The sequence below is a fragment of the Embiotoca jacksoni genome, unplaced genomic scaffold (assembly GCF_022577435.1).
Source record: "Embiotoca jacksoni isolate LCO1_2020_lvr unplaced genomic scaffold, fEmbJac1.0.p SCAF_11, whole genome shotgun sequence".
Lineage (NCBI taxonomy): Eukaryota > Metazoa > Chordata > Actinopteri > Embiotocidae > Embiotoca > Embiotoca jacksoni.
Window position 1 is genome coordinate 19,668,946 of NW_027185241.1, and position 72,089 is coordinate 19,741,034.

Here is a 72,089-nt window from a genome sequence, read left to right on the forward strand (position 1 = left end):
CTCGACCTGACTACTACCTTTGACTACTCTGTGTTATCCCCGACCCTGACTGCTAGGAACCTCGGTGTGACACTCGACAGTCAACTCTCTCTTACCGCCAACATCACTGCAACAACGCGTTCCTGTAGATACATGCTGCACAACATCAGGAGACTACGTCCTCTTCTCACTCAGAAGGCAGTGCAGGTTCTGGTCCAGGCTCTGGTTATCTCACGTCTGGACTACTGTAACTCCCTCCTGGCAGGTCTACCTGTTAGTGCCATCCCACCTCAGCAGCTCATCCAGAATGCCGCAGCATGACTGGTCTTTAACCTCCCGAAATACACTCACACTACTCCGCTCCTTTCACTGGTTACCAGTAGCCGCCTGCATCCATTTCAAAACATTGGTACTTGCGTACCGTGCTGCGAACAGATCAGGTCTAGTCTACATCCAGGACATGGTCAAACCCTACATCCCAGCCCACTCCCTCCGCTCTGCATCTACCAATCAGCTTGTTGCTCCCTCACTGCGAGCTAAACACTCTACAAAATCACGGCTGTTTGCTGTCCTGGCTCCTAAATGGTGGAATGAGCTCCCCAATGACATCAGGACAGCACAAACTCTGTACATCTTCCGCCGCAAACTAAAAACACACCTCTTCCGACTTTACCTTGAACAGTAGAACTTTAGTAGCACTTAAAATGGCACTTACTGATAGCACTTTGTAGTTTGGCTTTCTTGAAGAAATTGTATTTTCTTGATTCCTGTTGTTCTGGGTTTTGTACCCTCATGGTTGAAATGCACTTATTGTAAGTCGCTTTGGATAAAAGCGTCAGCTAAATGAAATGTAATGTAATGTAACTGACTGGACAAGATCTTATCCGGATTTGTACTACAGTCAGGTTAAGGGTGTATTAAACCCGTTTGATGCCTCATGATCAAATACAGTAGTGACAGACAGAATTACTGTGCCTCTTGTGGTTAGACAGAAAAGAGCAAGTCGATCCAGATCAAGGTGTTTTTGGGATAGACAGTTAAGAGTGGCACTTTTATTTGCAAAAATCTTGATGAGCTTCTTAAATACATCCCATTAAAACACCAGCAGAGAGGTGGCCGGCTGCTGGGTGCTCAGTCCATCGTGAAATTTGGAATGAAGAAGATCAGAAGCACACTGCCTTCAATGGAGAAAGAGCAACTGGAAACTCTTATCACCAGGTTGATAGGCCTTGGAGTCATAAACCTTGATGACTGCACCCTTTTAACACCAGTACACTGATGGGACTTTATCATCAATACAGTCCAGGCGGCTGATCAACGCCTTCGGCTCAGGTACGTTATGGGCTTCCGTCACACTCGCACACAAATGCACCTCTCTCTTCTGTTTCTTTTAAGTAAGTACTATTTAACTACTACTAAAAGCTTCTCCAGTTTTGCACATGGAGTATCATTCCTTCAATTTCTGTACAGTTGTGTAAATCCATGTAACCCCAGTGGCACAGTGTGCAAGTCACCTTCTCTGGGCATTCGAAGGTACACAGATCGAATCCCCCCAGGGATGAGTACATTTCATCAACCATGTTGCAATGTATGCATGTTGTAATTTTATGAGCTTTTTGTCAAGAATTGTACATTTTAGACTTTTCTTGGACCCCGGTCATTGCTCCTCAAAGCTATGTTCACAACTAAAAATGTCGAGCCATTTCACATTCCATTTTTGAAATAATTACAATAAATTACCCCTATGGCCGGCAGAGCTGATTTTTTTTCAGAACATCCTCTGCATTGTGACAAAACGTTGGCTCACTGCAACCTATAACTCCACAAATATTCATTCAAATACTTCCAAAATTGATGCAGACATTCTTTGGTTCTAGATATTGCATATTTTCAAAGGGGTCCTGTTTAGTAAAACAATGAGATGGCAGTGATATTCAATTTTGTGCTGGAAAGCACAACATTTTCTATTTCCCCAAACTTGACCCACATTCACTCACCCATTATCTATGGGCAATTTAGAATCAATGGCCTCAGCTCCAGTGAAGGCTCTAACCAAGCACAACCTAACCAATGCGGCTATATTTCTTCTTTTTGCGAATTGCTCCGGGGCAGAGCATTAGCGCCACAAACTCTCTCTGCAGCTCAGTAGATGTGATGTATCTTCCAGCGCGCACAGGATTGTGGGGTGCATACTGCAAAGTACAGCCAGATGCAGTAGGACATCCTGGTAGTTTTGGCATACTGCATTTCACATACTGTGTATTAGGACGTACTAAACTTGTTCTGACATACTAAGTATTATAGTAGCATGGGTGTTGGAATGCACAGACAGTGTATGGAACAAGTTTCAGCTTCTTTGTTTACCATCTGGAGTGAGCCGCACTGTGTTCAGGGTGGCCACCGGTGGCCAAATGTTAAATTGCAGCATCAACGGTGATTAAAAATGTCTCACAACTCATGAACATTTCAACAAGCCCTACAATCCTGTTAGTGGAACTGTAATTCTGTGTGGACCGTTGGGCTTCTTTTACTTGTGACATTTGTACATTGTTTTAACTTTAAGGCTTGTTTCAAACCGTGCAGTTTGAATATCCAGTGACAAATCACTTCCTGCCCTCTGCCATTCTGCATTAGTTCTGCAGAGTTTATCAACATTCCTCTTACACTGGTGCAGTGGTGCACCAAATGTATGTACACTTTAATGATCTCGTTCAGGCAAGTCACCCACCAGGCTTGAATCTAATGCATAGCCTAATCACTCCTCCCCTCTCTCCGTTGCCCCTCTGCCCTTGCCATTTGCCCTTCCACCTCCATTCTCCTCCTATCTCACCCTGTTCTCCGTCATTGCCCTCCTCACATCTCTGTTTACTCCTGTTGTTAGGTCTGTCCCCATGGTGACCAATCGGGGCCCTCACACCACTGCCTGGGCCTGTGAACATATCTGCGGAGAAAGAGTGGAAACGAAGAGGATTAAGAGAAAGAGAGCGAGGAAGCCCGAGAGAGAAAAAGAAAGAAAAACAGATCCAATCCAAAACACTCTCCAGACATGGCAGCGAAAAATACATCTGTCTGGGAAAGCACATCCAGCTCTGCAGCTTTAATTATCTTTAAAGACACACATGGGGGAAGTGAAAGATTCCAAAACGTAGGGGCGAGTAGAGAGAGGCCAGGGAGATTCATACTGCAGATTCCTATGACTTCCTCTCCACAGCAAACAAACAAGTGTAAACAGAGACACACAAAGTCCACAGAAAAGAAGAAAAGATTAACAGAGATGTATGGTGGGAGTGAGCGGGAGTAAGGGGATGCGAAACGGACATTGGCAGAGTTAAAAAAACGAAAAGTAGGGCTCTCATTTCAGGGTTGTCCTCCACCCGTTAAAGATGATAGAGGCATTAAACGAACCTGCTGTGCAGAGCAGCATCTGTTTGCCAGAGAGGCCTCCACCCCAGATCCGACCAACACTGAGATCATTGTTGTTCCACAGCAGTGGGGCTCCGCTGTGGTAGGTCCTCACTAGTGTTTTCCAAAAGTCATTTCTGCTCTGAGATAATACACCACGGAGTATGACGGTAGACGGGAGTAATTGATGTAGGTAATTAAAATGTCCAGTGGTCATAAGACGTCTTATGATGTCCCAGCAAATAGTTCATACTATACAGCAGTATGTCACCAGAGGCCCGTACCACGAAGTGGGATTTACACTGAGCGAAGTAACTTCAGGTTTAACTGGGTTGTCAGGACTACATCTGGTTCACTTACCGGGGATACATCGCCATGGTAACTTGTGCTTGTTATGCTCATGGTAACTTATGCTAATTGTTGAAGAAGCACCGTGATGTGCATAAAGCAGGAGGAAAGCCATAACCTCTATGAGAGGGTACTCCAAATGAAGTCGCTATTTCCTTGTGGATGGACTTGGATAGACCGCGTATCAAATTTTTTGTCAATCTCACCAAATTAACAATGGCAGCCCTAGAAATGTTTGTGAAAGTCTCCGGCAACAAAACAATGAGCTTGGTGAGGTGTCATTTGCGCTTCGAGAGGGGCAGAAGGTCAGTGTCCAAGAAGAAACATTAGGCTGATTTTCTTTGACTTTCACAGGATTGTGCACCGTGAAGGTCAGACTGTCAACACTCAGCTCAACTGTAATGTCTGTGTAATGTGGGAATTGTTCAGTTGTTGGGTTTCTCTGTATACTGTTGTAAAGTTCTGCTGTGAGAACTTTAATGTTAAGTGCCATGAAATAACCTGTGTTGTGATTTGGCTCTATATCAATAAAATTTAATTTAATCAAATTCAATTAGGATAGCAGTATATGTACCTCAGGATTGCACTGTAAGTGCAACACATATTACTTTCCACTCCTGGTTTTGTTAGGATGGATTCATCACTGCACAAAAAATATATGAAAGAAAGGTTGAGACATAAGAATAAATAAAATGGAGAGAAGTGACAAGTGAACAAAAAGAGAGTGCAGAAAAACTATAATCCTTGTCTGGGATTCCCCCTCATCTATCAAATATTTACACGTACTGGCTGAGCATACAAAGGAAGTTATCTGATAATGGTCCAAGTTTGCATTTGGAAAACAAGGCCCGATATGTTATCTTTGACTGACTCATGGTGTTTCAGCTTTACGGTGGGTATCTTTCAGCTTTACGGTGGGTGTCTTTCAGGGACACCAAGACTATACATCGAACCAGTGTTTCATTACATTTTCCCTCTAAGCTTTTTATCTTACAGAACATGTCGAGGAACACAGCAGTTTACGTGTTCACTCCTTCCTTTATTAAAACTACCAAATCTCTGGGTACAGCAGAAAATACATGAATGTGGTTTGAATGGTGAATTTGAATGCTTCCAAACTGCTGATAATGTACAGTAGTGTACAGTCAGAGGAATCTGTCCTGCGAACAAAGCTCTCACTGTGCCAGGGAAATATCTTCTCTATCTGCCCTTCTGTGGTTTGGAAATATTTTAAAGGCCTGTTCAGCCTAAAAGAATGAAGTAATGGGCACATATGCACTGAACATTATATGCGCACACACACACACACACACACACACACACACACACACACACACACACACACACACACACACACACACACACACACACTCAGTCACTTAACTGCACATGGACTTTTCTTCACATAAAATGCTGCTTCTGTTCTGTGCGCACACAGAGTGTCCTGTTCAACAGATCGTTTATTCAGCTTAAATGCCATGGAGCGTGAGCTGTAGGGGTCGCGTGGCTGGAGGGGTCAGGGTGAAAGGTCAGAGGTCAGCAGAGTCAGATGAAGTGTCTGATTGTACAGTGGGACTGCAGTGCTGAGAATTAGCGCAGAGTGAGTGGGCGACGAGGCAGCGGAGAGGCAGAAATGTCAGAGGTCAAATGAGCACCATTAGCCAAGCTTTGTGCTCTCACACTGTTCCCTACACACACTCTCCATGTCTCCTTCCATTTTCTGCTTCTTCTTATCACGCTCACTTTTCTCTCAGAGGATGTGTTGTGGTGCGCTCTAGCGGTGCATCTTTGTATGTGCAATACACAGTTTGCATGAGTTGTAAAAGCAGCAGATTCTATGCCAAATCAACCGTCAACATCCTCTTAGTTGATGCTATCTCCTAGTAGTTTGAACAATCCCTCTTTTATCTACACACTTACAGAGGCTTCCCATATGCAGCTGAATAATTCTGTTGATTTTTTTTAAGTCAGCTACATACACAGAGCTTCACTGTATTCTTGGGCTGGATATTGTCTGATGATGTCAAAAACACACCAACACCACCACCTAAAGGATACTGGATACTACACAAGTCACTGATGACCATTTTTCAGCATCTTGGGCTATTTGACTGTATGTGCTACATCACGATATTATAAATGCCTACAAGGTCATGTGTATTTTTACCATCCTACTTATTTTTCAACACACAGAATTTAGGTGTGATTGGTTCCTCCAAATCTTTAATCTAGAGACTCTGGCAACAAGTAAAAGTATTAACTGAGTGTAACTGAGAGACTCAAAGGGTTAAAGTGCCAAGCCTACTGAAGTTAGACTATTGAAAAGGCCCTGTGAGATGTCTAGACCAAACTGTTTATAAGCCAATAAACACTTTACAACTGCAGATAAAGAATAATATGAGTACACACAGGCAAACTAACTGTTTCTATGTGGGGAAAACTTGAAGTGGTACAAATATAGAGAAAACAAAAGAGTTAATGTGAAATGTTGTTTTTTCAAATTTGTAAGAACTTTCCAAGACATCATTTGAATTTGTTTTAATATCTTGAGGATGAGGCATTTGCTACTTTAATTGAATCCTGTATGCAAACTGATTTAGTTAAATATTATGATATAAAAACTAAAAGAGACTGAAAGACAGATTGTTTACTTCTGTGTGAACAGTGGCAAACTCATGAAACATAGACCTTATTAGGTCACCTAAAACACATCCTGAGGAATTATTTTCATTTTAATTCTCGCTGAATTAATTAACAGCTCACTCTCAGTGGACTTTATTATGTAAATGTGAAAATTGGGAAACAGTTCAAGAATGTCAGTGAGGAGGAAGTAAGATGAACCTCTTTATTAGCACTGTCATGGTACCATAATGCATCAGAGATCACAGAAGCATGTATGATAATTATTATTTACTATGGCAACCTGAGTTAAAAGGTGACTAATTCTTCTGAGAACCCAACTTCACTGAAACTCCCTCTGGTGGGAGTCGAGGAAGGAAAGACAAACAGACGCAATGTTGAACACAAGATGGCGTCCTAAACCTGCTACAAGATCAGAACATTATGAAGACCACATCAATGACGTGAGGTCATTTCTATGTCATGTAGGTTAATGAAATTCTCACTCAGTGGGAGAATGAACCACAATTAATATTATATAATTCTATAATCTGCCAATGGGAAGTATTGATTTATTTAATAAACACCTCCTTCACACTTCCAGTTGTTCACACCTGCAGGCCGCCCAGCGTGCATAACCACAGTTTGAACTGTTGGACTTTGAGCAGCTCAGTTGGGGGCTCAATGTCTTCTTCAATTTCACCGCACTGATAGTAAGAGGGAATTAGATTCATAACGCATGCATTTAAATAAATACCAAAAATGATTTTGCTAAAATATTTGTATGGGGAAGTTCTACTATACTCCTCTATGAAATAAGTAAATTAAATAAGTTATTATACATACAGTATAACGTATACTTTCAGTATGTAGACCAATGAGCCAAAAGCATCCACAGATGGAAGAAATAATGTTAAAACAAAAAGTGCGTGTTAAATTCTGGGGTGTATTAGATGGTTAGTGACCAGCTGATTCTCATGGTCTAAATGTTAGATTTGGGAGAAATGATAGAAATGTAAAGACCTTTGCAAAAGCCCAGTGTTTGTGGCCAGAGAACATGTTGGACCATCTCCAAATTACCAAGGCTAGTGGTGAGTACAGAAATATAAATAAGACAGATGCCGAAAAGTTGATTCATGCCGACTGGACTACTGTAATGCACTTCTTACTGGCCTCCAAAAGAAAACAACAGAGAGACTTCAGCTCATCCAAAACTCTGCAGCTCGAGTGTTAACCAGAACTAAGAGAAGAGAGCACATCAGTCCAGTTCTGGCTGCTCAGCACTGGCTGCCTGTACAACACAGGATTGACTTTAAGCTCCTCCTCCTCACATACAAAGCTCTGAATGGGCTCGGACCGAGTTACATCGCTAACTCTTTGGTTAACTATGATCCTTCAAGAACACTGAGCTCATCTGCTGCTGGTTTATTGGAGGTTCCCAGCAACAGCCGGAAGAAAATTGGGGATTCAGCTTTTGTCAGCGACGCTCCAAAACTGTGGAACAAACTGCATGTAGATATCAGGGAAGCTAGCTCAGTTAATACTTTTAAAAGAAAGCTCTAAACATATCTCTTTACAGTAGCCTTTAACTAGTTACTCTAGAAGTTCTCTTGCACTTGAACTACCGCGCCTTTAAAATGCACATTGCTTACTTTATCTCTATTTGTGTTTAATTTGATGCGTTTTATCTGTTCTCATGCATTTTATCTGTTCTTATGCATTTTATCTGTTCTTATGCGTTTTATCTGTTCTCATGCATTTTATCTGTTCTTATGCATTTTATCTGTTCTTATGCGTTTTATCTGTTCTTATGCATTTTATCTGTTCTTATGCGTTTTATCTGTTCTCATGCATTTTATCTGTTCTTATGCGTTTTATCTGTTCTCATGCATTTTATCTGTTCTTATGCATCTCATTAATTTTCTATATTTTTAAATGTTCCTTTATATGTGTTTTTATGTGAAACACTGCATGTAATTCTCTTGCTATAAAACACTTTGAGCAACATGTCTTGTATGAAAGGTGCTATACAAATAAAGTCTATTATTATTATTATTATTATCATTATTACCCTGCAGGCAGTCGCCAGAGGTGGGACAAACCAAGATCAGGTCACAGTGTTAGTTGCCCAAAACTCATTATGCACAAGGGAAACAAATCACAGAAAATTAAGTGTCTAAATGGCGAAGCTAATGATTGCCCACCATCAGTGGTGCCCACGATGGGCATGTGAGCATCATAACTGGACCCAAAAAGCAATGGAAGAAGGTCGTCTGGTCTGAAGTGATGACACCAGGATGTACCATGGGACACAGACTGATGGAGGGAGAGTGGTGCTTTGGGAAATCTACTACGAAGACACTGGATCGAGGTATATATGTGTACAACAATTTGACATTTGCCACCTACCGAAACATTGCTGCAGGCCAGGTACACCTCTTCATGGCAATGATGATCACCAGTGTGCTCTGCCACACTGCACACATTCTTCATAAAGGGTTTGGGGAACGTGACAAAGAGTTTAAGGTTCTGCGTTTGGCCTTCAAATTGCCCATATGTCAGTTTGAGCTGTCATTTGTGGGATGTTCTGCTGCCAAGGTCCTGGTGCTGGATAACAGTGCACTGCAGAGGTCACGCGAGTCTGCGCCTAAACAGGTCAGAGTTGTTTTGGAAACACTCGAAGACAAAACAGCAGACAGGAGTGGTCATACTTTTTTGGTTGATCAGTATATCATGGGGTGTTCACATCAACAAACATCAGTTATTCAGATCACTCCAAAGCATCTCTAAGACATTTTCCCTGCAAAGTATAATGTTTGTTTTCATAAGGGCAACACCTTAAAATCTGATTGTGGTTTAAGCTATATGCAGTTGGGAAAATATATTTGTTTTACTTTTTGCATTTGATTTCTACTCCCCAAAAATGTTTAAATCTGCTATTTGTCTGTTCATGCTGGGGTTATTTTTGGGGTGGGTTATTCCCTGTGCCAACGTGTACCTTGAGTTTTTTGCCAGCTGGAAGAAACGTTATTATGTGGCGGGGGGAAGAATCTTCTCAAATTTCACTCCAAGCAAACCCCGTTCCTCCTTAAAACAAAGTGGCTTTTACTTTGAAATCCTTTCCCCAGACACTCAGCAGAGCAGCGCGTTCCTCTGTGAAGGGGGGAGGGGGGAAGGGGGGCAGGGCTCGCGACCATAGCTCGCGACAGCCTTGCAGATCAATATTAAGTTTGCAGAGAAGAAAAATCTGTGCATGGTGAATTACCTGTGGCAGTTAACTGACTTTCCGAAGGCAGACAACGGTCTGTAGTTTGCCGTGGAAAGATTTTTTTTTTTTCAAACTGATAAGTTGCTGATTGAGTCGCGCGAGGCGGGTACAACAACTTCAGGACCACCGGCTGTCCGGTGTCCGCGTGAAGATCCAGATACCTGCAGTCGGCTGGATGTTTGGCCGATAAATGACTTCCTTGCCGAGGCTGGAAGGGAATGCTCTCGATCAGGGACGCACACCATGGTAAGACTCTCTTTGTCCTGCTGCAATTTCTCCTTCAGCCGTTCAGTGAGACAAAGTTTGGACCGAGCCAAGTGCTGAGTCGGCAGATCCTGGACCTGCAGAGCTCAGTAATGGCTCAGACGTAAAAGGTTATCAGCTGTTGTCACACACACTAAATGCTCATTCTAGGCTTCATTATGTCAGCGACATTGTTTTCATAGTGGTGTCCATATTTTTCATATTAAGGTGCATCAGAACTTGACCTACTTACAATGGTGGAAAGTTGCTGTACAAATGCTGTACTTTATTAAGCATTTAAATGTGTTGCTGTTTTGTATGTACTTCCATTCCACTATATTTCAGTGAAATATTGTGCTTTCTACTCCACCACATTTATGTCATGATGATTTGACACAATGGATAATATAACAATCTTTTAAAACAGAACATGTTGTTTAGATGAAAACCAGTGGTTTCCAACTTGTTTGACTTCGAACATCTCACATGATGCAGTGTGTAGTCTGGGTCACATTTCAGGTGTCGATGAATTCATAACCACCAAATAGTGATTTATCCTTATAAACTTTTCCCACAATTTCATCTGAAGAATTGTTCAAATGACCCAAAATTTCACCAGAAATCCAAGATTGGAGAAAAAGTCAAAACACTGAAAACAGATCTGTGGATCAGAAATGTTTTTTTTTTTTTCTTCTTTCTTCTCCCAGTAGTCATCTCATAACCTAGTTATTTAAATGGTATCCACAGGCATAAAACTGTATATACAGGATTTTCAACTCCAACAAAGTACACATTTATGCTTTCATATTAATAATCTAATGATGTCATATAACAATATATCAGTCAGAAGGATAATAATATTGATTAAAAAATCAGCAGGCTTCTCTGCTCGGAGACTGTGGGGGCGTGTCACCGCCTGAAGGCGCTGAAACCACGCCCAGTCGCAAGACAGTGCCTCCTCTCCAAGTACGTAAGACCCGGACAATGGACGCTACGTAGAGCAATTTAATAGGACTCGTTCAGCGCTCCGTGTTTGAGCCACCAGAACCAGAATCAAGTTCTGAGCAGGACGACCTGAAAACCAACGTCGTTCTTCTCAGTCTGCAACAGAATGGTAATATTTTTTTCTCTCATTTATTCAAGTTAGCAACAAAAGTACTGACTAGCATTAACTCGCTAAATCAAGTTAGGATATCAATAAACAGACTGTATTTTAACATTATTCCATGTAGTTTTAATCGTCTGCAGTTTGCAGTCATCTTCCACACTTCAATTTATATCATTGTTATCCAACCTTGTTTTATAGATTTTTTAATAAGTGAACCCTGTACCCTCTTTTTACTTCTGTTTTCTATTACCACGTTTAAAGGTGAAAGAACCCGCTATTATAATTATTATTTAAACTACCATCAAATTGAACACGTGCTGTTTCGTTAGTTTCATTCAACTACACCTACCTGCAGTCTTCTGAGTGTTTTATGTGTGAACTGCTGAATTTCTCTTTATATCGTACCAGCTGAGTAACAGAATGCTTTCAACCAACTACACACTAATACTAGTTGTTCATGATAAATATTTGATAAATGAAAAAGCTAACAGTGTCTTTAGTCACACGGTTAATGAAACTGTACATGTACAGGTGGACCGTGGGGAATGCAGGACGACAGCCGCAGAGGAAGAGAATATCTGCTGCAAAGAGATCATTGTTGTATGTAAAAAAAAAAAAAAAAACACAACTATATCTTCCACAATGATTATTTACAACCAGTAGAGTACTAGATCCCTCAAACTGAAACAACTTATTACATAACAGGTTGTGAATAGATGTGCACAGCTTACAGAAGTCCCACGATGCATCACTCTCTATCCAGGACTGGACCCAGTCTGCCACAAAGTTAGCATATTTCCAACGATATAATCCACAAACTTTCAATATGATCGTTATCGCCTTTTACTAACAATAATCCTGTGCATTCTTGTATTACAGCTGTGCTTAGTTGTTGTCAACGTAGCCACCACAGCAAATCTGACAAATAAATAACATATTTAGAATCACCAAAAAGGCTACAGACACTTCACTATTTATAAACACATTGACTGAGTAAATGATTGATATTATTGTAGCAAATGACGTTTTCTCATTGCGATGATATTATTGACAAAGATGCCGGCATGTTTTCTCACTATTTCTGTGTTCGGCTCATTTTTTTTTTTCTCATATTTTTTTTTACAATTCAGCCGTTTTATACCGATCATATCCATATCTGTCATTGATTAGTCAGACTGGCTGTGATGGCTGCGCTGACAACAACTAAGAACAGCTGTAATACATGGGATGCAACGGATTATTGTTAATAAAAGGCAATAACGATGATATTGAGAGTTTATGGATTATATTTTTGACAATATGCTAACTTTGAGGATGCTGTTGACTTTACAGATGGTCAACTGACAGTTGAAGCAGGTGCAGTGCACTTCATGCTGAGAGGAGAAACCCTGTTGTGCTGTGCTGTTTCTCTAAATATAAACTTATCTCGTGCACACAAATAAAAAAATAAAAAATCTGTTTCGTGGTTTAACTCCACAATTTTGTACAACATAGGTTTCAGTCTTTGCACATGCTTTCAGCAACTCATTTCTCACATACTGTATATAATGTCTTTAGAAGCAAATCTCTGAATTTACTTTACACGATGTTTAAGTAGGATTATTTCTGCATTTTCATGTTTATTTACAACAGAGTGTTTTTAGATTACTTTATTGCTATTTGTACTTAAGTTTAGGATTTAAATACTTCTTCCATCACTGTCTGGTTGTTATGACTACAGCTTTGACCATATGTAAGAAGCTTGTAGGCAAGAGGAGTCACAGGTATTTTCTCAGAAAAAATTGGTTTTATTACCCAAAAGAAAAAAGAAACAATTTACAAAAATGTGTGACTAAAGTTCAGGGCCCATAAAAGAGGTCAACAAAACAGAACTTAACTTACAAGTTAAACATGTTGACTGTACAAAAGTTAACTAAATATGTGCGCTACAAATAGAAACTAATGTACTGTAAAAACTGCCAAATAAATTGTAAGTAGGATGAATGAAACAAACCCATGTGTCATGTGATTTATTTAAATATGGAATGTGTTGTGACCAATCATAAATGAACTAGAATAACACAAATGAACAAATGTAAGCTCAACTACAGGTGTGACTGGGAGAGGGTTCACCAACTTAAGCTTCCTTGTGTGGCTGCGAGTGCGGCCATCACATCATATTACCTCCATATTTATTACCAAAGGTAGAAGAAGTTTCCAGATCCTATGCAACAATTTCAAAGAATTCCACTGCCAGTTAAAGTCATGGCGGATTTAACTTTCTGAGCAGCAACAGGGCAAACAATTTAATGTTGACCTGACAAAACATGGCACCGCCATCATTTCCCCAGATCCCTGGAAACCAACTAGTACCCTACTGATCAGTGTATCAATCAGTAGTTTTTTGGGGGGGGAAATAATCATCTATCAATCAATCTCTCCATTGAAAGTAAAGCAAATGCCCTCACCCTGAGACTCTTTGTAAAAGTAATACAATCAATAGAACTATATATATAAGTTTGTGAATCCCTGTCATCTGACATTTACATTCTGCCAAGTTTTTTAAAAAGAGAACAACTTTGAAAAGAGCTTGCTTGACACATCAGTACTGTGGTTTCCTATCATCCAACCGGTAATCATCCCTCTTTCAAGGAGTCCCTGTAGTTTCACATTTCAAATTGGTTCCATATGCAGAGCAGACAGTCTCCTGGGTTTCAACTGCCACATGGAGCAGAAGAGGAGGAACTCTTCTCTTCTCTTCTCTTCTCTTCTCTTCTCTTCTCCTTTTATTTTAATATCAGTTTATTTTCATCTGTTTTTGCCAGTAGTTAATGTAAATAATAGAACTGCACAGATGGAGGCTGTGGCTGTACATTTCATTCAGTGAAAGTGACAGATTAATTTGAATGTAGACGTTTCCAGAGTTACCTTTTGACTGTACAGTGCAAAACTTTTAGTAGCCAACAGTTCAACAGTCTGGTCCTCTGCAGATCTCAGGTCCTGCTACTGCTGTTCTGCAGTTTACGGGCCCCCATTGGAATTCATTGGCGGGCACATAAAACCCCTCCAGAGCCACAGTACAGTCAGCGGTTGTATGTTAAACATTGGGGACTACAGCTTATTGTGTTCTCAGCTGTGCTTTTCCTGCACGTCGGCTCCACGTCTGCGTCTGTGTGGGAGAGAGAAAGAAAATAAAAAAAGAGGGTAGACGGACTTTTAACAACTGCAGTGATTGAGCCTGAATCAGTCGTCCACACACATTCCCTTAGCTTTCAGAAATGACAGGAGTGTGCTTAGGAGGCGCCAATCGTCCTGTTTGTTTCTCTCATATACACAGTAAAGATATTTCTGAGTCAGTGTGCACGAGGACCCAGAGCTCTGCTTGCTATACCAAAGTCAGCTGTAATGTCCCATCTTGTGTTTTCTTTTTATATTCTAGAGACATATTATGTGCGATATAAGTAGCCAATGCTATAATTAATAATTTTGCCTGAGGTAACACTGGCATGCATATTCACCCACACATCCCATACACTCACACACACACACTCACACACACACACACACACACACACACACACACACACATACAGTACAGACACACATTTATGGAGCTTTTTTTTTTTTTTTCCCTGTTGCATTATGAATGACCCAGGAAATATGTGCTTCCGTCACCTTTAAATGTGGAGCATCGTGCCCAAATGGCTGAAGGGGAACCTCAAACAGATCAAACCCAAAGCCACAACCCCCTAGTTTTAGTGATTAATGGTTCAGAGTGTAGGATGTAGGAGGATCTCCTAACAGAAATGGAACACAATAGGTGTGAAACAATCAATCGGAAGAGAAAATCAGGCAAAAGGCCCAGAATTATTTCTTATCACCACATGCAGCTGAGGAGATTGGCTGTAGCTTCAAATTACATTTTAAGAGGTGCCGTGAAAGGCTTTGGTACAGTTCTCAACAATGTTTACCATCGGCAAACATTATATGTTGTCATTTATATGTAAATGTCATAACTGTATTTTCTCTCATGAGACATTTTAACTCGTCAGACGTCACAGGAAAACTTTATGCCAAATTCAGGCTACCTGACAGCAACACAATAACAGCCTGACCTGTAAGAGCTGTGGCACTTTAAATGGGTGTCAGCCATGACAGTTGTTGGTTTGATCCCATGTAGCGTATCATTGTGGAAAACAACCAAAAAAACCAGACCCAACCGATAAAGGACACATTCTAGCCAGGTGTTGAAAAGATTTGAATGCATCTTGCGTCTCTTAATCCTATTATGTTGTAGCAGATTCTGTAGAATATCCTGCAGAGCTTTAGCCTGGTGCGAACCCGACCCATTTTCACTGCACGAATATGGGTCTGGTCACCCTTCCATGGAGAATCGTTTGCAGACGTTCCATCCTACCAGTTCATTTTAACCAGTCAGCCTGCACCAAAACCGTCCAACGCTCTGCCACCGCTGCAACTAACTACCGTGTACAACAAAGCGTTTTATTCCTGAGCGCAGCGTATTTTTAAAGTTATTTTTAATGAATGCCAGCAGCGTAACGAGAGGTGCTGAGTGTTTATTCTGCACTGAGCTTGAACGTTCTGCCTTATTTTCCGTTCACTGAGAGTTGACCGAGAGTTGCGCTCGTCACAGTCACCAGCCGCCCAATCACAGTGAAGGAGGGGTGGGACAAACGTGGTTAACCACCGACACTGCTCGCTTGATTGGTCCGCCTTTCAGATTGGATGTGCGAACGCTACTATGAGCCGAGTTATAACACTTTTTTTTCACAGCGAAGAAAACTGAAGCTGTGAGCGACATCCAGGCTAGCAGATCTTAAAAACCCTGATCTGAGACATCATGGTTTCAATGTGGGCAGAATGAAGAAAATCAGAACACTATCAACACATGATCAAATGCACAGACCCAGTAATCAAATGTAATGACTTCCATTTAGTGTGTGTTTTGATAGTTCATACTAGCTATATATAGAATTATCTGAAAACACTGATAACACTGTGTATGGACACAATTTATGCCACCAACAAATAGTCAGAGAAGGCGGTATAAGATATTTCAAGCATATTACTCAGTGTTGTTGAACCTTTTAGTTCATTTATATTAATGGCTTTGATTTGGCCCCTAGGCCAATGTTTAACTTGGCATTTCATTGAATGTGTATACAGTCTGGTCTAAAGGTTTATTTGACGCGTTTACAATATACTGAAGCAGCTAAACCAGTGACAGAATAAATAAAAGATGTTTAGCAAGCACATTCATAAAACAGCAGCCAATGGAAAGATGCAGTCACACTTCTGTCTCGCTACTGCTGGCATTTGTGCGACCGTATGTCGAAGGAATGAGTTTCTGCTCTCCGAAGCTTTGTGGCATTGGTTTTGTAGAGCAGTGAAACTGGACAGAGAACAAAAGGAGAGATTTTTAGTGCAGTGAAAGTAACTTCAGAGGTGCTTTGACTCCCACTCAATGTGTCGCGAGTACAACTCTGAGAGGACGCTGTCCACACAACCATCTGCTGCTCGTCTCTGTGTGGGGATTGCCGGGGTTTCGCTGAGCACTCATATTGTGCAGTGTGACTTCTTTGAGTAAACCAAGTAGTGGGTGGTAAAAAGACAAAGAAGTAAGAAGGTAGATAGCTGGGGGTTAGAACACAATGACCGATAAAAGGCTGGAATAAGCATGGAAACGCTCAAGTGTTTATAGTCAGTCTTTATAGTGGACATGTTCTAACAGCCGAGAGCTAATAGCTATTTGCTTTATGACGCCTGATGGGTTTGCACTGGCTATGTTTTCACATCACTTTAGAGCCTTTTAGACAAGGATAGAAATTCTTGGAAAAACACTGCTAAGTACGTCCTCTACTTTATTTCCCCTTCTTTCTGTCCATTTGCTCCTCCAGCTTGTTTGTAAAAATAAAACAACCAGGTTGGTTGCCAGGCCATAAAAATGACACCTGTGAGGTTGCCAATGTTTGTCGGGCCTTCCATTAGTCAGTCCACTGCTGTTGCCCACAATTTTGTCCTCCATCTGGCCATCTGTCAGTCTGTCTGTACAGAATTTTCATACAAAACAATTTATCCTGACACTTGCCAGATTGCAAAGTTCCTCAGCGGTGGTGGTGGGCGGTGAAGGTGTCACTGTTTGGTGAAAAGTTATCTTCATAAACAAAAAATACAAAATGTTTTTGGGCAGATTGACAGGACATTTTTGGACGACACACACTTCTCCAAGGACTAAATATAAAGGTTTGAAGGTGCTATTTGTAAAACGTAATCCCATGTTGTAAAACCATTTTGTACACTAGTAGTTGATAGTGAGTCACTGCAGCTTCCAGGCAGTCGGCCTTCCATTTGGTGTTAGACCTGCATCTGCGATCTATTAGATTATGTGACCTACAGTGCTGGTTAGGTTGGTTTGGTTTAGGTATGAAGAGTAAGGGTAGAAATATCAGGGCAGGTCACAAAATCTGATGGGTCACAAATTTAGATGTAACACAGACTCCCTGAGTTTTGGCAGTTTGGTAGATTCTTGCCCTGCAATTAGTTAGTTGCAGGCTTTTTCTATAACTAATGATTGTAAAGTTGGATTGTATGAACCCAGTAGTGGGTGGATTGAAAAAAAACAGCTGGTTAAGTCTGTAGTTTACATTATAACTTATAACCATGTTTGGCAAGATCATAGTAGTAAGAATAAAAACAAATAAAAAAAAACATCAACACTATTTAGAATGTTTTTTGGTACATTTAGTGCTGTCGTCAGCTGCCCTGAAGATCCGTTTTGAATTGTCCAAACAAGGTCTGCTCTTTTCTACATAAGTGGCCTCAGTTTGGTCACATTGAGCCATATTAACTGGGCAGAATCGTGGATTGACAAACAGCTAACTTAACATATTAACACCGTCAGTAACCTTATACAGAGGTGTTCTGGGAAAGAAATTCAGCCCTTTACTTACACACTAGGACAGAATCTCCCGCAGCTCGCTCTCATGGGCACCATCAATGACAGGCACACAGAGACTGCCAGTAAAGAGACAGTGTCGATAAAAACTTTACTTGTCCTGGAATACCTGATGCAGCGTAAATCGCTAACATTTATTAACTATTCCTGCAAACCCGCTACTAGCATTAAAAGCTGTTAACTTACCAGCCTCGACCACTAGAGCCATAATGATGTTGAAGTTTATGGTTTTGAGTTAAATATCTCAATAACTAGACTGGATTTCCAATTTAATTTCAATTTCTTATACAGTACCACAAAAGCAATGGTATTTACATGAACTTCTAGTCAGTGGTCATGAGCATATTTTAGCATGCTAACGTGCTGAACTAAGATGTTAAAGTATCAATTTCTCTGTTTGTCTGTCTGTTAAATACTTGTGCAGTCTCAGGAGAGGCACCAAGAAGTGAAGAAGTTGTGCCGGCACTCATCTTCCAGCCCTGAAGAGATGTAATCATGATAAGATTATGTTCAGCCAGCAAAAACAAATAGGAGACTAAACTTTTTGCTATTTGGAGCCCAAATGTAGTCAGTTTCTCATTTTGAAAATCAGCATTGGTTATGTTTTGACTCCCAATTCTCCCAGCAAATGTTCGCTCCCATGCAGCACCTTCCTCTTAGAAGAATGGAATGTGTGTTGGGAACCAAATTTAACCACGTGTGTGCTTCCGTTGCAGCCATATGGAGTGAAGATTTTGTGCCACGAAGTAATTACTTTCAGAGCTGGGATCTGATGTCTGGGCTTCATTTTACACAAAGAGATGAAATAGAGCACTGCATTCTTCATTCATTTGCCAAAGGGGGGGGGGGGGGGGGAAATCGAGTTTGTTCACTCACAACAAAGCTTTTTAACAAAGCTTTCTCACTTCAAGGTGAGATTGCTTTGGGACTTTGAAATAGAAAGAGAGGTTTTGTGACTGCCTGTGGTACATATGAGGTAGCTTTTGGAAAATGGGAAACAGCCAGAAGCAGATGGAAGTTTTTACAGGAAGACTTTTTTTTTTTTTTTTTTTCAAATAATAATAAGATTTTCCCCCATAGACAGAAAGAAACACTTAAACTTAATAAATAGATACATCTATAGAAGACAGAGTTGGTTGAGTTTTTTGTGTTTTTATTATCTGTCAAAAAGACTCATTAACTACCCGATTCAAAGGGACTTTCTTGTTTAAATTGATGTGTAATCAAACAACTCATTAGATGTCACCCTTCCAGAGAATAAAGTGTGAATGAATTCAAATGGACATGCTGCAGTGTTGCCAAATGATAGAACAAATAATCATGCAATGCCTACAAAATTATCACATTTCAGCAGAAAGTATGGATCATCCGGACTATAGTTTGTATATACAAGGGTAAATCAATAAGTTCTTAGACTACTGCTGCTCCTGTGCGCGCACGGAGCAGGAGCAAGGCTTAACCCTAAGGAACTGGTTCAAATTCCGTCGCTGGATCATCATCAATTCCTAAGATAGACACGTTTATGTGCGCAGTGGACCAGGTGCTTCTGCGATTTCTCCCTGGACATGACCAGAGGGCGCACATCACATTTTGTATCAAACTCTGGAAATCTGCAAGACACCCTAACAATGCTTCTATTGCATCAAATGTGATGCACATGTACAACAATGCAATTTTAGTCATAATATTGCTAGGCTACCAGACTCAAAATCCCTGTATGACTATATGGATCAGGATGCCCTCCATAACAAATGGTTTGAAGCATCCTACTGGGCCAAGACCATGGGTTCATTTTGAAAGCACTTAACCATCGACGCTGGTCGCTGATTAGTTCACCCTTGAAAGTGGCTGAGGGAATGTTAAGCTGGGTTTCAAGACTATAATCACAGTGAAGAAACCTGAAGCTGTGAGCAATGGTCTGACAAAGCCAGACTAATAGAGCTGTGCCATATCATATTGTTCACGATAATACCAGTATCATTTTTAATTCTATTAAAAAAAGTTTGACGTGTTGACATAATAACGGAATGACAGCTGTTATGTGGTGAGGTGTAACAGGACCCAAACGCAGGCACACAGACTCGGGTATAAGTTCAAAACACAGTCTTTATTGAACACAGGGGTGGTACCTACAGTCTTATTCCTCCCGTGTCGGGAGGGAAACTCCACCGACTCTCACTGGGGCTCTGGTCCGGGCAATGTCTGGCAGCAAGGATCCGTAAACACGGTTGACTGACCGACGGACAGGCAGGCAGGCAGACAGGCAGCGGGGCGTGGCTCCACTGGGGGAATCCCGAGGTCCTCCACAGTGGGCGTCGGGCTGACGTAGCGTTGGGACCGAGGCCTCGCTGGGGGAATCCCAAGGTCCTCCACAGTGAGCGGCAACAGACTGGCTACTGGAGTTCCTGGGCAGCACTGACTGGCAACACTGAAGCACCTGGAATTCACAGGCGGTCTCCCATCCAAGTACTAACCAGGCCTGACCCTGCTTAGCTTCTGAGATCAGACAAGATGGGGAGCACTGACTAATAGTTCGGACTGAGAGCACTGACCAGGTTGCAGAACGAGAGCAGGAGCAGGAGCAGCCACAGGAACAAACGGACGGACGGACGGACGGACGGACTGGTATGTTTGGCCGTGACTTCCAGTGACTTGCAGTATGGAGCGACAAACAATGACTGCAAGGGCAGGGTAAATACAGTCCGGGGAGGTGATCAGGGGAATGAGCCACCTGCAGGTGGTGATTGGGAAGAGTGGTGGCAGCTGCTCAGTCCGGTGAGGGTTGTGGCCATGGGAGGTGACAGGAGGCGGGGAGAGGTGGACACAGAACACATGGGGAATCAATAACAAACAGACAGGGGACTGACAGCACACATGAGGAGAAGTGACTGGGGACTTGCTGAAAGCAACTCAATAATGAAGGAGTTAGTGCCAAAAGTGACTTTAAAAGTGTGGAAGTGATTTGATTCCAGAATATCAGACGTACAACATACTTTGGTGTATGAAAGCTGTAACAGCAAAAGGTGGCAATAACACAGACTAATTTCATTACTTCAGGCAGAAACACCCAGTTAAGGACAAGGAGAGCCAAAAACTCTGTAAGACATGCTAATGTGAGTACTAAATGTACCACACAAACTACATTAACTCAGCATAGTTTTGACAAATCTTTGGCAAGCTATAAACAATAGAAAGAAATTACTGATGACGTCACATTTTTTTTAACAAATGATATGATGCCTATCCAAACAGTTTATTAAAAAGATGGACCACAGATAGAACAGACAAACTACTTTCTCGAGGACCACACACGGAAAAACATTGTGAATGGTTTCAGAGTTTCTCCAGTCGCGGAATCTCACAGAAGAGTAACAGGTCTGTGACAATTGATAAGTGGGTCAAACATCGTCAAAGCTATCAAACTGAATAACTGGACAAGACAGTCGTGCTTTGTCTTCACGTTGCCATTGGTAAGTTTCCTTTATGCTTCCCTGTGAGATTTTGATTTGGGTGTTAAAGTAGCACATAGCCTCCGAGTTCCCCCTTAATGTACATTAGGATGTGTTAAGCCTTCTAGACTTGAGTGAGTTATTTAACTCTATTCTACTGTAATCACTCTTACAAGGATGTTAGACAACTATTACAATGGAATAATGTCATGCAGGATAGGCAAATATGAGATGATGTAAAATATTGAGTAAATAGTTTATTTTCAGCGGGGAGGTGCCTGAGGTGCAATATATATATATATATATATATATATATAAAAATATATACAGTACTTTTTTTTATTTATGTTTTAAAATGTGGGTAATGTTACACAGACCTTGAAATTGCATTGAAAAGTAATGTTTCATTTTGTGCAAAATTCACGTTGATATTAAAGGAAGGATTTCTACCCGTCTTTCTTCTCCTACTTTCTCTCTCTGTCTGCAGAGAAAAGTATCGAGGACGCCGGTCTACAGCCTTCTGGCCACTGGACATTTTTTAAATGTCTGCCTCTTCTGCTGATGCGGTGAGCATGGCTGGAAGGTTCCTCTGCAGGTTCCGCTGATGGTCTCAAAATTTTCCCATGTGCTTCATCTCCTGAATGCATCCTTGCATGCGAGCGAGTGCAAGTCTACGAGTGGCGTGTGTTAATGAGACGAGCTCAGGGAAGCTGTCTGTGAGCCGCTTTGCAACCCATTCACCTGACCTTTGTCGAAAATAACAAACAAATACAGAGTAATATTTTCATACATTGTATAATATTCATAAGTGATAAATACCTGTCATTATTGCTGCACCATCAGTCCCAAGACCATACAGTCTGTCTGTTGGGAGCTCCTTTTTCTGCATGATGTCCTTTGCAGCAGCAACAACCGAATCAGCTTTACAATCGTCCTGGGATACTGTGTCAAGGAACTGATTAAGCACATGCCCCTCTATCTTAAATAAAGTTCTGCTTACTGGCACATGATTCTACGGTATTGGTATGACTTTTTTGATTTCACCTTTTAACACCTCCAACATATCTGATTTGTATGTCCAGCTGTCGGCTTAAACATCTATAGTTTGATCCATATGCTAATTACTTGAGACCTAATATCCTCCAGGATGGGCTTCTCAATTATTCCTGCCAGGATCTCCCAACATCTCGTCAATTTATCTGTGGGATCTGTAAATTGTTTTTCTAATCCACTTTTGGATTAGGACACACACAACCACTTAGATGCCGTAAAATGTGTTGAATTTTGTATGCTCTCCTGCCCTGCCTCCAAGCATACGTTCGACAGACCTTCTGCAGCCGCTCCGCTGCTCTGGCATCCTCCAGGAGTAAAAAAGAAGCTGTCCAGCGCGCTACTGCTGGTATATATGGAGAGCGAGAAATCAGCAACACCAAACACTTGCGCTAATTAACTCTCCCTGGCACCAATCCCTGAACCACTCCCCCAATCAGTCCCTCCTGCAGCTGACCCACAACCACATCATCATTTACCATGTACATGAATCTGTAACTGTTCATTTAAAGAAATAGTTTCCATTTAAATCAGGTTTGGCTTAAGTTTGCAAAATAGTCAATAGACTAAATAGGTTTGAGTACTTGCTGTGGTGCGCTATTTCGTTTATAACAAGCCAATAAAGGCGTTTGAATCATCCAACAATTGCTTCATGCTCCATTATTATAAAGGGGAGGAAGCTTTCACCACTGAGTAGCAAAGAAATACCCTCTTAAATGGCACTTTCACTTTAGTGAAGGACCTGAAATGTAATTTTTTTTGTGGGCAAAAGACGAACACTGATGAAGGCTTCTTGCTGAAACGCGTTCGTTTTTTTGTTATATTGATTTGTGTGTGCAAGACTTTTGTTTGTTTTGATTCTGCGTTCAGACTGGAGAATACATGGAGAATACTAATTATATGCTATGCTGATATTTATCAAACTTTTATGATGAAAAGGTTAGTGATTAACCATTAACAAGAGGACATAGCCAGTGAAAGCAGTGGAAGTCATCCACTGCAGCCGCTTCACAATGTAAACCCTTCAGTGCTGCGAAAAAAGGATTTTTCATACAAGATGACTCTTGTATGAAATTTGTATGCATTTAAAACTTGCAGTTTTGGCCACCTGGTGGCAGCACAACAGCCTGTAAACACATGTATTTATTATTTGACTGTTAGCAAACAAATGTTTACAGTACACATCCAGCAGAAACAGATCGACTTAAGCATACATTTTGAGTCATTTCCCTGATCCAATATTTATACTTGATTTTTAACTCTCTTGTTGGTCACCACCAACTCCTGACAAAACTATCTCTTTAGCTGCTGATTGCTTCACTCTCTTCACCTGCTAGTTGCCTTTGCTAATTTGAGCAGAAAGTTGGGGTTGAGCTGAAAGATCAAGTGAAATTTCTTTGTTCACCTTATGTGTTGTCACTTTTACCATCATAAATGTGAAAAAAAAAAATCAGTGCAGCTTTTGTTTTGATCCCATCAGTGCTATCAAATGAGTCAATGACTTCACTTTTATATTACAAGTACATTTGGAAAGGGCATATTGTACAGGATCTGTTATTATTGTATATTATATTTTTACATAGTTATTGGAGGAAAAGTTGGACGTTTATGGCCGCCCCTAAAAGCTGATAAGTGAAATCATCCGTTGGAGGTGCCTCAGTCAACTGAGATTTTCTCAGGTCCTGCTGTGTTTTAGGTTAGGTTAGGTTAGGTAGTTACTTTATTAATCCCCAAGGGGAAATTTTTTCGCTACAGCAGCATACAGAAAGCAATAAGATAACAATAGAATAATAGAAAAACAATAAAATAGCAGTAAAATAGCAGTAAAAAATATTAAATATAAAATGCACAGTATATACAGTATATACAGTACAGTATATATATATTATATACAAACAACCAAGAAACACAGTCAACAGTGTTATTGTTATGTGATGGATTTTGCCAGAGGTGAGTTATTGTACAGTCTTATTGCGGTCGGCAGGAATGATCTCCTGTATCTGTCCTTGTGACAGCGGAGCTGGAGGAGTCTTTTGAAGAACGTCCTCCTCTGTCCCTGCAGCAGGTAGAGGGTGGTCAGGATTATCCAATATGGATAATAGTTTCCTCAGTGTCCTCCTCTTCAACACCTTTTCCAGACTGTCCAGTTTGTAGCCGATGATGGAGCCGGCCTTCTTAACCAGTTTGTTAAGTCTGTTGGTGTCACCGGCTCCAATGCTGCTCCCCCAGCAGACCACAGCGAAGTACAATGCACTGGCCACAACAGACTGGTAGAACATCTCCAACATCTGGCTGCACACATTGAAGGATCGAAGTTTCCTCAAGAAAAAGAGTCGACTCATCCCCTTCTTGTAGACAGCGTTGATGTTGGTCTTCCAGTTCAGTCTGTTATCGATGGACACACCCAGGTACTTGTACTCCTCAACCATGTCCACCTCCTCTCCCAGAACTCTCAGCGGTTGTGGAGCCGTCGTCTTCCTCCTGAAGTCGACCACCATCTCTCTGGTCTTGGCCACGTTCAGGAGCAGGTGATTTCTTCCCGCCCACTCCACAAAGTCCTCCACTACTGCCCTGTACTCCTCCTCCCATCCATCCCTTATACACCCTACCACTGCAGAGTCATCAGAGAACTTCTGCAGATGGCAGGACTCTGAGTTGTTCTGGAAGTCAGTTGTGTATAAGGTGAACAGGAAGGGAGACAGAACAGTTCCCTGAGGAGCTCCAATACCACTGACCACCGTATCAGACAGTACACTGCCCAGACGGACAAACTGTGGTCTGCCTGTCAGGTAGTCAGTGATCCAGGAGACGGTGGACGCGTCCACCCCCACCACCCGCAGCTTCTCACTCAGTAGCAGTGGTTGGATGGTGTTAAATGCACTGGAGAAATCAAAGAAAGTGATTCTCACAGAGTCACCGGTTCCATCCAGGTGAGACTGAGCTCGTTGCAGCAGGTAGATGATGGCATCGTCCACTCCACTGCCATTGCTTTTTTGTAGTGTTATTTTACTATTTGACAGACATTGACCCTCACGCCTCAAGCAGGGTGAAGCAGCCACACCAAGGTGAAGGTGAAGAACTGCAGAAAAACTGTGGGAGAGCAATGAAGGGTGACACCTCAGGAATCAGGCCCAGACAAAAGCAGAGACTTTTTGATTGCCGGATAGTCAATTAGAAAAAACAATTATGAATACTCGCACCTTTGTCTCACCTTGACAAAACGGGTGCAGCACTAGTGGTAATTATTCATGGTTGTGTGACTGATTGTTTATGTATTTATGAGGGTCAAAAAGCCTTTTGCACACAGTACTTCATAAAGTATGAAAAAAAAAAAATCAACTTTCACCGAGGACAACTTCATAGCCTGCAGTATGTACCTCCCTCTGTATTTGAGTAACAGAATACCCTGCCTGTTACCATGGCAGCTGGTTGGAAGAAAGGGCAGAGGTGAAGGAAGATGCATGCCTCTCTTTAGCCTGGTGTCCCAGCAGATGTTCCAGGTTTTCTTTTCAGCATACTCATTATCAGAATAAAAGCTAACTACACGGCAGAGGAGTGCAAGAGCTCGTGCTCATCAGGAACAGCTTTCTTCTCTCAAGCAGTAGAAGGCATTTAACAACAAATGTTTACTGTTTTCTATGTGAAAATAATCCCTGGTGGTGCCATTAAGTTATTTTAGTGTGGAGAGACACCTTTTTCAAAGAGTTTATGTTATAAATGGGGGAACATTTGGAGGGCCAAATGAAAGACATTAATACATTGCATTATGGGAGTTGTAAGACCCAGAATTTTTGGAGTTTGACCCATCCTAGGAAATAAAAGTAAGTTTATAGTGTACAGTATATGGTGTGCTGTTTTGATTTTCCTTTTGATCCAGACTAAAAACTTCTTAGTAAAGGATTGCCATGAAATTTGACATGTGTTTCAGAGAAAATAACTTTGGCAATCTCTACTTTTTCTGGTGCCATCATGAGGTTAAATTTCTCACTTATCCTTTAACAGATTGATCGATACAAACACTTGGACTGTCAGTCATGATTCCATTGATCAGCTTCAACTTCCATTTAGTGTCTGCGTGAGCCAAAATTTGTAATTTGACCATTCCTTTGATTGACCAAATGACCAAAATGTAAATTTTCCATCAGCCTCAGCTTTGTGCTTAGTGTTGTTTAGCAAAGATTACAAAGTCAACAAGGTGGTAAATGAAATGCTGCACATGGTAAAAAAAAGTATACAGTGCATGCTAGAATTGCCATTACACTAGCTGAAAGCACTGCTTTGCCTAAATATGCTTTCATGGCTGTATACTTTGTTCTGTTGGTCCATCAGATTTGTGGAAGTTCAATATTAATTAATTTCAACATACATGTGGACTTTTGTTGAAAGTATTAAATGATTAATCGTTCAATAATAATTTCTAAGCAAAAAATTGTCTGGTCCCAGCTTCTCAAATGTGAATATTTACTAGTTCTTCTAGTATTCTGGAGCTGTGAACTCACTATCCTTTAGGCTTTTGAGTGTTGGTCTCAAAGAGAGACATTTAAATATGGTTTCAGCTTTAGGAGATAATAATGTATTATAATGTATAATGCACTATAAATAAATAAAATATATCTCATATCTATTGGCAAGGAAAATAACTGTTGGTTGGAGCCGTACAGTTCCCCTATGTTTGAAATAATACAACATTTCCTCAGGTTTTATGTGTTAATTAATTGACAGAAAAAAGGAAGGCAGTTCAATAAGTGTTCTTTTACAATAAATACTCCCAATAAATTAATACATTTGAGTCTTAAAACCAGATTTGGACATACACAATTCTCCAACAACACCAGGACTACAAGAGGAGGATCAATTACTGTTGATATTGTACTTCAGGGGAGAAACATTTAACTTTGTGATTTAGCAAATTATGCAGATAAAAACCATACAAACTGAACCTGGCTCCTTGCATTGAGCAGTGCCTTTTAAAAAGTAAAGTTCTTTTAGATGAAGCAATCTCCAGTCTCCGAGAGTTGCTCCTTATTTAAAAGATTTAACCTTCCCCACGAAGGCAAAGCAGAGCTGATTAAATCCACTTTAGATTTCATCTTTGTAATTTGATTCAACGGATGCTTTCTAGTGAGGAAAGTTGCTGACTGGAGACCAGGACAGTGGAGCGCTCACATTTCACTCCACGGGAAGTAGCAGTGTTAGGTTTCTGCTTCAAACAGGATCACTGTGGGCATCTTTGGAATACACTTAATCAAAGGCTAGAATGGAAATACATAAATCCCTAAGCTCTATACATGGAAATATGTGGAAGAACATGCAGGATAAAGTTCATACTGTATGCTGCCAATGCATTTTCTTGTCCTTTTAAACTGCCCCCATGCATCATTTCTAGCTATGTGAACATGTATTCCTGTATGTGTGTGTGTGTGTGTGTGTGTGTGTGTGTGTGTGTGTGTGTGTGTGTGTGTGTGTGTGTGTGCATGCGAGCTTATTTCATTACATCATCATCATCGGTTCACATTACACATGTTTGCCCTTGGCCTAACGCTGTACATTCAGAAATATCATTGTTTACTACCATTCTGTCTCCACTATAGTCTCTGTAATTTGTTTACCATTTTAAAAGAGTCGTTCTAAGCTGCGTCATCAGTCTCTGATCGTGGAAAACATTCTGCCTTTCTCTGTCCTGTGTGCATGGTGCTGATGTGGGTGGAAAAGTGAAAAACAAAAATGTCAGTACCATATATTTGAACCAGCAGGTGAGGTGAAAATTGAAGGCACCATCACTAAGTAGAAGCTTAAAGTTGAATATTCCAATAATGCACTTTTACTCTACAATAATGCCACAACATGTTAAAAACAAAATACATAATCGGGTACTATGCGTAGGAGTAAATCGTTCCAGATTTTTATTGAGCCAAATTTAGCAGAATTGCAGTTGAGACTGTTTAGAACTACTGACCCATTGTTATAACAATGTAGCGTGTTATAACACGCTCTAATTTACAGTTTTGATTATGTTTTAAATATGTTGCAAGTAGCCTAACTCACTATCACTGTCATCATTCATGTTTTTAGATGCTACAAATTATATCCAACCAGGACAAAGCCCTGTAAGAAACAGTCCAGAGAGTCGTTGCTATGGAGATGTCACAGTGTCTCGTCCACTCGCTTAATAGTAAACTGAGCTGTCATCAACTTTAATGTTGATTATGGCAACTGGACAGTTAGAGGACACTATTTAGAGAGAATTTCAATGTATACAAAGTGAACCAACACAAGAGTGGGGGGAAGACAGAACATTGTGTTGAAGAGTAAGATCTTCTCTGAGAAGTTTCTGTGGGCTTTTTCTGTATTCTGACTTTATATATTTATTTATATATATATATATATATTTATTTATATACATATATTTAGTTATTTTTAATGCATGTAAGTTTTCCTTGTCAGTTGGTATAAACCTGACAGCCACATCCCAGATGTCTTTTTTTTCATCTGTATCATACAATGTAAACATCTTTCTTTCTTCCTCACAATATGATGTCATTCTATTTTTCTACTTAGACAATAATGGGAGGCAATTAAAGATGTGATCTGTCAACCCATCTACATTTCATCTTTCATGTGTTGTCATTGTCCTCGCACTAAAAGGCATCAGAAAATGAAGTGAGCAGTTGCTGAATGAATGCTCGGTCTCGGTACATCAGTGGGCTTTTGTCGGATTGATTTTGCATTTGTTTCATGTTTCTTCCATTCTGTCTCGCCTGCTCTTCTTTGTTCATGTGCGTTTGAGAGAAAAAGATGACATGACCACTTTCATTAAGGTCCCAGCTTTCTTCGACAGGCCGCTGTGGAAAGCTGAGGGACACGCATACAACACACAGACACACAAAAACACACACATGCACCACCTCTTCCACAGATGTTGGTTACATTTTGTCCTCCTTCTCTACTCATTTCATCCCTCTATTCTCAGCGGGGGGTTTTTCCAACAATCCTGTTGGTTTTCTGTTGTTGATTTGGATAGAAGTCAATGTAATTTGGTTTTCTTCTCTTGAGAAAAGCGACATTCTAAACATACCGTAAGGTGTCCGCTCGCTCAAACTCCATTGTGTTACCGAGTACTCCTCATCATCACTCTTACTGTATTTTAATATGAGATGATTGTTGTTGATTTTCATGAATGAATGAAAACAATCAAAAGTGTCTCAGTTACCATAACTTGTACTGTAACAGTTAAGATACTACTACTGTATATACAACATATGGACATTTACTTGATCTTTGCATGCAAATTCACTTCACACCAAGTCTACTGATATTACCAGATTCCAGTCCAACGTTAATGTTATGAAGGCTGCAGTAACATTTCTCAAGTTTCAGTCTCACAACACAGCTGTGTCTTCCATGTTGGAGCGTGGCTGTTTGTGAATGACAATGCGTATTAACACACGCATCATGCATGTGTCCCTCTCTCTCTCTCTCTTTCTCTCTCTGTCTCTCTCAGGGGATTGAGTGTCTCTCAGATTGAATTAAGCCAAACCGTGTTAACTGATTATTTTCTGAGTCTGTGAATCCTCCTGGATCCAGTTGGAAAGATATTCTTTGCTCCAGCAGGGATTGTGTATGTGTGTGTGTGTGTGTGTGTGTGTGTGTGTGTGTGTGTGTGTGTGTGTGTGTGTGTGTGTGTGTGTGTGTGTGTGTGTGTGTGTGTGTGTGTGTGTTTATCAGTGAATGTTACGTGTTAATTCATGTGTGTGTATTTGCTTGCTGATAATTGAAGCTGACGCCGACTGAGACCTCCTGACCTCATCAATTTCAAACATAATTACAGCTTTGATAGCTCTATTAAACCAATCTCAGCTACGGGCTCATTCTGACTCTATTGTGTAACATCAGCTCATAACTTCCTCGATGCCCTGATTTCAACTTCTTATCATTCATAGTGTTAAACCTTCTTTACCTTCCAATATGCATTCATAATTCAGTGAACAACATTACACTACTGCTTCTCTCTGCTACATCTCTGCTATATAGATAATTAGTTACTGATTAGATTTGAAGACATTAATAAACAATGAAGATTGCAGCTGTACAGTACATTTAAGGTAAAAGTGTACATAACTTAACTTAAAACCAGGTTAAGTTTGAGTGGAACTTGGATTGCTGGACAGAGAGGATTGAAGCTACGAGCAGTAAAACTTTGTTCAAACACCATACAACCAAAAGAGTTGGTCCTTTTAAAAAAAATATCCATATAGAGTATCAATCATCATTTGAATTGCCTCTGGAAATATTGTTGAGCTTCAAATGCAGCATCTGAATGATATTCTAAAATGGGCAACCTGTTTGGTTGATGCCTTTATTTTGCGATGCAAAAGGCACGAATAAAGGAAGGGGGTCGAAAAATCAACCTCCTTCTGAAAAAATAAAACATTCTGTTTTCACTGCACAATAATTCCCATTGTGTGAGAGCACTCATGACAACAACAACAACAGCTGGAAAACATATGTTTACGAGTAAATTAATCACACACAAAAAACACCCCTAGCCTGCAAAGTGCCTGTAGAGTTTGTAGCCTCCACACTCATTAAGTGTGTTTGTTGTAGGCATGTAACAGTCACTGCAGCACAGATGGTAAGGTGATGCATTCCCAAGCTGAAGGCCACTTTCCAGTTGTCGATGTGAAGATTTCCATCTGCTCTGTTAAAGTTCCCTGTAACAGCGCTGTCATACTGACTCTGTCGGAGTTAAACGCAGGTTTGGGCACGCTGCTCTGTCAGGATTTCTCTCCAGCTGTTGTTGGTCATGTCTCTTTGAATAGACCGATTAATGGTCTCATGGATGAGAAGGTGTAATGAGACAGTTTTCCGCCTCCAGATATGTTGAACCCCGCCTCCGTCCTCTCGAGAGGCCGTACCTGGCTGTAGCACCTGTTGCGTGTTTCGACCTCGTACCGCATACCTCCACTGCAGCCCTCATCTGGGAGAAAAGAACAGGAGCGTTATTAAGAAGAGAAATAACCAAGAGCGAGGGAGCTGCAGATACTCAGACACCTGGCGTGTCAGAGCGGGCGGGAGATTATTAGGGGAAGATGTGCGTATGTGTTTGATAGATACACGTGTATAATGGGTGTGTATGTGTGTGTCTGTGGAGGAGCTAGGTGGCCTTCGGCTGCTGTCAGAAAAAAGAGAACATGGAAACATAAGTGAAAAATATCTTTAGCTTTTGTTTTAAAAGAACTGAGAACATATTACAATGACTTAAATGCTGTGAACTCACATTGTTAGAAGATATAAGATTCGCTGTGGAGAAAGCCCTGTCAGTGTGTGTGTGTGTGTGTGTGTGTGTGTGTGTGTGTGTGTGTGTGTGTGTGTGTGTGTGTGTGTGTGTGAGAGAGTGCGTGCGTGCGTGCGTGTGTGCGTGTGTGTGAAACTGCTGTTTCTACAATGTGGTTGGTCTCATTGTTTACTCTCAAAGTATTTATTCTGTTGGTCAAAGTGCACGACAGCACACTCGAAACACAAAAACCTAGAGCAGAGATTTCTTGGTGTTTCTCTTGACCCTTGGCTGTTTGCTGCAGAGGTGTTGAAGGAATGAACACACTCCCCCGTTGACACATTCGCACGAAGCTGTGCCTGGACACTAATTAGCGATTGTCAGACAAAACAAGAGCAAACAGAGGAGCATGTAGGCTGGAAGGAGAAGTGGTGCCACTGGGGAAAAACAAAAGTGAAGAGTTTTTAAAGCATATTAATGCTTTAAAAACAGCAACTTGTCTATTTCACTTTGTGACAATAGCAGCGGTTCTAATGTCAGGTCTGTGTGTGATGCAGGTTCAACTTACGCAGGATCATAAAAAAAAAAAGAATTAAGTGTACATAGATCTGATTATAATAACATGTGTATTCCATTAAATCCATCTGTTTTCTATGTGTATACATTATTCAAAATGGTAAGTAGGCTTACTTTTATAAATTATAAGTACTTGTATTATAAGTGCTTGGCTTTGGTACTTCAGTCTCTGTTGTAAGACATACAAAAACACAATGGAATGGAATATATTTATCTTCTATAAAAAATATTTAGGGAAAGCCGAAGAGATTCTCCAGTCTCTGGATAATCTTTCTCTCCCAGGAGGACCTTTCTCTTTCTCCACACTCTGCCACGATGGATCTGTGATTGGTGACACCGTTTTCCAAGAGCATTGATTCATCAGTAGGGCAAAGTTTTTATACATTGTGATCTAAATGAATCTTCTGAGGAGCGACCAACCTCTTAATCCTGAAGTTACCTCGCCAACCCCAAATCCTGCCTCATACACACTTCTGGTCTCTACATGGACACAGAATCTACGTTGAAAGAGTTTTGGTTGTTTACTTTATATTACCTCGTAACTTCTCCAGGATTTGGGCATCACTTTTAGTGCAGAACGGTATTTTCTTCCATAATAGACTGTTTTGTCAGCAACAGATGAAGGTGGACCTGAGGCTCCAGAGGATGTGGAATTAGTTCTGCGATGTTTTCTTCTTAGTTATTCTAGGGTGACTTTAGCTGGGTCATGTGATGTGTATTCTCTCTTTTCCAAGTCACATCCAGTGCTCTTATTGCTGGCATGCAATTTAAATCTCATACAAGACAGTTTACCACTTAATAGTAAGACGTGGGTATTTATATAATGAAGAAAAAAAAAGGATTATAACATTAATTATCATATGTTTACTTTAAAGTAACTATGTAAAGGTTTAGCTTTCATAACCACCTCTATATGTCATTACGGTGACAATAATGTCAGTAAGATGACTTCTCCATTGTGCCTCTGAGACTGAGACAGGCCAGCAGGCAGTTTTGTTGTGAAACCAAAATAGTGGCGTGAAATGTAAAGCAGCTCTTCAGAGGTCCGTGGACGCTGCCAGTGCTCTCAGCAGTCATATTCATTTGGAGTTATTCCCACTCGCAATGCAGTAAAGATTCCATGTCATTAAACTGCTCTGCGTAGCACCTCCTGATGAAGTCGATGACTATAGATTCTACAACATATTCAAATGGTGATTCTACAAGGGTTGAATGTTTGACTCTGACATAAGTAATAGGTCTCACACTGGGACTGTTTCGATATGTGTGGAATAATAAGTCAGGCTCTTTCAGCGCAGAGAGCCCGGTCGAGGGCCTTCTCGTCCAGGGGGAGAATAATGAGATCCTTTCACAAGTGGAGGGATCCGGGAATGTTTTTAACGTCCCTTAGATGACAAAGATGTCTCAAGGGCCTGAAACATTCTTTCACATGAATGGAGGAAAAGAGAGGATGATGGAAATGGAATGAGAGCGAAAGAGGAGGAGTGGAGAGGCAGCAGTTATTTGGGTCAACTTGGCACCCTTTCACCTTCAGTACGGCTTCACTTCTAGGTGAGGATGAAAAGTGGGATATTCAGATAGAGCGTACAGTGTTCGCTTCATATTGCAGTTGCTCATGTTGTTTGTACATGATTTCAGTTCGTGGGAATGAAAGGGAGCTTCATTGCCGGGATAGGTGGTCTAAGGTTCCTCTGTGACTGTTGATCTTTCCACCGGTCGGCCGCTCCGTCTGTAGAAGAGAAGTTGAAAGTGTCAAAATCTTATGTATATGCATTTCTGATTGGAGTCAGATCATACTGTAAGTCTACACAGCCAAAAGGTCACATGAAAACAGAATTTTACATTTTTGCAAATCTGTATAAGTCCGACTGCTCTGATCAGATTCAAGGTGTTTTTTTTTTTTTTTACATCTGTGACTTTTTACGCCAACTAAATGTTGCATGTACATCACATATAACAAACACGCTTTGGTGGCAGAGGGAGACTGGTCTGTGTGGACCACTCTATGCTGGGCAGTGAGAGCTGCATGAAATAAAACAGAGCAGGCAAGCTTCCACCATCTCTGACGCTTTCTCATTATTTTTATAAAAACCTGTGCTGAGGCTCCTCGTGGTTGTATGGTAATTATCAAGCCCATTTTTTTTTCTGCTCCCAATTTGGCATGTCTATGTCAACTACTTCTACTTCTCTGGGCAGTGTGCCAGACAAGTAGAAGGAATGTGGATCAGACCCAAAAAGAGGATTGTCGCCCAGACATACGGACCGGAGCCAAACACTATATATATAAAAAAAAGTTTCTGGGTCTGAAAAAGGAGGCTGATGCGGAAGTGCATTAAACTGCAATACCACCAAGTGCCACTAAAGGTTGGCTCCAAAAAGCCTCTGGCTCCACAGACTTGGATTCAACTTCTTTCATAAAATTTCAAGTCAATACATTTTTTCCACCACTTACTAGAATAACAAGGGCCTGATTGGATAGTTCGGGGCTTCGGCCCTTTTCTACCCATGTTTGATTTAATTTGTTGGTGGTGGTAAGGTGGCGGGAGAACTCGGGAGGAGAGGCAGCAACACATGTGGACCAAGGCACAAAACAAAACAAAACAGAGACTTCTGCTGTGACTGTGTACATGTGGGTGAGGGTCAATTGGGAGGTGAGGTTGTGCTCAGGGAGTGAAAGCTGTCAAAGAGTGATCAGGGAGGTGACAGGTTCAAGGTTTAGATGGTTGGGTGCTGTTCAGGTGTAGGATGAATGACAGAGGATGGTTGTATGGTTTTCTGGAGGGCGGGGTTGTTTGTGGCTGATTTCAGGTATTTTAATGCTAATGATTGGTGTCTCTGTCAGGTCGTTAATGTGTTTGGAGCAAGTCATGTTGCTTTGGAAGGCGATGCCGAGGAATGTTGCTTGTTTGCTGATGCTGACTGTTTGGTTGTAGAGTGTGAGGTTGATGTTGATGTTGATGTTGTTGGGCTACAGGTGTGTGTCCTTGGTGAAAAGGATGCATTAGACCAGTTAGCTCGGTGTTGTTAGCTAAAGTCGCTTCTTCTTCTTAGTTTTCTGGCGGTCCATCTGAAAATAATCCATCATTAATGAGAAAATAAGCCTCAAAAAGCTGTGTAAATCAAACAGACAAACAGACAAACAGACACGCCCCCAAAAGGGGGCGTGTCTGTTTGATTGACAGACCTGTGGTGCAGTTAGTTTACGGCTATCTGAGGGCGGAAGGCATCGTCGGGTTTCTAGTCAGATCGAGTCAGATCCACCACTCGCTCCTCCCCACCTTATCCAAATATGCTTCTGGCTCCAAACTGCTCGGAACTAGCAGGATGGCGACGGACGTTTACAAACCAATGGGTGATGCCACTGTTGGTTGTCGCTCGATTGGATCTCATCACTTGTGATATATAATACAAACAGTCAGTCAAGAATATCAGATTCTGATTGGATATGCGAAACATCAGATATGGACTAGACATGAAGAATGTAAACCCAGTTTATTTGTAGTTTTGGCTCGGATGTCTTCTGTCACATAGAATAAGTGTTGCTGGTGAGACTCCTTATGAAACAAACCCTTGAAAAATGGGACAACAATTCATTTGAAGGCTCTATTTTAGTTTTATTATTTGAGTTTCAGCTTTGTAGATTTATAGTTTTGCTGCCTCTGTTTAAACGCGTCAAACGGAAGGTGTGATATCAACAATCTCTAAAAGTTTAGCCCTTTAAACTCCTACAGCATCGGTTTTATAGAGCCTTCAGTGACAGTACAGGAAGCCATATTGCGGAAGCATAATGTGTGAAATATGGCTTCTCCCCCTTGCTGTGCACTGTGTTCAGAAGGCAACTGAATTATGGGCATGCCACAATCGCATTGGACTCAGTTGGATAAGTCCAACTCTGCTGTAAACCATGAGAAGCACACAGCTTTATATTCCCCTCCTCACATATTCACATGTTTGCATCATAAATAGGATTATTTAGCGCTCATCACTCTTGGTTTATAAGTTCCTGATTTGTTTTTTCTTGTTTCCATTATAGGGAAATAAAAGTCACACATCGGCAGTGTGATCTCAGAACAGAACAAAGTGCCAAATCACAATTTATTTTACTACTTCCTTTCCCTTGTAGAGTGTGAATCACAAGCAAAGAGATATCAGTGTAGCTGTTGGGTAAACCCACAGGAATCTGAGCACTTCTTTCTGTTTTGTACAAATGCTATTTGCAAAATTCATGTTCCCACTCCATTATAGTCATGGCTCAGTTGGTTTTCCACTAACTTGTACATGTGTTTCTCTTTGACCGTTTTTGTCCTGCAGGCCTGGCATCTGTGGTCAAAACTCTGCTGTGGTCAAAAATGGATTGTCCTCCTTTCCCCTCTCTTCCTCCTCTTCCTCACCATCTCCATGACGATGATCACTCTGCCCCTCTCTCTGCCCCCGGCCGACATCGACCGGCGGTCGTCCCGAGCTCTGAGCTCCACGGGGGAGTTGGGATCCAGACCCAGGATGGTGGAGTCGCCTCCAGCCGCCAGTTTACAGCAGCCGCTCACTCAGATTCACAGTAGCAGTGGAGCAGAGACGTCTAAACGTTCAGCGCTACCTAAACCATTTGTGGACATCAAAGAGAAAAGTCACGGTCCTATACGAAGAAATAGATACAAAAGCAAAAGAAAAGAGATGTCAGGCTCAATCCAGCCAACCAGTCACCACCATCCTCATATGCCAGAGTCTATAGTCAACAACACAGACCTAACGCACAGAATGAAGCCAAGCAACCACAGTGCAGCAGCAAAGCACACTGCGCAGACATACATTCATACTGAAAGGAGTAAATACTCAGCAGCACGTATGCCTGCAGCAGCAGAGAGCATAATAAGTGACAGAAGAGCTGCACACAGACAGGCAGGCAGATGGGAGGATAGAAACACAAACAGAAATGCAAGCAGAAAAACACAAGGCAGCCAGATAAGTGCAAAACTAATAGAACCTCACAAGACTATGGAAAAACACAGACGAGCAACAAAGCACTCTGGGAAATCTGACAACATGTGTGAAGAGCATCAGGCTATGAAAAAGCCCCAAGGGGATCTGAAAAAGCACCATGATCTCTCGGAGGATCCATCTAAAGCGAAGAAGAATCCCGGGTCATTCGAACAGAGAAAGGCTTCGTTCAAACCCAAGAGAGTCGCGAAGAAAGATGACAGCAGCTGGTGTCAGAGCTTTAGTGAGCAGGACTTCCCAGACACTGACCACAGGAGGATCCGGATTAACGCTGAGCTGCAGCCTCTTCCCTGGCTCAGCAGGGATGATATCCAGAAGATGGAGCTCCTCGCCGGGGGGGAGGTGGTCAGCAAGGCCCGGGTGCCCGCCCACGGACGGGTGCTCCAAGTAGCACTGGATCCTCTCACACACCAGCAGGTACGTTGTTGGACACTCATTACAAGTTAAGGAGAACATTTTGAATTTCACAAAGTAACACTTTCACATAGCGTGACCATAAATATAACCATATTTCTGTGCACGGTTCCCAGCTAAAATATACAGGGAAACGATCTGTGATTACATTTGTACTGTATAATTATAGAAAAAACCTGTAGTAGACTGTAATTATATCATGATGACACTTCACCAAGTGGGGGCGGGGTTTTCTTCGCTGCTCTCTCTCTCCTTCTTTCACTGTCTTTGTGTGTGTCTTGTGTGTCTCGCTATGTTCGAGGCTAAACACGAACCGTGGACCTGCTTTTTGGTTACAACTCATCACTTGTTGGAACTCAAATACTACAGCCTACTGATGGTCATTATCAAAGAGAAACTCAGTGATTCAGTGGTAGGACCTGCAGACGCAGCACCGCAGCTGACAGGCTGCTGACACGCAGCAGATGTGGATACACACACACAAGCTAAGACACGCATCAGAGGTGACGCACACGCCAGGTAGGCAGTGTGTCCCAGGCCTAAGTCCTCATTACAGCGGTTACCAGCATGCTGTATTCCCAGGTCTTCAAATGCTGCTGTTTTTTTTGGTGCGTCAGGGGTCAGGAACCAAAGCTGCTCTGTTGGGTTTAGAATTTCAAATGTCAGTGGTGACTGCATGAAAAACATAAAAGATAAGGCTGGTGATATTCTAAGATGTTTTCTTTCTTAAATCCCATTAAAGATTTGGAAACCAGCAATGAATATATCCTGGTGTTATGAGTGTATCAAATATGTGGATAATATTCGTCTGCGCCAAGGAGTTCTGCTGTTTTTAAAGACTATCACACTGAGGCACTTCATTATCATGATCACACCCACTGTAGTTTATTTGGACTCAGTCCCACACACACAGTCACCCTGCTAGAAGTCTTCATTAAAGCCCTAAATGTGGATTAATCCACCGCTGAAAATAATCCCCACCCAGCTCATTACTTCCTCCGGTTCCAGTCACGTTTTGCTGTCAGGATGTGTCTGGAAATATACTGAACCTTAACTACATATTATTAACCCACATTTAAAGATTTACATCTTCCGTGGGAATCAGTGGGTTTGTGAGGGCAAACAGGATGGGGGAGTCGGCGGGTAATGAGTCACAGATTTAAGACATATCTGATTTTAGTCTTTTCATGGGACTTGTTTATAACAAAACTGCAGAATAATACCTGTTTTATCAAGTAAATTACCCTGACAGAAGTTAATGAAAAGAAGGGAAAGATATACTGTAGGGATGGGCATTTCAGGCAAAATAATATTAGAAATTCGCTATTTTTAATCGTATACCACCCTCCACCCCGACCCCTGGTCAGCAACTAAGTTACTATACTTAACTTTAAGTTAAAGAGCCTGAATGCTTTGCATCATACAGTAGTATGAGTACAGGAGGGCTGTAGTACTCCCATCCCCTAGTCGCATATCAGATGTGTCGAAGACGTGTGTCAAACCGTGTTATTCATTAACAGCTGGATAGAATAAACATTATTTGATTGATTTCTAGAAATTCACATCATTTTTAACAAAATCCTTTCAACTAAATGTTACCCTGATTTTAGGAGTGATGCCTTTAACTAAACAATATCTGACTGTACTTCCTCATCATCGATGAAGACTTCCCATCATGGAGCTGGAAGCAGACGTGCAGCCACTCACAGCGAGCGCTGCGAGCAGGGTCACTGCTCCCTGGTCAAACGCCCCGAGGACTGGTTCGAGGTGTTTGCCTTCCACCTGGACAGAGTGCTCCAACTCAACAGAAGTCTCCCCACAGTTCTCAGTACTTTCCACAATGACGTTTTGCCCTACCGGTACATCGACGGCTCCCCCCGACCCGCCGTCTGGTGGGACCCTGACATCCAGCACCTCGCCGATGTAGACAACGACCAGAACTCGGTGCCGCTCAGCTGGGTGCAGTACCAGAAGCTGCTACGGGCCCGCTGTGGGAGTGAAGCAGACCAGAGGTCGGCGCCTTGTGTGGGAGTCCACCACTCGGAGTGGGGCAGACTGGCTCTGTTTGACTTCTTATTACAGGTAAGACATTCTGTATCTTCCATAACAACACACTCTTTCAAACAGCTCTCTATGAGGGCGACAGGAGAGCAATAACAGTTCAGCAGCGAGGTGTGTGATAGTAGTGTTAATGTGCAGGAATAACATTCAATCCTGTCGACATGTTGTTACATTCTACAGTCAGAAAAAGCATGTAGTTAATTATGAACCACCAAGCTGCCTTTAATTAGCTATGTTGAAGGGGTGAAAGGTTGCGGTGTACAGCATATATAATGTACAGAACATTGATTCTCTATAAGCCTGCATACACAAGGCTTTATGCATGTAGAAATGAGGCTGCCATTGGAACTGCATTTGCAAGTTTTGCAAATGTGAATTTTCTTTTTCCTCTTACTTTCATTTCTCTTCCCTTGTTCAGTTACTTAGAGTGCAGTTCGGGGATGTAATATGGGTCGGTAAAAATGCCTCTGCTCTTCTAAATACACTGTTATGTCATCTGTGTTTAATGCATCACCAGCAATTTTTGTATCGTTTTCCTGGTAGCCGATAGCTTCAATTATTGCATCTGTACAAGTTTACATGCAGTATTTGCGCTCAGCATATCGTGGGCCAGAGAGGTCAAGTGTATCCCAGCATGCAGTGGGAGTGAGTAAACACTTCAAGGAAATCGCCCAGTGTGCGCATCTCATGCAAGCAAGATACATTTTACAGAAGTATGTTTTAGTTTAGTCCTTCATTGTAATATTATTGATACTACTAAGGTTACTAATACTAATACTAATACTAATACTAGAAGTTGACATGAAGTAAATTGTTCAGACTTGTAATAGACTTTTTAACAGCAGCGGAACATATCACAAGCCGGTCCTCTGTTTGTTCAACGGGTGTTTGATAAATCGCTGGTAGAGGTCTCCCTTACTGACAAATCTTTTTGATTAATAAGCACTTCGACTCGAGTAAAATACAACCTCTGTTCCATTTAACTTTCTCCATGGTGGCTCTCTATGTGTGTGTGTGTGTGTGTGTGTGTGTGTGTGCGTGTGCGTGTGCGTGTGCGTGTGCGCGTGTGTGCAGAGCAGAGGAGAGGTTCACTGCCGACAACCGGTAAGAGGCGGCTACAGATACACTGTGCGTCCCTAGTAATTACTTCAGTCATTCACTTCAGTCAGGCACGGACGTCATTTGTGGATTGTGTGCATGACTGTCACAGTTTAGAGGTCGGCAGTGCTGCCTCGTTCGGGACTTACATTTAATTCCTTGCAATGGCAAACCAAAGCATTACCGCCCAACCTTAAAGTCCTCGTTAGGTTCAGGTTACGGGAAGCTCAAGGTCACACGTCAAGGTTATCTACTGGAATTATATACTCAAATCTCCTTTCAAACCGTTGGCGGTCAAGTTGCATTTTGAGTTTTGATAAGGAAGGGAAATGTGCATATACACACATATATATATATATATATATATATTTATTTATTTTTTATGATCCTGATTCTTTTTTTTTATCAACCCTAGGTCTCAGAAAGTTACGTGAGTGTAATGTTTTTAAAGTAGAAATAAAGAAAAACATCCCCACACACACACAGGAGGCAGAATGGTTGGCTTGAAAGCAAAGCCTCTTGTTCTGTGGTTGTTTAGTCATTTGAGTCGCAGGCGTCCAAACTTCCAAAAATCTGCATGAACATTTGATGCTGGCAGAAACGTCTCAGCAGATAGTTGTGTCCTTGTGATGAAAAGGAAGGGCAGAGCTTTTTTAAGGATCCAAAAGGCTTGTGTGTCCTCAAGCATTTCAACAGGACTTAGAAAATAAAGTCTGTGGTTCCCAACCTCAGTTCTTCAGAGAAAAACACACGGATCTCGATGACTGCATTAAAGAGACCTTGCATTGAAATCCCACTGCTTACAACAAGGACTTACAAGATAGATTATTTACAATATACTGTATAATGGCCCTATAATGCAATTAAATTGTCTGGCTTTGATTCATGGCAGCGCGGCATAAGCACCAGGATTTGGACGAGGATCACTAGAATATTACAGTGGTAATTCTTGATGGTGCAGGTTTAATACAAGCTGATCATAAATTAATCTATAGGTTATATCATAGAAAACTCCCCAAATAATAGGTGGATACTGATTGTATGAAGAGTCTGTGTTTGCATGGTGTTCGTACATATGGAATTGTTCTTTCCCTATTTTTTGAGGCACAACACAAATGCAAAGTAGGTGTAGGCTAGCATTGTTTGGTATTTTGGTGAAGACAAGCGTGGCACAGTGGTAAAGTAGGAGGATTAGATAATTAAAAGGTGTGTCAAAACAAAATTAATTGTTTTTGACATTTTGCCGGTTTACTGTTTGTGGCTACGCTTCAAATCGCAGTAATATTAGGCGGACATGCACTAAACTCCAGTGATGTGACTTTCTCTCTTTCTCCTTTTGATCGCATGTCCCAGACTGAATCCAACCGATCACCTTTGTAGTATTTTCAAGAAAAATTAGAGCAGCAAAACCCCTCCAGCAAAGAGCAGATGAAAAAAAATCAGATGTAACGAACGGCAGAACATTTTCTACACAGATCTTTGAGGTTAGCATCCGTCATTACATTCAAGGTGGACATACAAAACATTAAGAAATAAAACTATAGAATCTCAGTAATCCAGGATGGACTGCTGGTTCTTCTTTGTGGACCCTTCATTATAGTTCAATTGGCTTCATTCTTTTATGCCTTCAGCTGAAAACAAAATGGACAGAATCTGTAATCATTTGAAATTTCAGTGACAATGAGCAGGTTTGTACTCCTGTTTTATTATCCTGCTGTACAGAAGGGGTTTATTGTCGAACATCTCACGGTATTGTCGAACACATCACCGCTATTTTCACGTTTCACTTTTTCTCAGTGTTGAGTTGGCTCTGACACGCTCCACTTCCACTGCAGCAGCAGCGCCCTGCCGCTGGTTTTACAACCTCCAGCAGTAATTTGGACCTGCTTTGTTCTGTCTGCTCGCTGAGATGGAATGTGTATCTAACGCCCATCTATAACGTGTGTGGGGCTGAGCATGAATAACTCATGAGGCAGCTCTCTCCCCCTTGCTGCCAGAAGTCAATCCCTGTAACAGGGCCAAGCTCTAATAGCCTCCTATTGATCTGCTGAGAGCCGATGAGAGCGCCTCTGAACACTTGTTCCTACCTGCTCCCTTAACACCTCCCTTGGCTCTGATAGCAGGGAACTAAACACCAGAAGCATCAGGAAGAGCAGTGTGAAGGACACACTTTCACACACACACACACACACACACACACACACACACACACACACACACACACACACACACACACACACTCACAAAGAGGACACCCTGGGGAAGAGAGGGGAACTGAGGATAAGATGACAGTTTGAGTGCAGGTTTTAAAGAATGAAAGGTACACTGTTCCACATTGATACCAAGCTGTTCCTGCTGAAGCTGCAAGGAAAATCAACCAAAGCTCAGCTTGATTGTAATGGACTCAGATTGTACTCTGAAATCATGCGGCGCAGTCAAACCAGTCTGCAGCCAGTAATTCAGGTTTGTCCTAAAAGCAGACACTCTATATAAGAGTAGTGGAAGGAGCAAACAACAGGATGGAGAGAAAAAAATCAGATCATTTTGATTTTAGAAACACAGGATTAAAAGGTTTGTCCTATCTGGGAAGTCTGTTTATTGGTTGATGGATATCTTCAGTTGTCTTTATGGTCTTATGGTGATGCTGGAGAAAAGCTCTTGAAGTGTCCAGGAGCCCGAAGGTACCACAGGTCAGTCGGTAGAAAATAAAAATGATTCAAACTGGGTTATGTCTGCTGCTATTTTTAGAAGGAGGTTAAAGCTCTTAGAAATAGAGAGGCCACATGTACTGGCGTGACAATAGATGTACTGTAGCTTTGCTGTGCTCTTGCTTCACTGCAGGTTTTTAGAACAGGATCCACAACATCAGTGTCTGACTCATTGTTGGAAGGCTGTTCACTCTCTGATTTGGAGTTTTGATCAGGTGGAAGTAAAGCTTGTCAGGTTTTTACTTGAGCTTTTCAAAATTTCACTGATGAGGACAAGTCATTCATTTTGGCCATACAGTAGAAAAGCTATTGCTGATTGAATTTTATTTGAATTGATTTAGAATGGAAATTACCCAAAAATATCGTAAGTGTTAATCCTAATGAAAATAATAAAGCGACAAACTTTTTCTTGCCAGACCTCTTCGCAACTTCAGGGTGAGAGCAAGTCTGTGGTCAGACAGTCAAACAAATGATATCCCATGTTCCTTCCTACGACTCTTCTTTGACCGCGATGGAAAACGTCATGACATCAAGTCACGATCTGGGGGAGAATTCATGAGGACATAAGACAAGGCAACTACGATGAGAACCTGAGAAGAGAATGTGACTGTATTCATACAAGGCTGCGTAAAGGATGGATATTATTTTGCGTGGGTCAGCCATCGTGACACTACAGGGTTCTAAAGATAAACTACTAAAAGCGCATCGTTGCATTTATCCATGTTTTTTTTTTTTTTTAATCTGGACAATCTCACCCATAAAGTCCCATAATAAATCATCTTAATCAACTTCAACCTGCTGTCAGGCAGTGTGGCTGCTTTAATCCGTTAATATGGGCACCGATATTAAAAGATGTGCCACACATCCTGTGTGTCCCTATGTGTCCCAGGAGCTTTGTGATAGCTCACTTGTCATTTGCCGTTTGATCCTGGTTGATGGACCGATCGGTGCCAACCTGCCCTCCTCTCAGGATTTGTATCCAGTCGGGAATCGTGCTGGCAGCATCGCTGCAGATCATCACACCCTGGACACACTGGTCAAACTTCTCCCCTCCGGTAGCTGCTGCACAGCACTGAGCACCAAAACAAGCAGACACAAAAACAGTTTCACTCTGATGAGCAATTAACACCAGACACGTGTGAACCCCTGAGCAATAATAGTCTTTTTTAATTGCACCTCTTTTAGCAATTTACACACACACATCCACACACACACTCTTTCTCTCACACACACACACACACACACACACACACACACACACACACACACACACACACACACACACGTCCTTGTACACAGTTGTTTTTGACTGTAGTTAGATTGGGTTTATTTATTTGAAGTAATATTGATTATCAATTAATAGTTTTCACTATTGATGAATTTGTTGATTGACAGGAATATTGATTCCGGAGTCAATGAATATGTTAACCATGAATAATACTGACCATTGATTAATTTTGCTATTGTTAATAAGCAGTCCATGTTTGTGTCAGCTAAACTAAAATAGTGAACAATATAAATATGTTGGTGAAACATCAGCTTGTTACCATGGTCACAAAGAGCATGTTAGCCGGCCATTTAGCCTTTTAGCCTTGTTTAGCATGCACACTGACATTTTTGATTACTTAATATTGTCCCAATGGAATGAATACTTCTGCTTTGTATTAATACGTAGTAGCATTTGTTAAACAGGAAGAACTGAGTCAGTCGTTTGAAAGCAGAGCAAAAAGCAGCAGCTACACAAAGTCAAATTTCATTAGAATGAAACGAAATGTTATAAACAGCAGCAGACACTGCCAACACTGGCTGACTAGTGAACACAGAAGTTCAAAATGAAACCGCGTAGCAATGAGCAAAGAGGATGCTGATGAACAAGAGAGCGAGTGTAAAGATAAAGATAAATAAGGTTGGAATGAGTTGGACGATGTGATAATATGATAATTACAAAGTGCCTCATTGGGCTGAATATGGAGAGTTGCGTGCAAAAAGGTATTTCTTGGAAATCCGATTCAGCTGATACTTTTCCCAGTTTGTTGTACTTTTATTTTGTCCGGACTTTGACCACAACAGAGCTCCACATGCTGCTGTTCCCTGAAGATCGCTGGTGTTAAGTGACAGTGAAAGTCAATATTGGCTCAGTCTCCACAAGGCTGCTGGACCGAGCTCAAAAAATCAAGCGTATTTCAGTGTGGGAGTGAAATGTGGTAGCAGGGTGAGAAGTCTGTTAACAGTGAGAAGAAACAGCGGAAGTGCAGCTTTACTGCACAACAAAACACCTCGCTCACACACACACACACACACACACACACACACACACACACACACACACACACACACACACACACACACACACACACAGATATACTGCTGACCTGAGGGCACCAGGATCGTTTGAGTCACCAGTGCGCACAATGATGCATACAAAACAAAACAAAACACTACATATACAAAGAAACCATCACAAACAGTCAACCTGAGGGCTGATCTCATCAAGGTTGCCTCTGTTTGTTCCTCACTTTGTCAGTTTTTCTCACCTTAACAGCAGGGACTGAATCACATGTTCCTCACACCGACGAGATCAGATTTTTCTCGGCTTGTTAATCGTTTTTCTCGCTGCAGTGTGCGAGAACCTCTCGGCAGCTGCCTGCATGACTTTTCTACCCACACTGGAGCCATGAGGTTGCTGTAAATTTTTTAAGTTGTTAAATACAACAAGGTCCTGTATTTGTAGTTCTGCTATAATATCTATAGCAAATAAGACTATCCTACACTCAGCTACGGAAATGCTAAACCTGAGCCTGTTATGAGGCGTGTTTATAAACGGACCCAAATGCAGACACACAGCAAAGTTTCTTTTTGGAACCAGGTATTTATTTCTCCCAGGCAGATAGCAAACAGGAAACACACCAAAAGTCTGAGTCCAACAGGGAGGAAGAAAAACCCTCCTCCTCTGATTTCCTCTCCGGTTCAGAGGAAAAACTCCGTCCACAACGTGGACAGCTGTGATCACCAACACGAACCAGTCTCTGAAGTCCAAATGCGCATGTATGCACTCCTCCAATCCGAGCCGGAAGTTGGCTCCTCCGCGAACGCTCCTGGCAGGCTGACAGACAGACAGGCAGGCAGAACGCAGCGGGGGCGTGGCTTCGCTGGAGGAATCCCGAGGTCCTCCTCAGCGAGCGACAGGCTGATGTAGCTGGGTGGACGTGTTCGCACACTAACATTCCAAATGTAATCCAGTTTTGCAAACCTGTAAAGTTACTCGTCACTTTAGCATCACATTTCACCGTCAGAGTCACGATGAAAAGTTTAGAAAAAAAAGGACAAAAATTTCTGCAGCAGCACCAGAGAGTCATTTGTGTTACATTCGTAATACTGTGAAGTCCACATTGCAGGAATCGAATACCAAACTTTTCTGAAGTCACTGATATATCTATGACATTTATAAATCTCTTGAGCTAATGTCATGTTGGGTGGAATTTCCCTAAACCAAAGGCGTGCCCCAAATATTCCCCACTCTAATCCAAGTTTTTGGACAATATGTGGAGCAGACCTTCATCTCTAGTGAACCGTGCTGTGAAATATAGTTGTAAACGTCGGCTCTTCCATATGATCTCACATTAAGAAATGTTTTTCTTTACACGGGAAAAGATAATGAACGGACGGACGTTATGTGTGTGGTTTTTTTAGGTAAATGACCGTCTGGACAGGTACTGCTGTGGTTTCACACCAGATACGACAGAACTCTGTGTGGAGAACCTGCTGCACGCAAAGTGCCACAACACCAAGGACTTGGTACTCGTTCACATCCTGGTACGTAACACAACCATTCCATTTGAGCCCTTCAGTTTTCCTCTGTGTGCCATTAACACTGGTTTATGTCCAAAGACACTACAAGACACTGCGGGGTGTTTTCTCCCTATTTGCATTAATTGCACAAAGATAAATGAATTATCCTCAATGAAAATATTGATATTTATTTTCAAATCATATTTTTCCAAGCTGTTAATGTTTAAATAGGAGGATAAAAGATAAAAGACATTTTGATTTGTTATTGCAGGAAAGCACAGATATTACTAATAGTTACATATCTTATCATATATCGCATATCAAGTTCATTCATATGTGTCAGTGAGCCATGACAGATGTATTTTAATTTGGCTCTTTTTATGAGCCTTTTTTTTCATTTGCACATAAGAAAAGGATAAAACTGAATGTAAATGCAGAAGATTCAGAATAATGTAAAAAAAAATTGTGAGCAATGGAAAAAAACTTTAAGCAGTGATGAGGTGAGAGCTGTCAATCTCAACTAAAACGCAAACCAAAACCAAAAAGCCGTCTGTTTTTAAGCGTCAAAATAAACTCCCAGAAAATGTCAGTTCTGCTCTGACGTTCAGTTCTGCATTTCATTAAGATAAATTTGGGACTATTTGTTTTTATATTTTGCTCTGCACTGTATATTGCACTGTAATTTTATCCTCCTCACTTTTATTCCCCTATTTGATCTTTCTTCTTACATTGTGTTGCCTTGCTATACAAATAGACTTGCCTTCCCTTTCATTGGACTGTGTCAGCATTTCTGGTTTTGGTTTCTCAAGTAAAAGATGCTCGACCACAAAAAGAATCATGTTGGAATGAGCCACCTGTATTTAATGCAGTTTAGGTCTAATGCTAGTTATATGTGAACATATTCTGACTGTATGTTAAACATATTACGTAAAATTTTCAACTGAGGATTAACTTTTACAGAAATTATCAATTTGAGAGCAATATTTTATACTTATTTTCTCTGTAACTACACAAAATTAAAACTAGCTCTACTCTTTCACTTTCATGCATTCCTTTCAATATTTTTAATTGTTTGTACCTTAATTTATTGAACACATAATAACTGATAAAAAAAAAAAAAGAAAGAACAAACAAGGCACGATGACTGACAGCCTTCAAAAACAGTAAAAACTCACCTTCAGACTGCATTTTTGAACGATGAACATGTGTCAGGTCAGATGTCAGGAGACCTGTCATTCGCTACTTGTAACCTGTAATCTAGTACAACCTGTCTCAGGGTCGGGCGATCGGCGACTAAACCGGTACCCACACCATTCTCCATTTATGGAGTCCGGTGAGGAGGGTGGCTGGACACCCTGGTGGAATTAAAATCAAGATTCATCTCTAAAGGGCGTATGAGCTCATATATGAGCCATTGGCCATCCAGCAACTTTCTTCAGCTTGCTGACACTGGATAGATGAAATTCATCAGCCCTGCAAAGCAATTAGTCTAGGAGAGGGACCTCTGATATAAACATCCCCCTTCCAATCCGCACCAAGCCAGCGTGGAAGGGTAGGCCTACAACCAGCATGGATAAATCACAAAGCCAAAGGCCCCCAGGCCCCAGCAGTTCTATTATCCCAGACCAAGGTGGCAGTCTGACCAGAAATGGCGCAGGGGGTGCTAAGAATATCTGGGTAAAGACAGGCCACAAATGGAATCTTGATGTAGGAACGTATAATGTCAGGACACTGATGCAAGAAGAGAGACTCCTGGAATTGGAGGAGGAACTAGAGGGGGTCAAATGGGACATCGTAGGAATCAGCGAAGTACGTAGGAAGGGTGAGAAGTTTGAAGAACTAAAAAGTGGACACCATTTTTTCCATATTGGATTGAAAGACAAAAGTCAAGCAGGGGTAGGTTTCCTTGTGCATAGAAACCTAGCAGGAAATGTAATAGAAATAAAAGGAGTAAACAAACATCTGGCACAACTCACAAAAAATTAACAAACGGTATAAAGTAAAGATTATTCAGGTGTATGCACCAACATCTACCCATGGGGATGAGGAAGTAAAACAACTCTATGAAGACATCGCAACCTTGTTAGAGGAAGGAAATACACAGTTTAAAATACTAATGGGAGACTAAGGTGGGGAAAAAAGAAGATGGAAAAGAGGAAGCAGTTGGAAACTTCAGCACAAACCATAGGAACGATGGGTGATAGACTTGTGGAATTCGCTATAAGCAACAAACTGAAGATTTTGAATAACTTCTTTAAGAAGAGGGATTCAAGGAAATGGACTTGGAAAAGTCCAGATGGGAGAACAAAGAATGAAATAGACTTCATACTGTCAAACAAATTAAACAACATTCAAGATGTCACAACAATCAACAAAGCAAATATAGGTAGCAACCACAGAATGTTAATGTGCAAGTTGAAAATCAACACCCGTCTAGAGAGAATTAAACTGGTCAGACCCAAATACGACATCAATTTAGAAAATTTGAGTGCAAAATGCGAGAAATTTCAGCTGGAATTGGAAAACAAGTTTCAGGCACTGAATGACGGGGGGTGGGAGGGATGGCTCAAGATCTTTTGATGAATGGAACAAGCAGGTGACAGAAGTTATACAAGAAAGTACACTCAAAATCGGAGGAAAGAAATCCAAAGCTAAAGATAACAAAATCTTGGACAACACTAGAAAATGAATGCAAAAGAGGAGACAGATGAAAATGGACAATACAGGCATTCAAAACATAGAATGTATGGAGACATGCAAAACTATTCGAAAAAAAAATTGAGGGAAGATATTCGAACATACAATACCAATATGATACAGTCTACAATAGAGGAAAATGAAAGCTTGAAGAAGACCAAAAAGAAGCAAGCCCATGGGAAGCAGAAGATAACCAGCCTCCTTGATAACAACGGTGGAGAAATAACTGATCAAGACCTTATACTCAACAGAATAGAAGAATTCTATACACAACTTTATGACAGCAATAAACCAACAGAAGCCCCAGAAATAACTCAAGAAAATCTGCCATCTGTGACTGACTGGGAAGTTAAGCATGCCATCAAACATTTGAAACGGGGAAAAGCACCAGGCCCAGACAATATACTAATGGACACACTCAAAGAAGGTGGAGATATAGTTTGCACAGAGTTTGCGAAACTATTCTCCGCATGTATACAACAAGAGAAAGTACCACAAGAGTGTAAAAAATTCTGCACAAAAAAGAGGATAAGAAAGACTTGAAAAATTATAGGCCCATCAGTTTACTTTTGAACATCTGCAAACTTTTCACAAAGATTATCACCAACAGACTGGAAAGCAGATTAGATGAAAGCCAACCAAAGGAGCAGGCAGGTTTCCGAAGAAACTACTCAACAATTGACCACATACACACTCTAAATCAACTCAAAGAGAAAGTCCTTGAATACAACATCCCTCTATGTGTAGTGTTCGTCGACTACGAGAAGGCTTTTGATTCCGTAGAGACCCAGGTTGTATTGAAAGCTCTTCAAGAACAAGGCATTAGTGGTAAATACATTGCGTTAATAAGAGACATCTACTGTGACTGCACTACCACAGTGAAATTACATAAAGAAAGCAACAAAAATAAAATCAAGAAAGGAGTAAGACAGGGAGATACCATCTCACCCGAACTATTCACCGCAGGCCTTGAGAGCATATTCAAAGCAACGGACTGGGAAAACAAAGGGATAAACATTGATGGACAACGACTAAATCACCTCAGATTTGCAGATGATATAGTACCAGTATCACATAACCTACAAGAATGAGAAACAATGCTCCAAGACCTTGATACTGCAAGCAGGAAATGTGGCTTAAAAATGAACACTAAAAAGACCAAAGTCATGGCAGGCACCGTAACGACACCCAAGACAATGAGTGTAAATGGTATACAACTAGAACAGGTGGAAGAATACATCTACTTGGGACAAAGATTCACCTTAACTGAGAAAAACCAGGAGGATGAAATAAGAAGGCGGATAAAGGCAGGATGGCAAGCATTTGGGAGACACAGTGCAATCATGAAGAGAAACCTCCCAATATGTCTAAAGAGGAAAATATTCAACCAATGCATCATACCGACCGGTATGACATATGCTTCAGAAACATGGACACTGACAACTAAAATGGAAAAGAAACTTTCCTCAGCTCAACACAATATGGAACGCAGCACACTAAATATCACATACAAAGATAGAAAAACAAACAGGTGGATAAGAGAACAAACTAAAGTACAAGACATCATGGAAACCAACAAAAACTGAAAGTGGACTTGGGCAGGTCATCTGGCCAGGCGAACGGATGGAAGATGGAGTACAGAAATCACGACATGGACACCAATAGAAGGCAAACGAAATAGAGGAAGACAGCGGAAGAGATGGAGAGATGAAATCCAACACTACTGTGGCATTGCCAACTGGTATAATTTCGCAAAGGACAGAAAGTTGTGGGAACTCCATGCTGAGGCCTTCATCCTGCAGTGGACTGACAATGGCTGAACATGATGACGATGAACATGTGTCACCTCAGTGTGTGTGCGTGTGTGATTTCAGGTGAGGAAGGCAGATCCCTCCAGGCTGGTATTTATAGACAACGCTGGCAGACCCCAGCAGTCCACTGACAACCTCAACTTCAGGCTGATTGAGGGCATCGATGAGTGAGTACCAAGCACCATCTCCTTCCAGCAGGGAGGCTCGCCAAATTACACAGCACAGATTCGGAAAGTCATTTCGGCTCACAGCGGGCAGAAACACTGATACGAGGAAAAGTTTCTGGAGAAAATAAAACACATTTAATGACACATTTCCCTGGTGAACAGCTTTCAAATGAGGAGCACAGACACGTCCCACTGGAAGCTTGTTAGGGTTTTGTTATAATGACTTTCTGATTAGATCGGCGTGCTTTCAATTAGCCTAATATTCTATATGCTGAAAGAATCAGGTCTGATAGAAATTCCCCTTTGTCTGTCACTTAGGATTACTCAACTGCTACATAAAAACCTCTTAAATATCTTAAGCCTAGGCTTGAAAGTGGATGGAAACAGAATGGTAAAGTCTTCCATTATTTCTCATCACTGAATCAGGTGGATAAATAAAAGGAAAAAGTTGTTGTTTTGACTACTTTTTATTTTCCTTCAAGTCTAACTAATTCTTGGATGATATTAACTAGTACGGTGCACGTTCAAAATATCCCGTTCGGCAGTGTGATTGACTGTGTAGCTTTGTAGAGAACATCTTGCTGCAGTGAGGTGAAAAGCGCTCAGCTCCGTGCGCTGCGATGCTCTGTGGAACTGCAACTGCGTGGCGTGACTCTGCTCGAGAGCTGCTCGCCTGTTTATTTAAGTTTTTTAATATTAAAAGTGTCACAAGTCCAAATCAGTGGATCATTTTCCCTGAATTTTGGACTTCAGCAGGCCGCTGTAGGGGCGGGGATGATTTGTGTTGGGTTTTTTTAATCTTTTTTTGTCAATACTCTTAATGGTTGTTCTTGGAATATTTATATTTAAAATATGACAAAATATTGATTTTACAGCAGTGACAGAAAGGTACTGTGAACACAATAATATTTCACTAATAGGCCTGACATACATACAATACTGAGTGAAGGTTTGACAGAATGAAGAACAGACATTAGTTACCATTTTCAGTCACTATACAGTCCATGGTCACTGCTCTGTCCTTCTGCCTCTGCTACAGGTGGAGGGAGGATGGGCTGGTTGCAGAGGACAGCAGATAGAGTTTGACCAATTTTAAAAAACATAAAAAACTACAACCCCATTGCAAACTGTTAATAAAAACAGAATGTGATGATTTGGAAATCATGTTGACCCTGAAAATATACTGAAGACAACATATCAAACGTTGAAAGCAGAGAAATTAGATATATGCCTGTTTTGAATTTGATGGCAGTGTTGCATCACCTCTTCTTTTAACAACACTGTCAATGTCGGAAATGAGAAGAGCAGTTTCTGGAGTTTTTAAAGTGAAATGTTGATCCATTCTTGCCTGATATACGATTTCAGCTGCTCAACCGTTGAGGGTCTCCCTTGCCGTATTTTTTGTTTTATGATGTGCCAAAGTTTTTTTTTTAATTGGAGACAGGTCTGGACTGCAGAAAGGCCACTTTAGCACCTGGACTCTTCTATTACAGACCCATACTGTTGTAATATGTGCAAAATACAATGTTATCTGGATGGCAGCATATGTTGCTCCAAAACCTGAATATATCATTCAGCATTAATGGTGCCTTTCCAAATGTATAAGCGATACATGCCATATGCACCAATGCCCCCTCACATGCTATTACCCGCACCCTCAGATGCTATTAGTTAAGCACTACTAAGCATTACTAACACTTAATTATTTTAATAAGTATTAAGAAACTGTTAACAATGTCTCTTGTGAAATTTAGTAAGGGTTTACATGTTGATTAAGTACTAATAGATGTTTATTTTAGGATGATGATGATGATCCACTTATTGTCCATTATACAACTCGTGACTTATTTTTAGTAAATGTTGAAATCAGTGGATACACTCAATGGTATTTCTGTCAAGGTTTGCTTGTTCCTTTGTGTTCATACAAACATACCTAAATTCATAAGCTAACCTATAAATTATCATACACGTCTTACACAATAATTTAAAATGCATTTTAATGCATTACTTAGCCATATATCCTTCAAGGAACTCTTCATAAAGGCATCAGAGTGCTGAATAAGCATTACTTAACCATAATTAACCATTTATGCTTTGTGTGACCCCTATGGTAATGTAGAAAAAATTACCCTGAAGTGACACTTCATAAGTGATCGAGAGTTTACTTAACCATCATTAAGGATTTATTAATGCTCTTTGTGAGAGTTATTGGAAAGCTAAAAAAAAAAACAACAGGTATCTTTTAAGTAATACCTCATGAATACACAAGAGTGCTGAGTAATCCAATTTAAAAAATAATTCTTAGCGTAGCACCAAATCACAACATAAGTCATATCATAACAGTGTCATAGAGAGGAACCCAACAATTTAAGAATTTCCACCAGCAAGTATTTGGTGACAGTGAAAAGGAAACAGGAAGAGACATCATATGAGACTCAGAGGTGTGTGGCCGTCAGCATTGTTTATACTTAACTAGCCATTTATTAATGATGTTTGTGACTCTTACTGTAAAGTTGAAAACATTTCTCCTGAAAGTAACACTTCATAGATGCACAAGTAAGCAGAAAAAGCATTACTTAACCACAATTAACCATCTATTAATGTTCTTTTGTGACAATCACACAGCTGTTAGTGGGGGGGGAAATGAAATAACTACTTTTCTTTTTCAAAAATATAAAAAAGATTTATGTTCCTGGAATCTAGTTTTTTAAAAAGCCCTGATTTAGCAGACCCATGATGCCCAAAAAGCGCAAAATTATAGGAGGAAGGAGAACTGCATAGAAAGACACAAAACTTCTGGATTGAGAAGGCATAAAGATAATGAGATGTAATGGTGGCATACAAAGAGAGTAGAAGAGAGAGGAGAGGAGAGGAGAGGAGCACCATAGTCATAGAGTTTCTACTTTTGGAAACTCTAGGAACCACAGAAAGGCCAGCATTCTGAGATCAAAGCATTCTGTTTTTTAATATATACACAGTGGTGTGAAAAAGTGTTTGCCCCCTTCCTGATTTCTTATTTTTTTGCATGTTTGTCACACTTAAATGTTTCAGATCATCGAACAAATTTAAATATTAGTCAAAGATAACACAAGTAAACACAAAATGCAGTTTTTAAATAAAGGTTTTTATTGTTAAGGGAGAAAAAAAAATCCAAACCCACATGGCACTTTTTCACACCGCTGTATATATATATATATATACAGCGATGTATGTAAGATCTTTATGATAGTATGGAGCTTGGCCTTTCACAGCCTTTCACAGCTTTATAATGTAGAAGAGTTTTGAATTCAATTCTTGATTTTATGAAAAGCCAACAAAGTGAAGCTAACGTTGGAGATATATGGGGCTCTTACAGGGCTCACACTCACATTCACACCTATGACCAATTTACAATTAAATATGTAACATTAAAAACATACAATGTATGGATTACGTTAAAATTTCGAGTGAATTCCAAAAGAATAAATCATTTTTGTTTCTTCTTGTGCTAGCCTTCAGTGAACTGATTGGCTTTATTTCAGCATTTTAAAATGTTCTGTACAAATCAGGTATAGTATCATTATTTTCTCCCTGCCAATTAAAAGGCTGTGAGAAAATCTAAATAATAAGTTGTTTGTTCTATATTCTGGTGTGTAATGACCATTTCAACCTCTAGGGTCCACTAAAGTGGCTGTTTTTCTGGGCTGTAAACCAGCACTGACGCTACAACACATCAAAACCCAAATCTGTTTCTCTTTTCAGGTTTCCAGAGAAAGCCGTGTCGGTGCTCCGGTCAGGCTGTCTGGAAGGTCTTCTTCTACGCTCCCTTTACACAGACAGGAACTTCTGGGACAGCCACGGTGGAGCCGATGGTCTCAGGCCTCTCATCCACATTGTCGAGCAGAGGGGGAATATTCTCCTTCAACACATCGGGGACAAAAAGCTGCGGCTCAAGAGGGACCTGTGACCGAGCTGGCCAGGCATGATGGCATTTACTCTGTGTGATCAGGGAAAGTTCATTATAGAGCAAAAGAGGCTGTGAAAGAACAGAATCCTGCAGAAATTAAGTCAGGTAATTCAAAATCACTTACCAGGTCAAATCTGAAAAGTTCAAAACTAGTCAAACTAGTGTTAAAGGTGATTTGTAATTTTTCGAAAATATTTTTGTCACTGAAAGGACACAAATACACATTTCTGATGGTAACTGTAGTGCAGAGCCGTCCAGGGGTCACACGGTTAAGTCAAATATTCATGTGAAAATCAGTGCGAACAGATTAATAAACCTTGCTGTGAGACTAATACCACAGGAATGGACTTCTGAAGTGTGTCCAAGTGGTGCACAGATCAAGCAAAAGGGATTGAACCAAAGGGGCTTATCCATGTCATTTTTCAAGAAAAGATGGACTTAATTTCACTGACAACATGAAATATAAACAAAAAAGAAACCTTTACAAAGGGAAAATTGTGCTCCTACATTTAAATACATTTTCAATAGGAAATTCAACTTTGAACCAAAAGTTTTTGACTCACAACCAAAGATGTGTGCTTCACAATCAAAACTTTTTTTGACAATAAAGATGCTGGTCTCATCAGCATAATTCAAAACTATAAGGTATAAATTGTTTGTAATCCAAACAAGTTTATTAAGTTCATATATTTCCGCTTACAAAAAAATGCTCTTAAAACAGACTTTCATGCTTTTATAAAAAGGACACAAGAACACCTTCATAGACGCTCGCCAATCTTTCGAAGTTCGGCTGCCAACTTATTCCTCTAATAGCCTGACTGACCTCTAGTGGCACTTGTTGTGCACGACAGTACATGAATTATGAATTTTTCTTTCCCATCTTACCATCAAGCATCGTCTGTTGTCATTTGTTGCTGCTTCAGCCAGTATATATTTGTTCCGCACACAAAAGACAAAATGGGTCTGCTCTGGAAACACATTCAAATATAACCCTATGGTAACATATGTCAGTGTGTTTATGTAACGTAATTCATGCAAATGCCTTGTTAATCTGCACTATAGGAAACACGGCTGTTGCTCCTCATTCAGGATTCTTGGTATTCATCACAACAACATTCACGCTTCCCACTTGCACTTGCTAACATCTCACTAAAGGGAACTGAGACAAATGATTCCAACCATTTCCTTCACAACAGCAAATGTAAGAGCTGAATTTCTGCAAACAATTTAAATCCAAAGAAGCATTTCTTTCCCTCTATTTTGATATTTTACAGCGCGAGCGGCAGATCGAGTGATTGATTTGGTTGTCTGGTTTTATGAGATAAGCTTTTAATCGAGGGATTAAAAAACGGCTGTCAGCAATCAGTTTTTGGACCAGATCCTGGAAGCCGTTTGATGAAAATGGACCATAAAAAAAAAAAAATATATATATATATATATATATATATTTCATTAGTTTTTTAGTTTTTTCAAAGTGCCTGTCATTGTTGAAATGCACAGCAGGGTACAGAAGCAAAAGAGGGGAAAAAAATGGAACGTAAATTGGAAGAAAATCAAGCGTCTCTTGGGAAGGAACAGAGCTGAAGCTTCTCCGTCTGAGTGACACGTTTCTAAAGCTGAACTGTCACAAAACAGTATTTTGGTATTTGCTTCGTGTGAATAGTGCTGATGATTTTACTTGAAGCTGTTGTACGCCCAATCTGCTCTGAATTAAAATTCCAGTCATAATGGTAGTTTGTAGATTAATGACATTTTCTATGGCTCCCTCTTTCATCACTGAATAAATGGCTCTGATGAGAAACGGCTCAAATGTGTGAACCTGTCTTTATTTCCACTTGATGTTTTGCTTTTTTTAATTTTTTTTTGGCAAACCACCTAATGTGTGAGGGACGCTGCTGGTTTTTGCTATTTTAACACATTTTGATCGAGCTCATTAAGCCCCATCTGGATTATACCACATTTAATGCATTCATACATAAATAATAAAGTGTTAATACTGCACTGCTAAAGGACAGCGGTTAAAAGTAGCAGGATTTTTTTTTTGTGCGCTTTAGATCAGGGAATACAATGATAGGATTGGAATTTAAAATGCATAGAAACATGAATTGGACAACATGAAATATGATGCTAGATCTCATATCCCGTGTGTGTGTTGCTATCATCATAATTTAGACTAATGTGTCTCAGAGGCAAATTACATCTGGTGCATGGGATGTTGTGTACTGCTGCAGGAACATATTAGCCGTGTTCCGTTTGCAGAGATTCTGATTAAGTGTGCACCCCATACATGCAGTAAAACAAAAATGTTAATGCATTTTTGATGTTTGCATGTAACAAAAAGAGCAGAAGAGATAGATGGCAAACATAAATGGCTAGTCAGGCATGACTCATCCATAAAAGCTATCATCATGGAGCAATATGGTGAAGGTCATTATCTGGTGCAGCAGAAAAATAACAGGTTATCATAAGAGGCTGAGGCGTGCAGCTTGTTCTTGAGAAGGTGACGTGTGAATCAGAGAGCTGCTCTCTGGGAAAGGAGGCCATGTAGGTAATGAATAACCCACCCCCCCCCCCCCCCCCCCCAAAAAAAAATAAATAAATCATGTTTTGTATAAGCTTCATTCTCAATGTTTTGGCAGAGAACACATTTATCCAAAGTTCATGAATACAAAAAGCTCCTGTGTTTATTAAAGTCTGCAAAAGATTTTCCCAATGATCAGCACAGGACTATAAATTGATCTGTGATTGTTTGAAAAGATGGACATCGCTTCCAGACGTCTGTACTTTGGGGAAGGCTGTGGCTCAGACGATAGAGTGGGTTGCACACTAATCAGAAGGTTGGTGGTTCAATCCCGACCTCCTCCTGTCCACATGCCTAAGTGTCCTTGAGCAAGACACTGAACCCTAAGTTGCTCCCGATGGTGTACCATCAGTGTGTGAATGTGCTCCTGATGGCAGCACCTTGCATGGTGATCTGTCTCATGAATGGGTGAATGGGAAAACCACTTTAAAGCACTTTGAGACCGAAAAGTGATGAATTTTCAGTACTACAAAGCTTGTTCACTTCTTATCGGGATACATCACCATGGTAACCGGGAGCAGGTAATGTTCAAGATTTCAGATCCAAAGACATACAAAAGTACTGCCGACCGACCAATCAATTGTCTCTGAAAAAATGTCATCAAGTTCCGATGGAGATCTGTGCGCTGACAGTAAGACGGTTCTCTGTGGAGTGAAACAGTCCTCCTCAGAGGCCGACAAACATCTGTGTCTTTCCCCACTGATTTATGAGATATAGATTCTATTAAATGTTTTACTGATATCATTCTACAACAGAACGTGACTGAATTCATGCTATTTATTTCTTATTTGCCCCTCAGTTCGGTCTGAAAGGATAAGGCTAAAACTGTAATACACGTCGTAAAAATACATCAAAGAACACATAAATGAAATGAAATACATGTGTAATTATTGTCAGATCTTCCTGTGCACTTTATGGTAAAGTGAAGTCTCAACTTCGGTTACACACTCATACAGTCTGTGTTTTTTGTTTTTTTTTAGCAGCACAGCCTTCCATTATTCAGCAGCTGTAGCTGGGCTGCTGCTTTCAGCCTGGATTATGTGTTTCACTTCTTCATATTTTTCTAAAATGATGAATGAAATATGTCGCTCTGCTGTCAGAACACTTCTTTGTGATTGGTGAGATGCTTCAAACACCTCCTCTTTCATGTGAACGCGCTTGTAGCTGGATTGAGAAACCGTGGCTTGAAATAGCCAGGTGTTGACCAGCTTCGTGCGACCGCTTACATGATACAACGTGATTCACATAGAAAACACACTGTACACCAGTCTCGTCTGTCGGGGTTTGTTTATCCAGACAACGGAGAGATATCCTGGGTATGTTGAAACTGCTTCGTAGTACAGGTCTCCGGTCTGAAAAGTGAAGCCACTGTGGAAGGGGTGTGGCCCAGACGTAACATGAAAATGCAACCCGTCTTCCCCAAGCAGCCACAGAAACAAATGAATGGTATTTCGCCAATGGCAATTTATTTCCAATATATTTATAAATATGGGGTAGAGGAAACTTATTGACTTTGGAAATTATCTTCGGGGTGAGCTAAGGCCCAAACAACAAACAAAACAATCCTTTCTTAATGAAAATAACTTTAATGACCTAAATCACAATCAATAAAGGAAACGGATGAAGAAAAAGGCAGCTCACACCTACAATGTCCAACTATGAATCCACGACTAAAAGATAAGGACAACAAATGCTTGCATCCGAGGAGTAACGTGGCTAGTTGGAATCAGAGGAAAAGTAAAAGTATATTACACTGTATATAAAAAAAACTATATTTGGGGGCGTGTCTGGTTTGATTGACCGAGTTTGGACAAAATATGGTCACTTCTGTCTCTAACAACCAAGATGGCAACAGATAAACTGCCAAACTCAAAGCTTTAAAACGGCAGTTCAAAAACCAATGGGTGAAGTCATGGTCGGTTGCCACTTGAACTCAACACGCAGTACTCTCCTGATTCTGAGGCCAGCTTCCTCAGCTAATTTCTCAAATCTGTGACTAAAGCCAACATAACTGTAAGGCATCAAATGTGTTTGCAATCAATTTAATTTTTTTTGTCAGTGCATATTTTCTTACCGTCACTCTTGATTTTTGCTTGCAGTGTGAGAAACAGGACTCAGAACTGTCTTTTATGATTGCATTACAAAAGACAGCAATAGTGTCATACACAGCCAGTGTGTTAGGTTAGGTTAGGTTAGGTAGTTACTTTATTGTGTTCATCTTGATTTCAGCCCCAATCCTCCTCTCCCTGATTACTGATTCATTCATGCCTCTCATTTGAACTGGTATTGAAGACTACTACAGGCTGCCAGCAATTAGAAGAATATTTACACACTAGCTTCTCATGTCTTTCAGCTAATACTGATGTTTTCACAGCAGGCAGCAGCAAGCCGCTCCAGCTTCTAACCATGGCAGGGGGAAAAGTGGATCAAAGATAGGTCAATGCCTCAAGCCTGCACTTTTCTCTCTACTTGTCTTGTACACCCGGTTGCCTGTTCCCTTTCTCCCCTTTTATCTGCACTCTTTTCAGCCATTCTAAGCTCTCCGTTTGGAGCATTAACTAATGCATTAATTTTACATGCTGCAGTTCTTCAGGCAGAATCCAAGTTAGTGAGCTAAAGAGTTTGAATTTAGGCTTCAACGTCTGACTGCAATTAATAAAACTACTCAATCCATTGAATGCCCCATGGTGCTGTTATGCAGTTGTATGTTGTTTAATAAGATTAGTATCAAATATGGTGGACTACAAAGTGAAGTGGAAGAAATACTGAAGTGTCTCACAGGGTATCTCAAATTTGTACTTGTGTGCAGTAACTGAGTACAAATATTACAACACTGGCTGAACTTTTTCGAACATGAATTTGCTCTTTCACACATGTCGCACCATGTCAAAAGTGTGCTCACCAACTGGAAATACTCCATTTGGTTTCAGAGAGAAATGGCAGCTAGGCAGAGCGTGCTGGAGTGCATTGTGGAAATGTCATCAACACACCCACCAACTCGCCCACTCGACAATGATGTGCTCTATTTGTAAATGGGACGTATTTTCGTACCAACAAAAAGCCGGTGTAAGCTCACATCCGGCTGTAATATTACATAAAAGGCAACTCGAGTAACAACAAATTAATTGGAATTAGATTACAAAAAAGGGGTAATAATTAAAAAGCCTTATCACTAGTCATTTAGTTTAGTAATCTACCCGGCCATGCAAGGCCACAGAGTGACACTGCTTCATTTACGTATAAATCGTTAGGCCGATTTATGCCAAGACACTTTTGGCCATTTGATTCATGATTGGAAAACCAGGCACACTCAAAGCTCCCGATGTAATAAATTTATTAACGCCAAAACAGCAGCGACGTTTCGAGCACATAGCTCTTCGTCAATGCTGTTAATAAATGAATGCTTTGAGTGTGTGTAATTTACTTCTGCTCACTGCTCAACATTGTTTCAGTATATCGGAGTAGTGTTCTTCGTTCACTTTGACAATTAATTAATGATAAAATAGAAAATATACTTTTGAGTTAATTTCTCCACATTTTTAATGCATCACCCGATATGCTAACCTCGAGGCCCCCAAAGCCCTCGACGCTCACAGCTAAGACTGTTGAAGCTGTCATAGCCTCGATATTACATCATTGAACCACTTCTTACATCCTACAAGGGCAAGAGGCTGCTACTTCTTCAGCCATTTCGAATTTCACAATATGTGTTAGATGCGCTGCTGCTGCTCCTCCTCCTCCTGCTGCTGCTGCTGCTCCGCCTGCTGTTGCTGCTCCGCCTGCTGCTGCTGCTGCTCCACCTGCTGTTGCTGCTGCTCCACCTGCTGCTGCTACTACAACCTAGCCTCCTCTGGTGGCTGCGGCCTGGGCCTGGTCATCCTGCTGCAGCCTAGCCTCCACCTGCTGCTGCTGCTGCTCCTCCTGCTGCTGCTGCTACTCCACCTGCTGCTGCTCCACCTGCTGCTGCTGCTACTCCACCTGCTGCTGCTGCTACTTCACCTGCTGCTGCTGCTCCACCTGCTACTGCTCCACCTGCTGCTGCTACTACAACCTAGCCTCCTCTGCTGGCTGCAGCCTGACCCTCCTCAATCTGCTACAGCCTAACCTATTGCTTATTGGTTTGGACATGTTTCATCCACTAAAACCTTCCTGGCCTTTTTGGCTTACAATCATTTATATTTTCTGGATCACATCAGCTCCTACAAGCTGCCTTTCTAGCAGGTACACACGGGAGACTGCCATCATTTCTAACGGTGTTGGTACATTGGACTTTAGTTTATCAACCAGGGACATTTCAACCTTCTGGTTTACAAAGACTTTTGGACTTCCCACTTGGTATGTAACAAAGCCTTTGTATCCATCTTTGTATTCTCACATGTTCTTGCAGCAATTCTACGACTCCTCCGCTTTAATTTTGACCAAACAGTCATTGAAAGATAACCAAATGCAACATTTTAGTACTGTCCTCAGCCGTGTATTAATCATTCTTATGTTATTCATCTCTGGAAATGTTCACCCAGACCCTGGGCCTGCTATTCATTGTCCCACTGCCTCTAATCTGTCGTTTAATGATTTTTGTGACCGTAAATCATTGGGCTTTCTACATGTCAATATCTGTGGTTTGTTGCCAAAACTTGACTATTTAAAATCTTGGGTGCACACTGCAAACCCTGATGTTCTGGCTGTCTCTGAATCATGGCTTAAGAAAGGTGTCTCGGATCTAGAAATTCGAATACCCGGTTACAACGTCTTTCGTCAGGATAGATCCACCAAGGGTGGCAGCGTGGCTTTATTTGTAAAAGACCATTTGCAATGTTCTGTTACGCTGTCTAAATCAGTCCCCAAACAATTTGAACTGTTACTGTTAAAACTTAAACTATCAACAAATTTCACTCTGTCTGTAGCTGTTTGCTACAGACCACCCTCTGCTCCAGCATGCACATTAAGAGCCCTCGGTTTACTGTTGGCCCCTCACATTTCCTCTGAGTTTGTCCTTCTGGGTGACCTAAACTGGAATATGATCAACCCCCCTGATTTAGTTACACAGCAATTTGATGCTTTAAACCTCTTTCAAATTGTATCTGAGCCAACCAGACATAATTTGAAATCACCGTCATCTGCCACACTGATCGATATCATTCTCACTAACACTCCATCAAACTACCAATCTGGAGTCTTCAGTCAAGACTTGAGTGACCACTGTGCCATGGCATGCGTTCGCACCGGCCTCTCTGTCAAACGTCCACCGGTGATTGTGACCAAGCGCTCACTGAAAAACTTTGACAATCAGGCCTTCCTGCATGATGTTTCAGCTGCGTCTTGGGAAAGAATCAATCTTATCCCCTCAGTGGAAGACGCCTGGTCTTATTTCAAAAACACCTTTAGCCGAATCATTGAGAAACACGCCCCATTGAAACGATTCCGGACGAAGAATCGATACAGCCCTTGGTTTAGTCATGATTTGGCGGCTCTGATCTGCCTAAAAAACACCTCATGGCGGAGAGCGAGGTCTTCCCAGTCTGCTGCTGACTGGCTGGCCTTCAGACAATACAGGAATAAGACAACACAGGCGATCAGGAAGGCCAAAATCAGTCATTACAAAGAAGAATTCTCAGCCAGTGGCTCTGACGCCAAGAAATTTTGGAAAACAGTAAAATCCATGGAAAACAAACTTGCTTCTCCGCATCTACCCACTTCTTTGATCTTTGATGACATTGTCGTTACTGACAAACAGCGCATGGCCACACAACTCAACCAACATTTCGTGAACTCGTCTAATTTCCTTGGTGCAGCTGCCCCTGTAACAGATTCACCTAACACCCCTACTTCATCACCCAGCGTTAATAGCTTCTCCCTTCAACCTGTTAAGGTTTCAGAAGTTCTGGATGAGCTCATTAAGTTAGATTCAAACAAGTCAGCTGGCTCTGATGGGCTTGACCCCGTGTTTTTAAAATCAGCGGCTCATATTATTGCTTCCCCCATTACAAGACTGTTTAACCTGTCATTTAATTTGTCTGTTTTCCCCCTTGACTGGAAATCGGCTACGATTCTCCCCCTCTTTAAAGGAGGCTCTGGCTCTGACCCGAACTGCTACAGGCCGATTTCCATCTTGCCCTGTTTGGCCAAAGTCTTAGAGAAACTGGTACATAAACAACTAATTCACTTCATTGACTTAAATCATATTTTGTCTGACCTGCAGTCTGGGTTTAGGAAAGGCCACGGATGTACCACCGCTACACTGAAGGTCCTTGATGATGTCATCTCCGCCATGGACAACAAACAGACTTGTGTAGCTGCCTTTATAGATCTAGCCATTTTGACTCGGTCAACCATAACATTCTCCTGCATAGACTTACCAGCATTGGCTTGTCCAGTAGATGTTGCAACTGGTTTGCTAGCTACTTGGCTGGTCATGTCCAGCGGGTGAAGAGCGAAAACATCATGGCTGAACCTCTTACCATCTCTAAAGGTGTGCCTCAAGGCTCCATCTTAGGCCCTATTTTGTTCTCCATTTATATTAACGATGTAGCCAAAGCTGCAGGAAATTCCAGGATTCATCTGTATGCTGATGATACCATCTTATATTCAGCTGGTCCTTCACTCCACTCTGCTGTATCCACTCTTCAACTAAGCCTCACCTCCATCTGCTCCTCAACTCCAAAAAAAATAAATGTATGCTGTTTGACTGGAAAAACCTCATCATCCCCAGCCCCCCCCAAACATCTACAGTGCTGATGGCTCAGAGCTGGAGTTTGTCAGCTCCTACAAATACCTTGGCTTCTGGTTGGACTCATCTCTCTCATTTAATATACATATAAATAACCTTCAAGCTAAAGTCAAAGCTAGACTGGGTTTCCTGTATCGAAACAAGGCCTCCTTCACACACTCTGCCAAACTCACCCTTGTGAAAATGACCATCCTTCCTCTATTTGACTACGGCGATATCATTTATAAAATGGCATCTAAGACCACCCTCAGAAAACTGGACACACTCCACCACTCAGCAATCCGTTTTGCCACAGGTGCCCCCTTCACCACCCACCACTGTGATCTCTACAGACTGGTGGACTGGCCCTCCCTTCACACCAGGCGGCTACAACACTGGCTGCTCGTGGTCTACAAATCCCTTTTGGGAATGACCCCTCGCTACCTCTCAAATCTTCTGCACATCTCGGACAGCAATCGCCATTTAAGATCAAGTGACTTCATTAGGCTCATCATTCCAAAAGTCCGTACTGTGTTTGGTCATAACGCCTTTCATTTTGCCTCTGCAAATGACTGGAACTCACTTCAAAACACACTCAAACTAATAGCTCTCACCTCTCTCAACATGTTCAAACTAAAGCTGCAACAAATCATAGTTGACTGCTGTACCTGCTGACCAGCCCTTGCTTCTCTCTCTCTCTCTCTCTCTCTCTCTCTCTCTCTCTCTCTCTCTCTCTCTCTCTCTCTCTTTCTCTCATTTTTATAAAGAAAATCCAGTAATCTGCCTTTTTCATTTTATTTATTTATTTTTATTAATTTTATTGTTTATTTTGGTACATCGTGTTTATTCATTTACCCATGTTGTCTTTAGCCTTTTCCTCATGTGTTTGTCATACTGTTTTGTATCTGTGCTGTTTGTGTCACTGTGTGGACTGTGCTGACAGGTCATCATTGTAAATGAGAATTGGTTCTCAATTGATTTTACCTGGTTAAATAAAGGTTATATAGATGCGTCACAGCCATTAGAAAGGGGATGTGTAGATGATCTGATTGGGCATGACCCATGCGTCACGCACCTTGTAGTTATAGTTGCTTGACACTGTGCCACTGATGCCCTTGCTGATGGGCTGATCTGATATGACAAGCATCTTCTCAATTTAGAAATGGCTGATGCACACCATTTCCGGGTTCATTCAACTAACTTTACTCCTTTGAATATAACAGATATTAACCAAGCACTGTTAAGAAGGCAAAAAAATAATGAGGGTTCAATCTTGTGCTGTAGCCTTTCTGTTAATTAGAGAGCATTGTATTCAAACTTGGCACATCTTGGGCTCTTTGATACACGTCAGTCATGGTTTGAATGCCACCACCTCTTTAGGTGCTGTTGCTGACCATGTACATACCTTTACGGCCACAGTGGCCCTACCAATTGGCCCTCCAAATGGAGTATTTTCAGATGCAGACACCAAACAGTCGAAAGCTTCGCAAACTGAAGCAACATAACATAAAAAATAGTCCTTCACATGAATAAACTTTTTGTTTTCGAGAATGTTTGTGAAATTTGAAAGTGCAGCTCTGCGATTTCAAAGCTATTTCTGGTTCAAATAGATTGAATGAAGTCTTATGAGCAATAATATCTGATTCTCCAAAATGCGAAATGCATATGCAATGCAAGTATGATTGTCATCATACTGTTAATTTCCATAAATTCAATAATCAAATTCTAAGGAGAATTGCAGCTACTGTTGATGCATCTCATCTCATTTCCTTAGTTTAAGACTTTAAGCCCACCCCTTCTACTCCATTCTGAAAGGCCAATACCCAGTAAAGGGCACTCCTGAATGAGGGAATTGAGATCGGGCCCTTTTCACAAGATCTGAATCCAAAAGAATACTATTGGGATGTGCTAGACTGGGAAATTGGCAGCGTGAATGTGCAGCCGACAAATCTGCAACTATTTTATGATGGAATCATCTCAACATGGAGCAGAATCTTAAAAGAATGCTTCCAACATTTTGTGGAATCCACGACACCAAAAGATTAGGCTGTTTGAGAGCAAATGAAGGTCCAATACAGTGAGTGTATGAAATAAAGTGCTTGGTGAGTGTATGTGTGCAGAATTTTTGGGGGTCTTTTCATGAGCAAAATTCTGCAATCTGGTGTCCAAATTCTCACCCAAAACCAGTCAAGGTAGATGACTGCTGACCTTTGACCCTGGTTTTGTCCATTTTTTTCCTTCCTGTTAAAAGGGAGCTTTTTTCCTTCCAGTTATGGCTCATGGGAATTGTTAAATTGGTGGGCTCCTGTCTATAATGTTGTATGGTTCTTTTGTAAGGACTTAACTATGTTAAGGTGATGAGATAAGTTGTGTTGTGATTTTGCCTCATGTAAATAAAATGTAAGGTAATGGAATGGAATTGAATGGAATTGAAGCACTAAATTACACCTCAATGGTATTTTCTTTTCTGTTATTGATGGAGACCTGATACTTTATGATGGACATGTATTGTATTTGCTGCCGTACATGGGGTCATAAACTAGATTTCGCAGTTTAAATGAATCACCAGCTCAGATGTTCAGTAATAAGAACGCCCAACTCACCTCCCAAAACAGATCCTCTTTCTGAAACTCCCTGCAGACCACCAGCGGGCTCTGGGTCAGAGCAGAATCACGGGGACAAAGAGCATCCTTGGAGAAGCTGCAGTGAGCTGCTCAGCCTGTAACCTCTTTTCTTACAGTCACAATGCAAAATGTTCACTTGTAGTCTATACACACCCGGAGAAAGCATCTCCCGTTCAATCTCCTGATACCAGCAACATATTAATAACAGCATTAGTGCTCAAGAGCCACTGATGCACTGAGCAGAATAAAAACAACATTAAACATTCAATAGACAGAGCACGAGGATACACAGTGGGATACAAAATTTTATTTTTCTAAGCCTATTCTCGTCTCACTGCTCACTAAGTAAGCCTCACTGTGGAAAGTATCAACTAATTGTGGTGGACTTGCACCCACACAAACATTACATTATATTTCACTTAGCTGACGCTTTTATCCAAAGCGACTTACAATAAGTGCATTTTGACCATGAGGGTCCAAAACCCAGAATAACAGGAATCAAGAAAATACAATTTCTTCAAGAAAGCCAAAATACAAAGTGCTGTCAGTAACATAGATACACTGTTGATAGAAACCATACTGGGTGTTTCCTGTCCCCAATTTAAAAAAAGGCTCCACCCGAGCTTCTGCCTTTATAAACTGTGGGCCATATTTTCAGCTCATGCTATAGAAAGAATCGTGGTTTAAAAGGACAGCTAAATCTTTGCACCTGAAAAAAAAGTTTGTGTTTTTTCTCTGTGTATGTAAAAGACATTACACACTCTTCATCCTTTTATGCAGCTCACATTCTCTCAGCAGCTGCTGCAGCTCCTCATGGCAACACCGCAGTGTGGATTACGTGCTATAACATTAATGTGAGCACACCATGTGGTCCTTTGATATGACGCCTTGTCTGTGAGGATTCCTGTGGAGGTGAGTGCTAGTCTCTCCCTGCAGGGCCCCGACAGTTCTTCACAGGTGACATAATATGACAGGAACCGCACACATTAGCCCCCTGCCTGAACACATCTTAACCACATGCCAGCCTGCAGACCAAACAGCAGGCACTGACATGTTTATGGTAGTGTGTTAATGTGTGTGTGCTCGCATTGTTAAATGTTGTACAATTCAGAACAAGTAATATTATACAAGTAGGTCCGACCCAGAGACCTGATTGGTCAAATGTACATTTGGAACAAATCGTCATAACATCACTGTTCATCACTAGAAATATCACTCCGCCTCCTAAATGCCAATATATAATTGGAATTTAATTTCATATAATATGCAATATCAAGTTGTTTTTACTTGTTTTATTAAATGTGACCCATTTGGTGAAAATGGGTCTCTTTTGCTCCTTATTGGGCGCTCCGAGGACCCATACCATAACACCACAGATAGTCGTGCACTTAAAATATTGACTGCGGATAGCTCTATTGGTTTGGATTTAACACATGACACGGTCCGGACATGATATCTATTTTCAGCGGATATCTTAGTTACAACAAGACTGAGTGAGCTGAGCAGTTTAGTGTTTCTATTTATTCCGTTTGAGAAAACATTTCTAGATAACAATAAAACGGACTGGATCTCGTCTCTGTTGCTGGGGTCGTTGTTAAGGGTCAGACTACTTCCTGGAGTGGTAAACATTGCATACGTTACATAAGAGTCTACTGATGCGACTGATTGTTTTCCAAAGTCATACCCCATGTATTGCCAGTTACCAAAAAATGTATTTAGCAATTTCCTAACTTCTGTTGGAATTGGCGTCTTGTTTATAAATCATCTATTAGATCTTTTGAGAAAAAAAAAAAAGGTCTTACATTCAGGTGTGATTGAAAGGGACGGATTGCATCTCTCAGAATTTCTTTACAGATGAGAGAAGCTCATTTTCTCACTAATGTGTATTAATGTGTCCCTCATTAAAAAAAAATTAAAATGCTGTAAATGCTGAGAGGATTCCACAAAAATTGGGTTTAAAGCAGCCACTGAGCTGTAAGACTACCACTTGTTGATGTGTGATAGTACCTGCGATAAGTTATGTTAACGTGATTACAGTTCTTTGTTATGTGTTAGTGTTGGCAGCGAACCCAAACGCACACTCACACAGCAGGTAGAATCCAGCCAAGGACTTTATTGCACAAATGCACAGAAAAGCAGGAAACACAGTCACAGAGTCACCGGGTCTTGTGGACCAAAGTCTCTCCTCCGGAGTCGGGAGGGAAACTCTACCGAACTCTCACTGGAAACGGGTCTGGGCAGGATCGACTGTGGGGAAACCCGAGGACCTACACAGGAGTGCCAGGGCGTCGACAGGTGGAGCCATTCCATTCACCAGCTGGCTTTCCACAAGAGACTTATTTTAAGAATGTTACGGCCGTCCAGCGTAGTACTTCAGAGTTCACCTGTCTTCGCACAGGTGATTCCCGAGGATCGACACTGAGTGGCAGGAATGCTGAAGACAGGCAGGGGAGTCAGAACAGGTTCTTCTCAGGACAAGTACTCAGACTTACGCAACAGGAACCGGGCAGGTAAACGGACGAACTGACGGCGAGTTGGAGGAAAACTGGGGTATTTAAGCCAGTTAGAGATGATCACTGGAATGGATCACAGCTGAACCTACGGAGCGGGGCGTGGTAGTGGGCGGAACTCGGAGGTGGGTGCTGCAGGATGACAACAAAACAAAATACAAGCACATGGCACACAATAACAAACTAGACAGGGGAGTGACAACACACACGAGGAGAGGTGAACGGGGAGAAAACAGAGGAGCACAACACTAGGAGCAGACAGGAATCCTAGCATTCTTAAAATAACTCTCTTGTGGAAAGCCAGTTGGTGAGTGGAATGGCTCCACCCTGGCTTGTCTGGTTTGGTCTCAGGATCCTCACTATTGTTGCTTGAAGAGTTGCCAACAAAGCTGCTACAGCTGCTCCCGACTCCCGCACTGATCCTGTGTCTTCAGCATGGCAGCCTGTCAGCCGTTGCTAAACACTGAGAGCATCAGTTTATTATTCCAAATATGCCTTTGGTATGTTGAAATATTCCAAAAGTTCCAACCCCTATTGTTTCAATCCATTTATTATTATAAATTCAGTGATGAGAGACTGAACCTCCAGACACGTATTTCAGTTTCCTGCAGCGTAAAGTATGTATGGCGGTGCCGGTCTGCTCCTTCATTGATTCATATGAAACTGACAGTCCACTGCTTCACAGTGGTCTTAAAGGGAATGAGAGGAGCGGATCCGATTGGCCATGATTGAAGTTGGCTGTGACACACCATTAAAATTATTTATTCCTGCTACTTCACCGCTGTTCCCAAATTCTTCGGTTTTGATTTCTATTGAAGATGTATGTTGTTACACTCATTCTGACCCAGAAAAAGATCAGTTCAAAGAAATCATTGAAAACTCAATATTGCCATCGCATTGATGGTCATGATCATCCCAAAGACCGTCACTTAGTGTTGACAATATACATATGGAAAAATAGGCATGTATGTTTCAAATTGATAAATATAAAAAAGTACATAAATATATACATACATAAATACTTTTTGTATATATGTTGTTTCAATACATATAAATCAGACATGTACCATTACATTTAAGGTCGCAAAATACACCATATATTTTTTTGTATACACTTTATAAGTACTTTTGATGTACAACGTATGTCTGTATGCAAATTTTATGAGTATTTTGTATGTTATAAATTTATATCCTCATATATGCAGAGGGTGTGTGCTAAATAAATATATTGGCTTATAGGTAACATATTTGGCAACATCCCACATGATATGGGGCATATGTGCCATGTATTATTTCTCTATAGGGATTTTTAGCACTCTGTGTACAACCATTAATCCAAAGAGCCAGTTTGCACACAAAAACTTAGATCGTCATGGCGTCATTTGAACTCATTCATGGGGGTAAATCTTTTCCTATCGTGGCACTCTCAGGAGCTGCTAACAATGTGGTACAAAACAATTTTTTTTGGTGCATGTTTATTAGACCTGAGGCCTCTAAAGCCACAGGAAGCATCCTTCTCCACACCTGATTCCTGACATTTTTTTTGCAGTCAACCAAATGAACCTATGCCCTGAATGAACAGAGGAAATCACACAGCCATCCAAGGATGTAATTATCACTGGGATTTCGACTCCTTTAAATGTCCTTCTGATGGTCTACTGAGAAAAGTGAAATATTTACCATATTTCAACAAGCACATCAACATGTTTCC

The 72,089-nt window shown here is 41.1% G+C and overlaps 1 protein-coding gene across 1 annotated transcript; it reads left to right on the forward strand.

The window, feature by feature from the left end:
- The first annotated feature begins 9,614 nt into the window (after nucleotides 1–9,614).
- Nucleotides 9,615–57,761, forward strand: gask1a (golgi associated kinase 1A). Its single transcript, XM_069143491.1, has 6 exons — nucleotides 9,615–9,862; nucleotides 36,583–37,683; nucleotides 39,346–39,762; nucleotides 47,238–47,360; nucleotides 51,908–52,011; nucleotides 55,753–57,761. The coding sequence occupies exons 1-6, from the start codon at nucleotides 9,860–9,862 to the stop codon at nucleotides 55,955–55,957; spliced, it is 1,953 nt and encodes a 650-aa protein (XP_068999592.1). The 5' UTR covers nucleotides 9,615–9,859; the 3' UTR covers nucleotides 55,958–57,761.
- The last annotated feature ends 14,328 nt before the right edge of the window (nucleotides 57,762–72,089 follow it).

What these genes read in the sequence shown, in the direction of transcription:
- gask1a (XM_069143491.1), top strand. An exon ending in TGTTTGACTTCTTATTACAG is followed by an intron (nt 39,763 to 47,237) that starts GTAAGACATTCT and finishes TGGTTTTTTTAG; the next exon opens with GTAAATGACCGTCTGGACAG. An exon ending in CTGATTGAGGGCATCGATGA is followed by an intron (nt 52,012 to 55,752) that starts GTGAGTACCAAG and finishes TTCTCTTTTCAG; the next exon opens with GTTTCCAGAGAAAGCCGTGT.